The sequence below is a fragment of the Entelurus aequoreus genome, linkage group LG10 (genome assembly GCF_033978785.1).
Source record: "Entelurus aequoreus isolate RoL-2023_Sb linkage group LG10, RoL_Eaeq_v1.1, whole genome shotgun sequence".
NCBI lineage: Eukaryota > Metazoa > Chordata > Actinopteri > Syngnathiformes > Syngnathidae > Entelurus > Entelurus aequoreus.
The window spans coordinates 48,157,662-48,225,789 of NC_084740.1; the positions used below are offsets into that span (position 1 = coordinate 48,157,662).

Sequence of the window (68,128 nt, forward strand, 5' to 3'; positions counted from 1 at the left end):
ATGGTCTGTCAGAAGCCCAGAAACTCACTGACCTTTTATACACACACATTAATTACAAACAAACATGTCACAGGTGAGGATTGGAACCTTGATTAGCCATTCAAACCTGTTTGTGTCAACTTTTGTGCATGTTATCAGATCAAAGTCACTGGCGTATGTAAACTTTTGATCAGGGTCATTTGGGTACTTTCTTTTGTCATTTTGATTTAAAAAGAGTAAACACAGTTGTTTGCCAATAAATAGCTTTACACAACCATTAAGCATGAGTGGAAGAAAGTTTTTTGTGTTATCATTCATATTCTCTGAAGAATGGCCAAGAAATCATAAATTCTCCCAGGGTATGTAAACTTATGAGCACAACTGTAACATAGGAAAAACAGCCATCAAAAACAATGTATATACACGGTATCATAAGACAACTTAAAGCAACTCTTACTATTATTATTGTGTAGTATTCTTGCTTATTTATTTATATCACACCAGCTTGCATAAATGAAACCACTGTAGCACTTTTCACACTACATATATATATATATATATATATATATATATATATATATATATATATATATATATATATATATATATATATATATATATATATATATATATATATATATATGTATGTATATACTGTACATGTGTGAATCTTGTTTGCTTTGTTTGTCCATGTGCTTCACATACTCCAGTAGAACTGTATTAAATGACCATGTGTTGGCAACATTATATGTAAAAAATTATCACCATGTTTTCCTGTTTTTCATTGTGTTTGTGTTGCTCTAATCATAACGTGTTAACATTCAGCTCTTCATAGAGTTCACAGAATATGAAAAAATTCTGAATGTGAAGTTAAAACATGACACTAACACTTGAATGCATAAATGTCACTTCATTTAATTTACTTTTTCATCACACTATCAGAGCATTTTGTCAAGAATATGCTGTAATACTGTAAAATGAAATAAATATGTGAATAAAAAAATGTGTGGCGCAAGAATGCTGTTCTTTATTTTGGCCAGCAGGAGGCAGGCAAGGAAATTATAACTGTCCTGACATGAACACATGGGTTTTGCCCTGCAGCGAGCCTTAAAGGCACTTGCTTTTACACGTTAGCCAACATAGCTCCAGTATATAATACAATTGTTGGTAGTGAAAATTTTTAATTATCTTTTTAAACATATGTTGTTGGTGAAAACGAGATGTTGACTCAAGCAGGATTTAAGAAAACTGAAAGACTTCACCGAGGGTATAGTTTACAACCCCTACGTCACACAAACCCGGAAACGACAGTCGTACGTGGCCTTACTATCTTCGACCAGAGAAGCAGCAGCTCCTCAAAATGGTAAGTTTTCTGCTTTAATAATATTCTAAATTGTGTTTTAATTGCTTAATTTAACGCCAATGTACACCAGCAAACCACACAGTTGCTGTATTATCTGTCGTTTGGTTAAAAAAAACAAAAAACAGGTGCTAGCTAGTGGAGTGACGTTAGCATGTCAAATGAGTACAACTCAACAAGGAGTAAACACAAAATGGTCAATTAGTACAGAATGCATACAGTGTGTGTTCCAATATGATAGTGGAATATTCTAGTATGTGCTGTTGTTTTCTGCAGGAACTTGAGGCGATGACGCGATACACCAGCCCGGTGAACCCGGCTGTGTTCCCCCACCTCACAGTGGTCCTGCTGGCCATCGGCATGTTCTTCACCGCCTGGTTCTTCGTGTATCCTTCACACTAAATCAACTATTCGTGGTGTGAGATAATTTTTTAAAAAAGGATCATGCAGTACGACGTATATTTCTTTGTAAATATTGATAAATTCTGAAAGCCATAACTGTCAAGTAAGTGGGTAAATAAATGTTATTTGTAAAACTCCTTTCACAGATAAAATCACAAAGCGCTGTACAAAACAGTCATAGGTGACGTAAAACAACAATTAAATTTAAAACAACAGGGGCAACATCTTAAAAAGGATACAAAGTGGAAAAAAATTATAGTTAAAAGGTGCATTAAAGGCCTACTGAAATGATTTTTTTTTATTTAAACGGGGATAGCAGATCCATTCTATGTGTCATACTTGATCATTTCGCGATATTGCCATATTTTTGCTGAAAGGATTTAGTATAGAACAACGACGATAAAGTTCGCAACTTTTGGTCTCTGATAAAAAAAAAGCCTTGCCCCTACCGGAAGTAGCGTGACGTAGTCGGTTGTTCGCTTCCTCATATTTTCCTATTGTTTTCAACGCAGCCAGAGCGATTCGGACCGAGAAAGCGACGATTACCCCATTAATTTGAGCGAGGATGAAAGATTCGTGGATGAGGAACGTTAGAGTGACGGACTAGAATGCAGTGCAAACATATCTTTTTTCGCTCTGACCGTAACTTAGGTACAAGCTGGCTCATTGGATTCCACACTCTCTCCTTTTTCTATTGTGGCTCACGGATTTGTATTTTAAATTACCTCGGATACTATATCCTCTTGAAAATGAGAGTCGAGAACGCGAAATTGGACATTCACAGTGACTTTTATCTCCACGACAGTACATCGGCGAAGCTCTTTAGCTCCTGAGCTAACGTGATAGCATCTGGCTCAAATGCAGATAGAAACTAAATAAATAAATCCCTGACTGGAAGGATAGACAGAAGATCAACAATACTATTAAACCATGTACATGTAACTACACGGTTAATAATTATCAGCCTGGCAAAGCTTAACAATGCTGTTGCTAACGACGCTGAAGCTAACTTAGCAACCGGACCTCACAGAGCTATGATAAAACATTAGCGCTCCACCTACGCCAGCCAGCCCTCATCTGCTCATCAACACCCGGGCTCACCTGCGTTCCAGCGATCGACGGTGCGACGAAGGACTTCACCCGATCACAGATGCGGTCGGCGAGACGGAGGAAGTTAAGGTGAGTTCCGCGGCTAACGTGTCTGCTATCCATCATGTCTTCCTGGTTGTGTTGCTGTAGTCCGCTGCTAATACACCGATCCCACCTACAACTTTTTTCTTTGCAGTCTCCATTGTTCATTAAACAAATTGCAAAAGATTCACCAACACAGATGTCCAGAATACTGTGGAATTATGAAATGAAAACAGAGCTTTTTTGTATTGGATTCAATGGGTCCGAATACTTCCGTATCAACCGTTAACGTCACGCGCATACGTCATCATACATAGACGTTTTCAACCGGAAGTTTAGCGGGAAATTTAAAATTGCACTTTACAAGTTAACCCGGCCATATTGGCATGTGTTGCAATGTTAAGATTTCATCATTGATATATAAACTATCAGACTGCGTGGTCGGTAGTAGTGGGTTTCAGTAGGCCTTTAACTAAAAGCTTTACTGAAAAGATAAGTGTTCAGACGTTTCTTAAACGTTTCAACACAGTCCAGATCACGGAGGGACTGGTGCAAGTTGTTCTAGAGTCTGGAATAGAATAGAATGCCTTTTATTGTCACTATACACCATACTTGCCAACCTTGAGACTTTCGAATTTGGAGGGGGGGGTTGGTGGTAGCGGGGGTGTACCGTATTTTCCGCACTATAAGGCCCACCGGATTATAAGGCGCACCTTCAATGAGTGGCATATTTCAAAACTTTGTTCATATGTAAGGCGCACCAGATTATAAGGCGCACCTATGCATCCATTAGATGGAGCTGCGCTAAAGGGAATGTCAACAAAACAGTCAGATAGGTCAGTCAAACTTTATTAATAGATTACAAACCAGCGTTCTGACAACTCTGTTCACTCCCAAAATGAATAAACAGCTGTTTTATTATTTTCCCCGAGGTAAAGTCAGTGACGTGGTGTTTTGTTTATCTTTTAACAACAGCAAGGTATTACATGTAGTGCAATATTTATATCACATAGTGGAGGGGAACTTTTCCCTGATTCAATAAACAGGTAAAAAACAGTGATACTGTTACGGTAAATCAAACGTTAGTGCAATCACAATATAGTAACACTCGAAATAGTGCAGAGCAATAACAATATACCGTATTTCCTTGAATAGCCGCAGGGGCACTAATTATTTTAAAACCTCTTCTCACTCCGGCGCTTACCTTATCATGAAAAGCGCATTTAATAAAAAAAAAACGTTATTATTGTCTTACATTTAGGTATAAATGAGTCCATGCCAGCTCCTTTTGAAGAAAAGCATCGATATAGAAGTCTTCCTTATCTTTTTTCAGTTTTAAAAGTCTCTCTGTCTCAATGGAGATCTTCCTTTTAAGTATTACCTCCTGCTTCGATTGAAAGTCAAGTTTAGAAAACTGTTTTATTTTAGATATGTAATCCTCCATGGTAAAAGTCCAAGCAAACAATGGCTGCGCACTCTTGCTGCCTGTTGTCTTCTTATGCAGCACTCTTCTGCAGTACCAGCAGTCGCAAGAAGGATCACTTGCGCCCTCTACCACCAGGAGGCGGGAGTCATTTAATGACTCATATTTGACCCGGCGGAAGTGCCAAGCATGCGCTAATTATTTTGCGAAACGAGTTTGACCCGGCTGTAGTTCGAGGCATGCGAATACCATATTCCCAGCGCCAATTCAAGGAAATACGGTATCAATAACTCAACCTTGCTCAAACGTTAATGTCACACAACACAACACACAAAATAAACATGTAAAGCTCACTTTATGAACTTATTCCTCATCCACAAATTCCCCGAATTCTTCTTCTTCAGTGTCCGAATTAAACAGCTGAGCGAATACGGCATCCAACATGCCCGGCTCCGTCTCGTCGAAGTCGTCATTAAGTCAGTGTCGCTGCTGTTGTCTAGCAGTTCAGTGACAATTCCTGCCTTCCTGAAAGCTCGGACCACAGTTGAGACTGATATATCAGCCCAGGCATTTACGATCCACTGGCAGATAGTGGCGTATGTCGTCCAACGCTGTCTCCGTCTTGGTGAACGTGTGTTCGCCTTCTGTCATCCACTGTTCCCACGCAGTTAGCAGTCTAGCTTCGAATGCCCTGTTGACACCAATATCTAGCGGCTGGAGTTCTTTTGTCAATCCACCCGGAATGACGGCGAGTAGTGAATTAAGCGCGTAAGCGTGTCTCTTAATGTGATGTTATGAGCTAGCGGATATAACAACTACACTACCCAGCATGCAACGGGAGTGACGAGCATGCGCGGTAGCCCTGAGAAGCGTTGTTTGTCGCCATGTTAGAATGTGGTTATGAGCACGCTGTGAGTAAACGTTAAGAACTCAGCCAACGCGCCTCGTCTGCATTATTTATAATTAGACAGACGACACACTTAATAGGAGCCATTTTGGGGTCTTTACATAAACACACAAATGGAAATGAAACGTCATATCCCAGCATGCACCGCGCGCTTCTTCTTCTTCTACGGGGGCAGCTGCTTAAAAAAGATGGCGGCTGTTTACCGTAGTTGCGAGACCTAAACTTTATGAAAATGAAGTTTGTTGTGGCTCAATATTGGTCCATATATAAGGCGCACGGGATTATAAGGCGCACTGTCAGCTTTTGACAAAATTGGAGGTTTTTAGGTGCGCCTTATAGTGCGGAAAATACGGTAGATGTTTTTTTTTACTGTAGGTAGAGAAAATTAATAACATTAAAGGGGTGGGCCAAAGAAAAGGCAAACAAAATACATACAGTTGGGTGCAGGGACCCCTAGAGGTAGTTGTAGGGTGTCCTAAGCTAAATGACAAGAGTTAATAGTAATAGACCCTTATTGGGTCCATTTGTACTCTGTTACATTAACATTGATATTATACATGCTATAAATGCCGTTAAATTCTCTAGGTACAGCTTCCCCTGTAGCTTAGCTACAATTAATTGAGAGTAACTTGTAGCTCAGCTAACTACCTTTTCCAAGTCGCTTGCCCATCACTGGTTTTTAAGCGGGATCAGCCTTGACTTCAGCTTCATCAGCTATGAGGTGACGTCAACGAAATACACCAGAGACGTCTACAAGGAGTTGCTCATCTCCCTGGTGGCGTCACTTTTTATGGGCTTTGGTGTGCTCTTCCTCCTCCTTTGGGTTGGCATCTATGTATGAAGGTGCGTTATAGAGCGACAAAAAACAATTTGGAATGTATTATTTTCATGTTTCGGTGCAGCTAATTTGCCTATGTTGTCATTTCAGGGTCGCTGACTTTGAAGATGACACATTCCAACAGGACAAAACACACACGTACACACACACACCTGGCTTTTGCATTTGATTGGGTGTACTGATAATATTTTGGATTGTTTTCACAATAAAAGAGGGGTTTGTACAACTTCAATACTTTTCATTTGTTTAAGACGTTAGATGCAACACTCGCATACATCTACAAACCCCGTTTCCATGAGTTGGGAAATTGTGTTAGATGTAGATATGAAAGGAATACAATGATTTGCAAATCTTTTTCAACCCATATTCAATTGAATGCACTACAAAGACAACATATTTGATGTTCAAACTCATAAACTTTATTTTTTTTTTGCAAATAATTAACTCAGAATTTCATGGCTGCAACACGTGCCAAAGTAGTTGGGAAAGGGCATGTTCACCACTGTGTTACATGGCCTTTCCTTTTAACAACACTCAGTAAACGTTTGGGAATTGAGGAGACACATTTTTGAAGCTTTTCAGGTGGAATTCTTTCCCATTCTTGCTTGATGTACAGCTTAAGTTGTTCAACAGTCCGGGGGTCTCCGTTGTGCTATTTTAGGCTTCATAATGCGCCACACATTTTCAATGGGAGACAGGTCTGGACTACAGGCAGGCCAGTCTAGTACCCGCACTCTTTTACTATGAAGCCACGTTGATGTAACACGTGGCTTGGCATTGTCTTGCTGAAATAAGCAGGGGCGTCCATGGTACCGTGGCTTGGATGGCAACAAATTTTGTTCCAAAACCTGTATGTACCTTTCAGCATTAATGGCGCCTTCACAGATGTGTAAGTTACCCATGTTTTGGGCACTAATACACCCCCATACCATCACACATGCTGGCTTTTCAACTTTGCGCCTAGAACAATCCGGATGGTTCTTTTCCTCTTTGGTCCGGAGGACACGACGTCCACAGTTTCCAAAAACAATTTGAAATGTGGACTCATCAGACCACAGAACACTTTTCCACTTTGTATCAGTCCATCTTAGGTGATCTCTGGCCCAGAGAAGCCGACGGCGTTTATGGGTGTTGTTGATAAACGGTTTTCGCCTTGCATAGGAGAGTTTTAACTTGCACTTAGAGATGTAGCGACCAACTGTAGTTACTGACAGTGGGTTTCTGAAGTGTTCCTGAGCCCATGTGGTGATATCCTTTACACACTGATGTCGCTTGTTGATGCAGTACAGCCTGAGGGATCGAAGGTCACGGGCTTAGCTGCTTACGTGCAGTGATTTCTCCAGATTCTCTGAACCCTTTGATGAGATCACGGACCATAGATGGGGAAATCCCTAAATTCCTTGCAATAGCTGGTTGAGAAAGGTTTTTCTTAAACTGTTCAACAATTTGCTCGCGCATTTGTTGACAAAGTGGTGACCCTCACCCCATCCTTGTTTGTGAATGACTGAGCATTTCATGGAATCTACTTTTATACCCAATCACGGCACCCACCTGTTCCCAATTAGCCTGTTCACCTGTGGGATGTTCCAAATAAGTGTTTGATGAGCATTCCTCAACTTTATCAGTATTTATTGCCACCTTTCCCAACTTATTTGTCACGCGTTGCTGGCATCAAATTCTGAAGTTAATGATTATTTGCAACAAAAAAAAATGTTTATCTGTTTGAACATCAAATATGTTGTTTTTGTAGCATATTCAACTGAATATGGGTTGAAAATGATTTGCAAATCATTGTATTATGTTTATAGTTACATCTAACACAATTTCCCAACTCATATGGAAACAGGGTTTGTAATTAAATTATGTTCCAGTTTCAAGAACTAGACATGGAAGTGCACAGCAACCTAACCTGCAACGAGGAAGGCTATTTCTAACACTGAGACAGCTATTTATGGTGTGGCTCCTAAAACCTCCAATCCCCTGATTAATCATTGCGTTAAAAATAGAACGTCTGTTTCACCTTGTCTGCGGGATAATACAGAGTAGCCTAGTGATGGATTACAACAGGATTAGAAAAAGTTTGTTTAATAATACAAATAAAACAACATGAACTAACAATTCTCACTGACAGGATCATGGACTTACATTGTAGTCATCATTGGTGTCATGTAAACAGCTCATACTGTATAAGCATTACATAAGGATTAAGGACATAACAGGGTTCTTCATAAGCGTGACAAACATGCTGTATTATACATAAAGCATATTCAAAGAGTATGCTTTATATATAATATACATATATATATATAATGTGTGTAAGTATATAAAAAGTGGAATAAAAAAGCAAACCGGTGTAATTTAAAAGGGGGACAAAAATGTTGACCCTAATAGAGCTGACATGCAGGGCAGACTTTTTTTCTTTTAAAGAAATCTATTGTAGTACTGGTTTTGAAAATATACAAATTCAAGATTTCCTCTGACAACCTTTTGATTTTTCAGTGCGCGGCCCTCAGTAGAAAATGTGTGGACACCCCTGTCTTGGAGAGTACCACAAAGGCCACATAGATTACCCAGCTCAATCCTGATTAACATAATATCCCAGGTTTAGTTTGCCTGTCAGTGGAAAGCTTTCAAGCATCTGCCCTCTTGCCAGTAGTAAACAAGTAGTGTACTGTAGTGTCCTGTAGGGGTGTAACGGTACGTGTATTTGTATTGAACCGTTTCGGTACGGGGGGTTCGGTTCGGAGGTGTACCGAACGAGTTTCCACACGGACATGTTAAGTAGAGTAACGCAAGTTGTGTAAACAATGCACACCGAGGCACAACACACGGCATGCTAGCAACGACCGGGCTACGATAGACTGACCATACGTCCTCTTTTCACCGGACATGTCCTCTTTTGCGGAGCTTAAATGCCTCAAATGTCCGGCATTTTGAGTTAAGGTTGCGTGTATTTTCAATGTACGTTCAGGGTTAAGAAGGGGTTAAAAACAAAACTAATTGTGGGCGCAGCAGCATTGGTGAGGTAGGGGCAGAGACAGAGAGAGCAAAAGAGTTATGATAAATGTGCATGCATCGCCAGGCTCTGCTTTTTATCCATAGATTTATCAGATTTAATTTTTTATTATCTATAGCAGGGGTGTCAAAAGTGTGCCCCGGAGGCCATTTGCGGCCAACAGCTAATGTTTTAAAGGCCCACGGCACATTCTAAAAATACTATTAAAATAAACAAAAACATAACATAAGTGAAATAAAAAAGCTTAAAAGTTAAATGTAATTTAGAAAAAGTTGCAATGTTGACTAATAAAACAAAGCTGTTTTTTTTTCTTTCAAACTGTCATTGCTCAAAACATAATATTCAATCAAAATCAATGTTATTATAATAATAATAGATTTTATTTGTAAAAAGAACTTTACATTGAGCAAACAACCTCAAAGTGCTACAGTGTATTGAAAAAAAATAATAATAATAAAAAGATAATAATAAAAAAATAAAAACTAGAACAGCCTAATAGCTAGAACTAGCATGCATATCTATAAAAAGGCATTTTTAAAAAGAAGGGTTTTTAAGCCTTTTTAAAAAGCATCCACAGTCTGTGGTGCCCTCGGGTGGTCAGGGAGAGCATTCCACAGACTGGAAATAATTATGAATTGTTGACCTATCCAAGGTTCTGATTACTTCACATCAAATATTCCACTAAGAAAAATATTTTTGGTGGAAGATTTTGCAAATTTGGTAAAAAAAATAACCAAAAAATTTATATTTTGTTGTTTTCTCACTGTACCGAAAATGAACCGAACTGTGACCGAGGTACGTACCGTTACACCCCTAGTGTCCTGCCATTAATGTAAAAACAACGGGAGCATTCCCTAAAGAGCTAAAGCCCTGATTCTCCGTGGTTTTGACCACTTGAAGTATCTTTTATTAGGTTGATTAGTTTATGAATGAACTGAAGCAACTGAAATGTAAAAAGGCTTTGAATGTAGAGCAATCTGCTACATCAATGCTCACCTACCACCTGAAGGCATTTGTTCCTTAGTAGTTAATGAAAATACATTCTACTGACGAGCTTTGGCAAAGGCATCACGCAGCCAAAGAGAATCCATATAGAGCCTCGGGTCTCCCATGTACTCTGCTGTGCGTTTGTAGAAGTAGTAATACAAAACTGCCACTGTAAGCAAAAATACACTTGTTAAACAGAGAAAGTATTTGAGCATGAACTAAAAATGTTTTTGACAAATTAATCACCTGTCCTCTGGAACACAAAGAGAGCTTGGAGGCCGTCTGTCCAAACAAAGCGATTAGATTCTCTCCATCTTAGATTCTATCAAAAAGGAAACCCTTTGGTAAAGGTGGTGCACAGTTGTATTTTTCAGAGATTGTTGCGGACACATGCTGTATGGCATACCAACACCCAGCTGTGGAGGCAGATGCTGAGGGTCAGGTACAGGGCGGAGAACAACAGCAGGGCCCTGAACCGCTCCAGCAGCAGGGACATCAGGCCTACCTGGAACACGTAGGTGTTGAACATCATCAGCAGTATGATGATCACGTTGAACAAGATGGCGATGTCCTGGATGCTGCAAACAAGAGTTGTTTTTAATGAGGATACACAGCACGTAACAAAACCTTCACATTTTCATTACAGTAAATCTAATCTAAAAAAAATTAAAAAATCAGATGTGCGCAAGTATTCACAGCATTTGTTCAATGCATTGTTGATGCACATTTGGTTTTTGAATACAATGCTGCAAGCTTGGCACACCTATCTTTGGCAGTTTTACCCATTCCTCTTTTCAGCACCTCTCAAGCTCCATCAGATAGGATGGGAAGTGTTTTGTTTTTTTATCCAGAATGTCTCTGTACATTTCTGCATTCATTGTTCTCTCTATACTGACTAGTCTGCCAGTTCCTGCCGCCGTAAACCATCCCCACATTATGATGCTGTCACCAGAGGTGGGTAGTAACGTACTACATTTACTCCGTTACATCTACTTGAGTAACTTTTGGGATAAATTGTACTTCTAAGAGTAGTTTTAATGCAACATACTTTTACTTTTACTTGAGTATATTTATAGAGAAGAAACGCTACTTTTACTCCGCTCCATTTATCTACATTCAGCTCGCTACTGATTTTTATCGATCTGTTAATGCACGCTTTGTTTGTTTTGGTTTGTCAGACAGACCTTCAAAGTAGGATCTATCGCATGCCTGCGTTTCACCAATCAAATACAGTCACTGGTGACGTTTGACTCCGTTTCACCAATCAAATGCAGTCACTGGTGACGTTTGACTCCGTTTCACCAATCAAACAGAGCCAGGCGGTCACATGATTAACTGCACATAAAGTTTCAGCGGCAAACAACAAGCTTGAGCTTACATGAACTCAACGTCAAATTTGAGGAAGCACATGGCGGTAAGTAACGTTAGTAGATATTTTGGCTGTCACCGTAGGCTGATGTTAGCTTCCCTGCTATGAATCACTGTCAAATGTACATCGTGTGGGGACATTTATTAACGCACTGCAGCCTCATAGACAGACAGACACACACACGCACAGTCGCACGCGCACACACACACACACACACACGCATGCATAGAAACACCAATCAGAAGTGCACAGTGTGTTCCCAAGTGCAGCCCACACCTATCAGTTTATGGTTTGCGTAAAGGCTAACTTGTTATTTTCCTTTGTAATCTCTGCCTACTGAGCCTATGGTGTTGTTAAGTTATTGTGGCTCAATTTGCCTTAATTTTTTTATGTTAATGTATTATTATTTAATATATATTATTGTTTTAGTTGCTTAACAGGTATTCCTGGCTCTGAATTTGCTAATTTTTTGTGCATTATTTGTTGCCGTCATCATTAAACGAACAGGTTACTCATCCGTTACTCAGTACTTCTCAATTGTCTCATGAACTGAACTAACATCGTCAACCCGGAAGTGCCCAAACTATTGACGCGTAGTATTTTCATATCGCCACAAAGTGTCAGTAAGAGTCTACAATCAAATGGGCATAACATGGCCCGTTTGGGATTCGTTCCCAGGGATTCGAATAAAGAACCAACTCTTTTTCTTTACTATAGTGGCCTCGATAACGGGAAGCGGTTCTCAAAAAGGGATTTGAGTCCAAAGAATCGGTTGTTTTCCTATCGAACAACCGGGAGAATCGGTTTTGAACATCATCCCTACTGTTCTGCCCATGCCACAGTCAATTTTAGACGTACAGTACTCCTGAAACTTCAAACCCCGTTTCCATATGAGTTGGGAAATTGTGTTAGATGTAAATATAAACGGAATACAATGATTTGCAAATCATTTTCAACCCATATTCATTTGAATATGCTACAAAGACAACATATTTGATGTTCAAACTGATAAAGTTTTTTTTTTTTGCAAATAATCATTAACTTTAGAATTTGATGCCAGCAACACGTGACAAAGAAGTTGGGAAAGGTGGCAATAAATACTGATAAAGTTGAGGAATGCTCTTCAAAAATTTATTTGGAACATCCCCCAGGTGAACAGGCAAATTGGGAACAGGTGGGTGCCATGATTGGGTATAAAAGTAGATTCCATGAAATGCTCAGTCATTCACAAACAAGGATGGGGCGAGGGTCACCACTTTGTCAACAAATGCGTGAGCAAATTATTGAACAGTTTAAGAAAAACCTTTCTCAACCAGCTATTGCAAGGAATTTAGGGATTTCACCATCTATGGTCTGTAATATCATCAAAGGGTTCAGAGAATCTGGAGAAATCACAGCACGTAAGCAGCTAAGCCTGTGACCTTCGATCCCTCAGGCTTTACTGCATCAACAAGCGACATCAATGTGTAAAGGATATCACCACATGGGCTCAGGAACACTTCAGAAACCCACTGTCAGTAACTACAGTTGGTCGCTAGCCGGGGTGCCGAAAAGGGGGGGTAAAGGAGACGGATTCTAGGGGCCCATGATGGAGGGGGGCCCAGAGAGCCTCCTAATGATGATGAAATTATAATACAGGGGGCCCCGTAAAGATTATTTTCATGGGGCCCAAAATCCCTAGCGGCGCCCCTGGTCGCTACATCTGTAAGTGCAAGTTAAAACTCTCCTATGCAAGGCGAAAACCGTTTATCAACAACACCCAGAAACGCCTTCGGCTTCGCTGGGCCTGAGGTCATCTAAGATGGACTGATACAAAGTGGAAAAGTGTTCTGTGGTCTGACGAGTCCACATTTCAAATTGTTTTTGGAAACTGTGGACGTCGTGTCCTCCGGACCAAAGAGGAAAAGAACCATCCGGATTGTTATAGGCGCAAAGTTGAAAAGCCAGCATCTGTGATGTATGGGGGTGTATTAGTGCCCAAGACATGGGTAACTTACACATCTGTGAAGGCGCCATTAATGCTGAAAGGTACATACAGGTTTTGGAGCAACATATGTTGCCATCCAAGCAACGTTACCATGGACGCCCCTGCTTATTTCAGCAAGACAATGCCAAGCCACGTGTTACATCAACGTGGCTTCATAGTAAAAGAGCGCGGGTACTAGACTGGCCTGCCTGTAGTCCAGACCTGTCTCCCATTGAAAATGTGTGGCGCATTATGAAGCCTAAAATACCACAACGGAGACCCCCGGACTGTTGAACAACTTAAGCTGTACATCAAGCAAGAATGGGAAAGAATTCCACCTGAGAAGCTTCAAAAATGTGTCTCCTCAGTTCCCAAACGTTTACTGAGTGTTGTTAAAAGGAAAGGCCAACACAGTGGTGAACATGCCCTTTCCCAACTACTTTGGCACGTGTTGCAGCCATGAAATTATGAGTGAATTATTATTTGCAAAAAAAAAATAAAGTTTATGAGTTTGAACATAAAATATCTTGTCTTTGTAGTGCATTCAATTGAATTTGGGTTGAAAATGATTTGCAAATCATTGTATTCCGTTTATATTTAAATCTAACACAATTTCCCAACTCATATGGAAATGGGGTTTGTACTAGGTGACATGGTTTCATCACACAAGCAAATAAAGGACTTACATGAAGAGCACAAGCTGGATGACGGCCGCTCCTCTCAAGAGTTCACTGAAGGAGTTGACGAAGAGGTCAAAGGCCAGTAGTGTCAGCTGGATCAGCAGCACGAGTGAGTAGTTGCCCGTCTGCAGCATATTTCACTACTCCGACACACAAAAATTCTCAATGGCGATTGCCTGCGAGCATAGAAAGTGTTGTGTTCTTCCAAAAAAAAAAAATGCTGTCTTCTTGCAGCTATCGGCCACTCCTGTGACGTCTCTGATCAGAAACATACTGTTTTTGTCTCCTCAGGGATGAGATGTATCACGGTCGCAGGAAGTCCAAGAAGCAGCTCTTTGCAGCTCGGCATCTTTCACTGAAGATCCCCACATACTGAATGATGGCCTCCAAGGACACAGAAAGAAAGGATGAGGTGTGTATTGTCTCAGGGTAAACCGTGATTTTGTACCTGTATTAAGATATCTGCAGGTCCTGGAATGATGTCGGCAAGAGAGTGTTATATATCCGACATGCTCAGACTGTTACACAAGTCCCGCCCTAGGAATCGATTGCGCCTAAATGAAGGGACAAGCGGTAAAAAATGGATGGATGGATGGACCTAATTTGCAATAGTCAACTGGCCATACTTTACCATTAAATCTGTTTTAGGATTTCCCCCCCACAAATGGCAACGATCTCGCCAGTAAATCGATACTGTTTAGGAAAGAAAACATGCAATAATCGCGTATTTGGCATCCTTAGCAACAGCGTGGTAACTTCGAGGAATTCCGCTTAGCTGTTTTTCCTACATTAAGCTCCCGCGTCGTTATATTTGTCTTAGCCGGCGAACCGGAAGGCATTAGGCGACGCATCTTACCGAGAAAAAGGAACGAGGAGAGCAAAAAGGAGAATAAAACACCTTCATGTCCGTGTTCCCTAGGAGACAATGCCGACTGGAAATGCTTTCCAGAAGTTTTTTTTTTTTTTCCACTTCCTGTCGACTTTTATTTTTTTAACATAACTTTATTTGCACACCCAAACGGTTTTTTTAATTTTTTAAATTTTTTATTGAACAACAAACATACATTTGTAATTCACACAAAAGTCAAGGCACTTTCAACATCAAGGAAAGAAAACAAAAGCAAATACAGATAGAGTAATAATACTAAAAAAAAAATGACAAAATAAATCAATAATAATTTAGATATATGTGTGCTAGGGGACGGTGGAAGAGGGGTTAGTGCGTCTGCCTCACAATACGAAAGTCCTGAGTAGTCGTGAGTTCAAGCCCGGCCTCTGGATCTTTCTGTGTGGAGTTTGCATGTTCTCCCCGTGACTGCGTGGGTTCCCTCCGGGTACTCCGGCTTCCTCCCACCTCCAAAAACATGCACCTGGGGATAGGCTGATTGGCAACACTAAATTGGCCCTAGTGTGTGACTGTGAGTGTGAATGTTGTCTGTCTATCTGTGTTGGCCCTGCGATGAGTTGGCGACTTGTCCAGGGTGTACCCCGCCTTCCGCCCGATTGTAGCTGAGATGGGCTCCAGCGCCCCCCGCGGCCCCGTAGGGAATAAGCGGTAGAAAATGGATGGATGGATGGATGGGTGTGCTAGGGGTGTGGGAAAAATCGATTCGAATTCGAATCGCGATTCTCACGTTGTGCGATTCAGAATCGATTCTCATTTTTAAAAAATCGATTTTTATTTTTTATTTGTTTAATTAATTTATTTAAAAAAGTTTTTTTTTTTTTTTTAAATGTAATAGCTAGAACTAGCACACTAGGGGTGTTGGAAAAAAATTGATTCGAATTCAAATCGCGATTCTCACGTTGTACTATTCAGTATCGATTCTCATTTTTCAAAAAATCTATTTTTAAAAAAAAATTAATTAATCAATCCAACAAAACAATACATAGCAATACCATAACAATGCAATCCAATTCCAAAACCAAGCAACACTCAGAACTGCAATAAACAGAGCAATTGAGGGGAGACACAAACACGACACAGAACAAACCAAAAGTAGTGAAACAAAAGTGAATATTATCAACAACAGTATCAATATTAGTTACAATTTCAACATAGCAGTGATTAAAAATCCCTCATTGACATTATCATTAGACATTTATTAAAAAAAGAACAATAGTGTCACAGTGGCTTACACTTGCATCGCATATCATAAGCTTAACAACACACTGTGTCTAATATTTTCACAAAGATAAAATAAGTCATATTTTTGGTCCATTTAATAGTTAAAACAAATTCACATTATTGCAATCAGTTGATAAAACATTGTCCTTTACAATTATAAAAGCTTTTTACAAAAATCTACTACTCTGCTTGCATGTCAGCAGACTGGGGTAGATCCTGCTGAAATCTTATGTATTGAACGAATAGAGAATCGTTTTTGAATCGGGAAAAAAAATCGTTTTTGAATCGAGAATCGCGTTGAATTGAAAAAAAAATCGATTTTGAATCGAACTGTGACCCCAAGAATCGATATTGAATCGAATCATGGGACACCCAAAGATTCACAGCCCTAACAAACATACATTTATAATTCACACAAAAGTCAAGGCACTTTCAACATCAAGGAAAGAAAACAAAAGCAAATACAGATGAGTAATAATACTAAAAAATGTGAAAAAAATAAATAAATAAAAATAATTTAGATATATGTGTGCTAGTTCTTTCTTTCTTTCTTCTTTCTTTAGTTTATTTCGAACATGAACACACTTACAGTATAATACATCACACAATTTCATATCATTTCATTTTACATTCCTTTTACATAATTTATTTTTTATTCTTTTTTGTCATAAAAAAATACAATCATGTGTGCTTACGGACTGTATCCCTGCAGACTGTATTGATCTATATTAATATATAATGTAGGAACCAGAAATATTAATAACAGAAAGAAACAATGGGGGAGGGAGGTTTTTTGGGTTGGTGCACTTATTGTAAGTGTATCTTGTGTTTTTTATGTTGATTTAATAAAAAAATAAATATATCTATATACTGTATATATATATATATATATATATATATATATATATATATATATATATATATATATATATATATATATATATATATATATATATATATATATATATTTTTTTTTTTTTTTTTTTTTTTTTTTAATTATTTTATTTTTTTTAATTTCTCGCGCAGCCCAGTACCAATCGATCCACGGACTGGTACCGGGCCGCGGCCTGGTGGTTGGGGACCACTGCTCTACAGCTCCACAGATATAACAGCCATCAACCTCCAAAATGCTTTCCTGAAGTAAGCTGTGCCTTCTTTTCCATATCCTCATGACAACAGGGCCCTCTACTGTAATAACCACAATAGTGGTTCTTGGAAATTTCCTCACACGTGTTTCACCGCATAGACAAAACATTATTGTAAGTTATTTTAAGTTGCATTTTGAACACAATATTTTAAATAGTACTAAAATACAGAGTTAAGGGCTCAATAATACTTGCACGAATTTCCTACTGCGTACAATACCAGGCTTTACGGTAAAGCTCAGTGAAGGCGATCTTTGCCGCCACCTAGCAGCTATAACTAGTATAACTAGTACTGGACTGTATTGCTGCGAGTGATCAAAGGACACAGTGGACACCTGCGCCCGGACACAGCCGAGGTATGTACCTCTCCAAACTTGCTAAACTCATACAAGTTGATGTAACTTGAGTGTATGACTAGTTTCGCTCAATTTTAAATGTCTGCCAACATAAATAAAGCGTCGTTGTTTCTTTTTATGAATAATTTCAAGTGCCACTTTATGTTGTATTTACGTTGGTTAGCTAAGTTAGCTAACGTTACCAAAGCGACAGCTGTTCCGTTGCTACATTTTGTATAAGTATAAATTAAGATGACTGTAGAATTGAACTTCTTTTTTTGTTTTGCTAAAGTTGTCAGCAAATATTTATATTCAGCGTATGTTGTCGAGCCATCATAGGCTGTATAGCCTCTTTTTTTTTTTTTTATAAACCTTTGTTTATAATATGCAACATTTACATACAATCAAGAAATAATAATAAACAAACCAAGTACAGAAACAGTACAAAACAGAGCCAGGGGGTTGTAAACTTAAAGCAACTAAAATAGAATGCAAAATATACAAACCCCGTTTCCATATGAGTTGGGAAATTGAATTAGATGTAAATATAAACGGAATACAATGATTCGCAAATCCTTTTCAACCCATATTCAGTTGAATGCACTACAAAGACAACATATTTTATGTTCAAACTCATAAACTTTTTTTTTTTTTTTGCAAATAATAATTTACTTAGAATTTCCCGGCTGCAACACGTGCCAAAGTAGTTGGGAAAGGGCATGTTCACCACTGTGTTACATGGCCCTTCCTTTTAACAACACTCAGTAAACGTTTGGGAACTGAGGAGACACATTTTTTAAGCTTCTCAGGTGGAATTCTTTCCCATTCTTGCTTGATGTACAGCTTAAGTTGTTCAACACTCCGGGGGTCTCCGTTGTGCTATTTTAGGCTTCATAATGTGCCACACATTTTCAATGGGAGACAGGTCTGGACTACAGGCAGGCCAGTCTAGTACCCGCACTCTTTTACTATGAAGCCACGTTGATGTAACACGCGGCTTGGCATTGTCTTGCTGAAATAAGCAGGGGCGTCAATGGTAACGTTGCTTGGATGGCAACATATGTTGCTCCAAAACCTGTATGTACTTTTCAGTATTAATGGCGCCTTCACAGATGTGTAAGTTACCCATGTCTTAGGCACTAATACACCCCCATACCGTCACAGATGCTGGCTTTTACACTTTGTTGCTGTAACAATCCGGATGGTTCTTTTCCTCTTTGGTCCGGAGGACACGACATCCACAGTTTCCAAAAATAATTTGAAATGTGGACTCGTCAGACCACAGAACACTTTTCCACTTTGTATCAGTCCATCTCAGATGAGCTCAGGCCCAGTGAAGCAGACGGCGCTTCTGGGTGTTGTTGATAAACGGTTTTCACCTTGCATAGGAGAGTTTTAACTTGCACTTACAGATGTAGCGACCAACTGTAGTTACTGACAGTGGGTTTCTGAAGTGTTCCTGAGCCCATGTGGTGATATCCTTTACACACTGATGTCGCTTGTTGATGCAGTACAGCCTGAGGGATCGAAGGTCACGGGCTTAGCTGCTTACGTGCAGTGATTTCTCCAGATTCTTTGAACCCTTTGATGATATTACGGACCGTAGATGGTGAAATCCCTAAATTCCTTGCAGTAGCTGGTTGAGAAAGGTTTTTCTTAAACTGTTCAACAATTTGCTCATGCATTTGTTGACAACGTGGTGACCCTCGCCCCATCCTTGTTTGTGAATGACTGAGCATTTCATGGAATCTACTTTTATACCCAATCATGGCACCCACCTGTTCCCAATTTGCCTGTTCACCTGTGGGATATTCCAAATAAGTGTTTGATGAGCATTCCTCAACTTTATCAGTATTTATTGCCACCTTTCCCAACTTCTTTGTCATCAAATTCTAAAGTTAATGATTATTTGCAAAAAAAAAAATGTTTATCAGTTTGAACATCAAATATGTTGTCTTTGTAGCATATTCAACTGAATATGGGTTGAAAATGATTTGCAAATCATTGTATTTTGTTTTTATATTTACATCCAACACAAATTCCCAACTCATATGGAAACGGGTTTTGTATATGTAACAAAATGTAAAGCCAAAGGCTCACACAAGTTCCGTAAATTATCCAAATTTGGAACACCTACCTTCACAAATTAGAATCCATGCAAAAGAAAATCATACGGGCCCTGTCATGGTCCAAGTTGAATGCCCCCACTCGACATCTATTCCATAATTATCATCTCTTAAGACTGACAGAGTTCAATATTTATCACAATGCTTGTCTAACCTATCAAGTCATCCACAGGCTGAATATTAGGCTCTGTAGCTTGGTTCCTATCTCTCATCCCCACAATGCCCACAACACTCGTAACTTTGACCTGCTATCAGGTAAACATCGTCTACTGGCTTGTACTGCTGGAAGTGTTGTATGCAGGGGACCAAAGATCTGGAACCGGCTTGATGAGAGCCTCAAGATGCTGTATTCATTCTCCAACTTCAAAAAGAAACTGAAAACTTACCTATTAACCACCTATCTCTAATGCCTCATGTGGGGTAGACTACTGTTGGGTTTTGCATGGTTGAATGAATGTATGTATGTGTATGCTTGCTTTAGTACTCTTATTTTGTGTTTATCATATAGCGTTTTTTTGTGCTTGCCACCATGTTTCAGCATTCCATGCATATACTGACCTCTGGACCCACTGTCAAAAGCTTCTTCTAGCTTATTTGGGGGACCCTTTCACTTACCACCATCCTTAAATGATATTCACTACTATTGTAATTGTTCTATGGTATTGTGAATAAACTTGAAACACAGCATAATAGTTTTCACAGCTTTTTGGTTGTTAGAGGTAGAGAGTGTTTTAAAGGCCTACTGAAACCCACTACTACCGACCACGCAGTCTGATAGTTTATATACCAATGATGAAATCTTAACATTGCAACACATGCCAATACGGCCGGGTTAACTTATAAAGTGCAATTTTAAATTTCCCGCTAAACTTCCGGTTGAAAACGTCTATGTGTGATGACGTATGCGCGTGACGTCAATCGTTGAAACGGAAGTATTCGGCCCCATTGAATCCAATACAAAAAGATCTGTTTTCATCTCAAAATTCCACAGTATTCTGGACATCTGTGTTGGTGAATCTTTTGCAATTTGTTTAATGAACAATGAAGACTGCAAAGAAGAAAGTTGTAGGTGGGATCGGTGTATTAGAGGCGGACTACAGCAACACAACCAGGAGGACTTTGAGATGGATAGCAGACGCGCTAGCCGCCGACCTCACCTTGACTTCCTCCGTCTCCGGGCCGCCAACCGCATCTATGATCGGGTGAAGTCTTGCGTCGCTCCGTCGATCACTGGAATGCAGGTGAGCACGGGTGTTGATGAGCAGATGAGGGCTGGCTGGCGTAGGTGGATAGCTAATGTTTTTGGCATAGCTCTGTGAGGTCCCGTTGCTAAGTTAGCAACAGCATTGTTAAGCTTCGCCAGGCTGGAAAGCATTAACCGTGTATTTGCATGTCCATGGTTTAATAGTATTGTTGATTTTCTGTCTATCCTTCCAGTCAGGGGTTTATTTCTTTTGTTTCTATCTGCATTTAAGCCCGATGCTATCACATTAGCTCCGTAGCTAAAGAGCTTCACCGATGTATTGTCGTGGAGATAAAAGTCATTGTGAATGTCCATTTCGCATTCTCGACTCTCATTTTCAAGAGGATATAGTATCCGAGGTGGTTTAAAATACAAATCCGTGATCCACAATAGAAAAAGGAGAAAGTGTGGAATCCAATGAACCCTTGTACTTAAGTTACGGTCCGAGCGAAAAAAGATACGTCCTGCACTGCACTAGTCCTTCACTCTCACATTCCTCATCCACAAATCTTTCATCCTCGCTCAAATTAATGGGGTAATTGTCGCTTTCTCGGTGCGAATCTCTCTCGCTACATTGAAAACAATGGGAAAATGTGAGGAGCCCTTCCTCCTGTGACGTCACGCTACTTCCGGTAGGGGCAAGGCTTTTTTTTATCAGAGACCAAAAGTTGCAAACTTTATCGTAGTTGATCTATACTAAATCCTTTCAGCAAAAATATGGCAATATCGCGAAATGATCAAGCATGACACAGAATGGATCTGCTATCGCCGTTTAAATAAAAACATTTAATTTCAGTAGGCCTTTAAAGTAGAGTTCTAATTCTTTTTTTAAAGGCACAAAAAACAGGTCGTGTATTGAGAAACTTACATTTATATATATAAAACTTAGCTCTTACTCCACTTTTCCTTGGGTCGAAAACACAAGTTAAACCGGGGCTCATCAACTGGTGACCCGGGGGCTAAAACCGGCCCAGGAATGACACCAGACCAGCCCACGAGTTCAGTTAAAAAAATGTGGAAGAGATGAACATTTTTGCAGCAGATTCCTAAATACACCTGGGCGCTTTCATATAGGTGATTTTTGACCATCTTTTTGGCAGTAGGTCCTTAAGAACAGCAACGCTGACAAAATAAACAACAAATCAAATGTCCACTGCATGGTTCTCAGGAATATACTAAATATTTCAGTGTTTTTCCAACCACTGTGCCGCGGCACACTAGAGTGCTGTGAGATATTGTCTGGTGTGCTGTGGGAAATGATGCAACTTTACCTAATTGGTCCAAAAAATATTTTTTGCAAATCGATAATTATAATAATGTGCTGATGTCTAGTGCCTGTGCTGTATATAGTTCAAGTTTATTCACAATACCATGGAACAATTAAAATAGTAGTGAATATTATTTAAGGATGGTGGTAGTTGAAAGGGTCCCCCAAATAAGCTAGAAGAAGCTTTTGACAGGGGGTCCAGAGGTCCGTATATACATGGAATGCTGAAACATGGTGGCAAGCACAAAAAACGCTATATGATAAACACAAAATAATAGTACTAAAGTAAGCATACACATACATACATACATTCATTCAACCACGCACAACCCAACAGTAGTCTACCCCACATGAGGCATTAGAGATAGGTGGTTAATAGGTAAGATTTCAGTTTATTTTTGAAGTTGGAGAATGAATATAGCATCCTGAGGCTCTCATCAAGCCGGTTCCAAATCTTTGGTCCCCTGCATACAACACTTCCAGCAGTACAAGCCAGTAGACGATGTTAACCTGATATCAGATCTAAATTACGAGTGTTGTGGGCATGCTGGGGATGATAGATAGGAACCAAGCTACAGAACCTAAGATTCAGCCTGTGGATGACTTGATAGGTTAGACAAGCATTGTGATAAATATTGAACTCTGTCAGTCTTAAGAGATATAGAGCTCGGCAGGTTAACCATGTACTACCATGTAAAAGGAAAAGGCACTCAAGCATAGGGATGGCTATGCAAAACGAAAGTAAAACTGAACTGGCTACAAATTAAACAAAACCAGAATGCTGGACGACAGCAAAGACTTACAGCGTGTGTCCATACATGACATGACAATCAACAATGTCCCCACAAAGAAGGATAGCGTCCGCACAACTGAAATAGTCTTGTTTGCCAATACAAAGCAGGTCAGGCAATAGCACTCAAAGGAAGGCGTGAAGCTGCTACACGAAAACACCAACAAAACAGGAGGAGCCACCAAAATAACAGCGTAAGACAAGAACTAAAGCACTACACACAGGAAAACAACAACAAACTCAAAACAAGGCACAACAACCTGGTGGAGTTTAATTGTTTAACCTTTTCTGCTGGTGGCGTGCCTCTGTATTTTCTTTATTAAAAAAATGTGCCTTGCCTCAAAAAAGGTTGAAAAACACTGAAATATATTTTATTTGTTGTTTATTGAGTATGTCATAGTCGGCTCCACATCATACATGTTGTACATAATATACATACATATCTCCAGTGAACAGTCTTGTGCTCACTGGCAATATTATTATTTCACAAAAAATAAAATACAATTGAATTAAGAAAATACAATTAAATGAAATTATACATATCTCAAAAGGGTAACGGGAATACACTTTTTGAATCCCCCCGTTTTTACATACCGGTAGTTACTTGAACTAATATCCAGTTTCCTCTGAACCACATTTTATCACATTCATCTGGCTCCACATAACTCAATTTACCCAGAACAATATGCTTACAATTCTCAAAATATCATAAGTAAGTCATTCATATTCAAAACAAGCCTAGACCTTATTATACCGAACCAAAATATTAGATTTGTACAATTTCTTAAAATGCTCAAAGTTTGAACAGTGTTTAATCTCATCAATCAGGCTGTTCCATATTTTCACCTCACAGACTGAGACACAAAAACTTTTCCTTGTGCTAAGTGCTAAAGAGTGCTTATATTTTGCCCTTCCTCTGAGGTTATACCCCACATCCCTTTCTATGAATAAACTTTGACTATTTGAAGGCAATTGATAACTTCTTGCTTTAAATATGATAAGCCCTGTGAAATATTCTACTAAATCAGGAACTTAACAGTTTTGACCTTAACTCCTTGAACCCCACATTATGGACAATTCTAAGTGCCCGTTTTTGTAAAGTTGTTAAGGGATGTATGTTGGTTTTATAATTATTTCCCCAAACTTCTGCACTAAATACAAATAATACTTCTTTGCTTCTTTGTCCCCAAAACAATTTAGTTCAGTGGCCCTGCCTTAAACAAATGCCTGACTTTTTAAAGTTTATTTCACCCTTGCCCTGCCTGACTACCTAAAACAGTGGTTCATAACCTTGTTGGAGGTACCGAACCCCACCAGTTTCATATGCGCATTCACCGAACCCTTCTTTAGTGAAAAATAAATGTTGTTTTTTTTTCAAATTAAAGACAAAGTTATATGTTTGTGGTAACACTTTAGTATGGGGAACATATTCTAAGTAACAAAGACTAAATTTAGAGTTATTTGGACACTAGGGGAACATATTCTATGTAACAAAGACTTAATTTAGAGTTATTTGGACACTAGGGGAACATATTCTACGTGACAAAGACTTAGTTTAGAGTTATTTGGACACTAGGGGAACATATTCTAAGTGACAAAGACTTAGTTTAGAGTTATTTGGACACTAGGGGAACATATTCTAAGTAACAAAGGCTTAATTTAGAGTTATTTGGTTAGGGTTTGGGTCAGGGTTAGAGGGTTAGGGTTATAATAAGACCATGCCGAATAAGGCATTAATAAGTACTTAATAATGACTAGTTAAGAGCCAATATGTTACTAATTTGCATGTTAACAAACAACTAATTAATGGTGAATATGTTCCCCATACTAAAGTGTTACCATGTTTTTTCTTGGTGCATAAAATGAACCGTGCATGAACATCACCTTGTTCAAACAACAAAACCAACACAGTGCATAAACTCACAACAAATTACACACCTGCAAATCAGTCAGCTGTTGCCGTATCCGTAATACGCCGATAGGGATAAGTTTGTATTTACACGTTGAATCGGGTGTGTTTTGACCTCCGCCGAACCCCTGAGGCCAACTCACCGAACCCATAGGGTTCGATCAAACCCAGGTTAAGAACCACTGACCTAAAACATTAAAACTCTCCTCATATAATGTTGACACAAGTTTTCACACTAGAATTCCACTTATCTCTTATGTCAGGAGGAAGTTCTAAAGGCTCCATATATCATCTCCTCACAGCTTATCAGTTGCCACTCTTAAAAAAAAATTGTTTTTATAGATCTGGAAAAATGTTAGTGTTTGTAGAACCGTGTTCGCTAGATAAGGTAGTTTTTTTTGCTTTATTTAAATTATCATCCATCCTTGTTGTTATAACATTGCATGTAACAGTTGGTTGGGGGGCGCATAATAAATGAACATAACATAACATAACATGTAGGGTCGCTGTCATAAATCACTTTTATTAAGAGCCTAAAGTGTGGGACACATTTCCCCTGCAGTTCTTGGAGGCAGATTTGCCTGCAATTGTGGTAGCTCTAACAATGCAAATTAGGTCAAACACTATTTGCATCTCCTCACTCTTGCCTATCCACCCTCCTCTTGAAGAATACACAAACCTCACATGATCCTTCCATTCCGGGCCATACTCTTTACACAGCCTGGAGCATGTTACAGTTGTTGTGTAATATATCCTTTTTATATCTTCATTTGTATCGTATTTTCCGGACCATAGGGTGCACCGGATTATAAGGCGCACTGCCGATGAATGGTCTATTTTCGATCTTTTTTCATATAAAAGGCGCACCGGATTATAGGGTGCATTAAAGGAGTCATTTATTTATTTTTTTCTAAATGTAAAAGACTTCCTTGTGGTCTATATAACATGTAATGGTGGTTCTTTGGTCAAAATGTTGCATTGATGGTGTTTTACAGATCATCTTCAAGCCGCTTTCTGACAGTCGCTTCCAGATGCGCTGTTTTGTGGGCGGTCTTATTTTTGTGGCTCACCTTCGGCAGCGTCCTTTCCCCGTCATCTTTGTTGTAGCGGTGAAGCGTGCAAGGACAGGAGTGGAAGAAGTGTCAAAAGATGGAGCTAACTGTTTTAATGACATTCAGACTTTACTTCAATCAATAACGGAGCAGCATCTCCTCATCTGGAAACAACAAGTTGTGAAAAACCATCCGACCGGAACTCTAATAACTAAAGTTCCTTGGGCGAATAATATATACTCACTACACCGGTATGTTTTAGCGTTTTAATGGCGAGTTTACTGACCGATATAAGTAAGAACTTTACACTACTTTATATTAGAAATGGCAACAGCGGAGGATGAATGTCCCTAACAAGAAGATGGAGAAAAAGAAGAAGCCTATCGACTACGTCGTTGGTACGGACTACAAAGGCGGATGCGCGCAATTTTTCAGGATTTATGCAGATCCCAAATACAGATCAGCGGGTACCAGAAGGTAAAAAAAGTTGCTTTTGCATAATATTGCGAAACAAAACGCCAGATAATGTCTTACCTTATACACACACCATTATAATATTGTATGTTTAATGCGCCGACCATCCACCAAGCAGAGCGGCTTCATAGCTTACCAAAGTCGTACTAAAACATTTTGATAGATTTTTGAGCACCGGGTGTAATGTTCTATATTTTCAATGGAACATATAAAATGTGGGTGTTGTTTACTTGAGTGATATTGCATCATACCTCTTACCACGTATCTCTTATGTTTGACTGCCATCTACTGGTCACACTTATCACTACACCATGTACCAAATAAAGTTGCTTCGAGGTCGGTGAGCAAAACCAGAGTTATTCCATACATTAGGCGCACCAGGTTATTAGGTGCACTGTCGAGTTTTGAGAAAAAATTATAATTTTAAGTGCGCCTTGTAGTCCGGAAAATACGGTAAGTCCAATAAGTAGTTAGCCCTAGTAACATATGATATATTTAAGTGATGGAAATTGATTCCTAATTCCCCATTTCTGACCAAAAAGACATGTCTCATCATAGGTTGAGCTTATATAAAAGTATATACCGTATTTTTCGGAGTATAAGTCGCTCCGGAGTATAAGTCGCTCCAGAGTATAAGTCGCACCGGCCGAAAATGCATAATAAAGAAGGAAAAAAACATATAAGTCGCACTGGAGTATAAGTCACATTTTTGGGGAAAATGTATTTGATAAAACCCAACACCAAGAATAGACATTTGAAAGGCAATTTGAAATAAATAAAGAATAGTGAACAACAGGCTGAATAAGTGTACGTTATAAGAGGCATAAATAACCAACTGAGAACGTGCCTGGTATGTTAACGTAACATATTATGGTAAGAGTCATTCAAATAACTATAACATATAGAACATGCTATACGTTTACCAAACAATCTGTCACTCCTAATCGCTAAATCCCATGAAATCTTATACATCTAGTCTCTTACGTGAATGAACTAAATAATATTATTTGATATTTTACCTAGTGTGTTACCAATTTCACACATAAGTCGCTCCTGAGTATAAGTCGCACCCCCGTCAAACTATGAAAAAAAACTGCGACTTATAGTCTGAAAAATACGGTATGTATATTTAATGATGTACATTATATATTGTATGCTTTAACAGAGCAGCTAGAAATCATGTCTAGCGTCCTAGCAGAGTTTGCAGTTTGTGTTTGACTAGGGAGGAACCGTAAGCCGACTGCTAATAGAACATTGTAGACTAAAGTCTGTTGACGCCCAGGTGTGCGCTTTTCTACTCCCTTTTAAAGATCCAGTCCACACTCTTTCCTTTCTGTCTCAGCACAGCTCCAGCGATGTCCAAGTGGCTGAGCGACGGCGAGGTGCTAGAAGGTACAGGGAGTGGCGAGGCGGTACCCGTAAGCCCGCGACCTCAGGTTCTGCCAGCAGGGAGCCCAAAGTTAGGCAGGGGTCATAGCCCACTGGGTTCGCCCACCGCTAGAAAGGCATCAGCAGCTTCAAGCCCGCAGGCAGAGACCATGGGCAAGGCAAAGGAGCTGTTTGTGCTGTGCGACAAAGAGGGGAAGGGCTTCATCACCAAGCGTGACATGCAGGTGAGCAGCTGATAGAAGTTAATTAGGTAATTAAGATTCTTTATTGTCATTGCGCAAAGTACACAACAAAACTTGGCAAGCAGTCTTGAGACATTGTACAACGTATTTACAGGAATAAAATAGAATAAACAACAAAACAAGTGTAAACATTTTAAATCGAACAATAAAAGTGTAGACAAGATATGTTTTGCTTTCAAAAGGTGCAGCAGGTTTTAGTAGCATTTTAATATTGCATTTGAAGTAAAGGAGAACAGAAATGTATACACACATACAACATACATGTCCACATTTGTGTGTGTGTGCGAGCATGTGTGGGCAGTCGTTTAGGGATTCAGTAGACTCTTAAAAGCTCTGGGGGGAAAAAGCTGTTTCCTAGTCTGCTGGTGCGTGTGCGTCCGGTCCCGAGTCTGCTTGAAGGGAGAGTGGTAAAGGTGTTTGTGGCTCTTGTTGACTTCTTGAGTAGGTTTCTCTCAGATGAGGAAGTGGGGAGCCGACAATCCACCGAGCCGTCTTAATGATCCGCTGCAGGACCTTTTTGTTTATCTCCTGTGCAGCTGCAGTGCCAGACAGTACATCCGTACATCAGGCTGCTTTCTGTTGTGCAGTGGTAGAAGTTTGAGAGGAGATCGTGAGGGAGCCCATTCCGTTTCAGGGTTCTCAGGAGGAAGAAAAGGTGTTGGGTCTAGAGTCACATGACTGACATCCTTTCCACAGAGGCTGCAGATGGAGTTGCCTCTTTCGCCTGAACAGCTGGAGACAGTGTTTGAGAGTCTAGACCGCCGAAGCAATGGTTTCCTTACTCCACTGGAATTCAGCACCGGACTCGGTGAGCATACTGCACTTCAACATACAGTTATGTGTACACCCCTTGGTCTACTCAGACTCTTCTAAACAAAAGGGTGCACATTTCTCACAATTACTTGTATTCCAACAAGTGATTTCTTCCCGGAAGTGAAAACCAAGCTAAGATGGCTGTTGTACAGCAGGCAGCGCACACTATCTGAGTACACAAGGGGCTTATATATTCCTGCAAAAAGCAGATATGAGCAAAAAATCCAATTATGCAATTGAACAGATCCCTATACTTCATCAAAAGAAGATTTGTTGAGTGATAACAGATTATTTGTTGGTGGAGTTTCCAAACATATCGAACTATCTTGTGCTCCAAAGTCCAGACATCATTCTACACTACAAAAGATATAAAAACTTGTAAAAGCATTGAGGTCTACAACTTCTTTGTTTATGGCTGCTTCCAGGACATTGGTATCAGACTCTCCCAGATAAATGTGCATCATTTTTGATCGGGTAAAGTTGCATTTCATGATTTAACTTTGTGTCTCCTGTCATTTTGTTGCCTGCCCTTGCTTACACCGTTTACGAGTAGGTGTCATTTCCCTTCTTTACCAAGTATAACTACCGATGTCAACGTTGTGTATGTGCTGAAAGCTTCATTTATGATCGTTGCCTTTGGTAAAAGCTTAACTCTTGTAGGTTTCGCTCACATTTGTTTTATTTTATTCAGACTTGCCAAGTTGGTGCTTAGTATCAAAAATGTGTCTTAAGGATCAATCAATCAAAGTTTATTTATTATTTATTTATATATTGGCGCCTCGTACCCATTGACAACAGACGCTGGCTTGACCACCATGCATATTCAATGAGCAGAACGTGACGTCATTTTGAATCCAAGCAATATGCACCCTTACTGGGTTGCCTGTGATAGTTTTTCTGACAAATATACCAAGATTGAAATTTGTGTCACACCTTTAAGGTGTATGACAAGCTCATGTCTGTAAAATCTACACCATGGAGTATCCTGATTTCTTCAAATGACTGCAGCCCACATGCAATGGAGAAATACATATGTCAACAACTGTCTTATTTTGCAAATTCACGGTGCAGGTGAACTGATGGAGCAGAATGACTCGACAGGGCAAAGCCAAGACCTTACAGACAAGGAAAGAGAACAGGTCGACTGGTCTGAGAATTCTGCTGCAATTACACTCACTCACCTACTAAATGAACTTGGCGCAGACAAACTTTTTGACAGGTGAGATCCTTGCTGGTAAAAAAAATAAATAATACCCCAAGAGACAAGACAACAACGTTTCTTAAAATTTATAGTAGAGTGGTACCTCAATTTTTGTTATTAATCCGTTCAAAAACTTCTGTTGGAAACCAACGTTTTCCAATAACAAACAATGTAAATCTAATTAATCTATTGCAAACACATACAAATGGTAACACAAAACACGGTTAATAGAAAACAATCATTGTTTTCCACACAGAAAATACTACAAAATGCATATAAAAGACAAATTAAATCGATAAATTAACATTTAACATAACTTTTAACTTTAATAAAAGACTCTTGTTGGCAGAAAGGATGAGCGTAGAGGGAAAAGGGGTGGTGAGAGTGAATGCCATCTCTGTACTTTGCTTCCAGTTCTTTCTTGAATTCAATAGTGTTTCTCTCCTTATTTATCTGTTTTTGCACTTATTTCCAAGAACGCACACAACAACGACCGTGCGCTCACTCAACTTTCTCTACACGATCACATGCATGCATGCACGATAGCTTTACGACACAGCACTTCACATTGTCATGACAGCTTTATGTGTTTACATGCCGTCTTTCTTGTTCTGGCAAACTGCCTGGTCACCCCTCCTCCCTTTACATCAGCAGGGAATACGAGGTGGAACTAATCTTCGAGGCAGTCTAAACGTGCTGGGTTTATTTTAAAGTTAATACCGGTAAACACCATATTAGTTTTGATTGTTTAGCAAGACTTAGCATAGCAGGTTGGTGTATTAAGTGAAGCTCTGGAAACACGGACTCTAAGGCTCTTGTTGACTATCGTACTAAAACCAAGACATATTTAGGTTTCATTTTTTGTCTGAAACCGGGCATATGAAATTGAGGTGCAAATATACATTGTTGCTTGAGGTATTGGGGTTTCACGGCGTACATACAATATGAAAGTGTGAATTATGTTATTAGAAATCCAGTCTCTAAATACTGGTAAGTAGTGAATTATAAAATCAAGGGATGCTCATACGAATTAATAGTTTTTTGACAAGTGTATTTTTCGACTCAATATGATTGTTATTGCTACAGTGTATGCTTGTGAAGTTTGACTTTGTTTTCCTGTCGTGTGGCAGTCAGCAGGAGCTCTGTTCTCTGTGGTGTGAGCTCCAGAGAGAGCGTCCAGAGCTGCTGTGTCTCCTGGAAGGCATCCTGCTCCATGCCTTGACCCATTTACAAGACTCCATCAGAGAGCGAGACAGTCTTGAACAGGCTTTGCGCAGGTAGAAAACCTATCCCCTTCATTCTGCTGTGTGGGCTCAAACGTTGAGCTCAGTTTGAAAACCCCTTCAACTTTGTTGCACTTAAAGACGGGAGACTGAACATGATCAAGTTGTTCGGTCCATCTATGAAGAAATGGAAAACCAGCTCCATGAGGAACAAGAGAAGCGCCTTGCTCAGGTACAAACATGCAGTATGTACTTTGACTGTTGAACAGCTGATCTTACTAATTAAATGACCTCAGGATAGTGTCAAACAGAAGCAAAAAGGCTTACAGCTTGAAGAAGAGTTGAAGATGCGGGACCAAGAATTGGAGATGACGCTCAGCAGACAGAAAGAGGTGTGTAGGATGTTACTACTCTACAATGTCAACATAACAAGGAAGTCACCAGAACTTCTTTTTGCATGAAGCTGGACACCAGAATGCAGCTGCTTATCTGTGAGCAAGTAAGCATGAAGGAGAAGAACCACCAGCTGCGTAGCCTCAACATGCAGCTCCAGGAGCAGGCGGAGAGCAGCAAAGATCAGCTTCAGGCTGCTTTGGGTCAGCTGGCCCAGCTGCAGCTCAGCGCTGCCAAGGAGCAAGTGGCCAGACAACAGTAAGAAGCACGGGCTACCTCTGTTTGGTTTCTGCATAGCTTCATTACAGCAAAACTTGAAGTTTATCAACCACTTTCTATAAACGTTTCAGTCCAAACCAAAACGTAACTCTCTTCACATCACAGGTGTCAAACTCAAGGCCTGCCACATCATTTTATGTGGCCCGCGGCAGGGTGGAAATAATGTCCATCAACAAAACATTTGAAAGCTAGTTTGTCTTTCAATTTTGACATAAAAAATGTTCTGCATGCAATTGCATATCTTCTAAACCAGGGGTGCCCACACTTTTCAGCAGGCGAGCTACTTTTTAAATGACCAAGTCGAAGGGATCTACCTCATTCATATATATAATTTATATTTATTTATTTATGAAAAAGATGTTTTTGTTAACAAGTTAAAAGGTGTTTAATGATAATGCAAGCATGTTTAACACATATAGATTCCTTTCTTTCTTGAAGACAATAATATAAGTTGGTGTATTACCGGATTCTGATGACTTACTTGATTGGAATCAGACAGTAGTGCTGACAACGTCCACATTTTTTAATGGAGGAGAAAAAAAGTCCTCCTTTCTGTCCAATACCACATGAAAGTGGTTGGTTTTTGGCATCTTATTTGTCCAGCTTCCATACTCTTTATCCACTTTACAAGAAATACATTGGCGGCAAACTCCGTGGCTTGTGGGCTTGTGCACGCCAGCTTTCTGAGACTCTAATTTTGTTAGCGCAGGCAGGATAGAGCAGCGCTTTTATTGCAAAGACATAAACTATGTGGTCAGTTTTTAGGCTTTTGACAGGAGGTATTGTTGAAATAGAAACCGTTTCTCGCCTCCATGACGGTCTTTGTTTTCCTTCACACTGAGCTCGCAGCAGCCAGCGTCATCTCACAAGACCCTCGGGTGCCGTGAATGTCAATCAAGTGACGAAAGTGACATCATAGTGAAGATTTCTGATCGCTAATTTTTAGGACTATTTTTTCAACGCCTAGTTGGCGATCGACCGGTAGCTCGTGATCGACGTAATGGGCACCCCTGTTCTAAACGTTAAAATTATTTAATCATCCTACAAGATATTAGATACATTTTTTTTTTGTTTTTCAAAAATAAATACTTAATACATGTTTGTCAGCTTGACTTAATCTCCATCAATCTGTTAGTAAAAATGTAATAAACACAATTGCCCATGCAAATTGTTAAAGAAGGCTATTATTCGTTTATATTCAAATACAGTACTATATGACCATAATTGTGATGTGGCCCTCCATAAAATTAGTTTGACACACCTGCTTTTGTATCAACAAAATATGCTACAAATTATCTTGTCCACGAACGTTTTTACCAGCGTTGACTCAGACTGAAGAGAATAATACAATATGTTTTGTTGGTAATGTAAAGTTAAAGGTGAATCTGCATTTAGTTTGTTTTCAGAGTGTATTGTCAATGTACTATTCTTATCTTGAATTAATCTATATGTCATTATTCCCAAATACATCACCTTAGACCTACTTGAAATTGAAAAGAAAATTATCTCTTTTTTCATCATAGAAATGTGATAAAGGTGTCAAGAAACATGCAAAAAGAGAAGGAAAGTCTCTTCAGACAACTAGAGCTGTTAAGGTAAGTCCATAGCAACGTGTTTTGTTTTTTTTAATTACCGGTAAAATATACTCCGAACAGCAAAGTGTTATTCCTCTCAATACGTCAGAAAAATACCTCACAAGTTGACTCATGCTTGGTTTTGCATTCAACTTTCTTGATGAGAGGCAAAATATTACTCGTAATATTACTTCATAATTACAACTACAATATTAATACTTGAGATTTACTTTTTAAGGGGAAAAACATTTGAAATACTGCTCATGTTACGTGAGTCACGTATTGGATCTCAGAGTTTCCAGCTGTACCTAAATCAGAATCAGAATCAGAATCTATTAGTAACCACTGTTACTTTGGTCTGCAGGGACATGAACAAAAACCTTCGGGACGAGAAAGATGCCCAACTGACAAAGAAGAGGGTTAGTCACAGACGCCCGCTCCTTTCTCCTCCGCCGCTAACATATGACTTCAGTGCAGACTTTTACACCGCATGGAAGCAGCACATTTATCCCCCCTAAGCTAAGTCTGGGACCGGCGCACTGCTCCTCTCCCGCCTCCTTTGAATGGCAGCTTGTTCCTGACTGAACTCAGTCAGCATCTTGGTCAAGTGTGGATGCGTGGGCTGACTGACATTGAAAAGACATTCATTCTGTGTGTTATTTTGAACATTGATGCTTCTAGCAAACAGGGAAAGCTGCGTCTTAATTTATTACATCTCTGTTCCTCACGTGGGTATGAAAATAAAGGCGGTGCACAGTAAGACTAAGAGACAAAGTGGATAATAATCTCCAAAATGCGTGAAACATGACCGGTTTTATTAGTACCTTGTATTGTCCTGCATCAATTGCAATCAAATGAGTGTGCTTAACCTGTGAAGCTTTAAGTGCCGCAGAATAAATGTCGCCACTGAGAACTTGGTAACTTTTTATTGTACTACAGGTGAAGGTGATAGTGTTAATTAATATTTCACATCATATCACAGCTAATTTCCTCTTTCTCCCTTCCCACAAAACCGTTTTTCAGAATCTGAATATGGCGCAGAGTTTGCTGAAAAGAGGGTCAGTCATAGGGCAGTACATTCTCCAAGACAAGCCATTGCAAAGGTTTGTGCGAGCTAGCAGACACCCACTGTGTACTGTCTTATCTCAACAACGCCTTCTGTGTACCGACTTACCTACGCTGAAGACGCCCGATCTCATGTGATGAGTTGGAGCTTGTCAAAGAGAAAAAAGCAGTCAAATCAAACACATCTCAGAGTTGCCATCCGTCATGTAAAGTCAGGTGTGACTGTGAGAGCATTGGACAGGTAGGAAAAAAACATTAATCAAATTATTCAAACCATATCAATTTCAGCTACAGCAGAGACAGAGTAAAACTCCTTCCTTACTGCAAGGAAATGTGACCTTTTTAGAACAGACTCGTGAGTCCTCAGCAGGTGTTCAAGGTGGTCTTCTTGGGTAGCACAGGGGTGGGTAAGAGCTCCTTCATCCAGCACTACTGCACAGGACATTTCTGCAGTCCTTTGAGCACTACTGTTGGTAAGCTTTTATCACCCTTCCAAAGCCTTTTAACATGTCCTTCGCTCCTTTTATTAGCTTGTTTGCATCTATAGGGATAGACTTCCAGATGAGGACGCTCATTCTGGGCTCCACCTCCATCACCCTCCAGCTATGGGACACTGCAGGCCAGGAGAGGTCAGTCCACTTCGCCTTTTTTATGGTATTAGTTTATTTCGAGCATGCGTACAGTTACAATATTGTGCATCACATATTTCCAGTTTCTCATTACATGTCCGAAAAAGAGTAGGAAGGAGCAGAGTGTGTTTAATCATACCCCTTTTACTGTGTCATAGCATTTGCTAACACGTTTGTTCACTCTGTGCTCGATATGTTACACAAATATACAAATAATAAATAAATCAATAATAAAGTTCTCATGAATAGCTACAAGTTGTGATTCACATAATGAAATAAATTAAATGATCACCTTATTCAATAAGTTGACTACATGTTTATCAGTATTCTTCCTTATACTCTATAAACCAATGTTCCCTCTAATTTTTTATGTGTGTGAGCAAATGCAAACACTCCCTTAGCATTCAGTGGAGCCCAGGGCCAACACAGATAGACAGACAACATTCTCTTATTATAATCAAATGACAGCAGTCATTTCCATGAGATTATTTTCTAATATAAGTGTTTAGGTCCACTTCCAATGACAATAACAAAAAATATTGTTTTTCATGAACTGCGTACTTGTATTGTTTGTCTGGGTGGAGGTCCTGCTTTGGAAATAATTTGTAACCCTTTCAGACATTGCATTTAGTTCCCATTAAAACATTCACATGTTGCACAATGAGATGTAAGCAGGGGATCAAGTGTACATTCCTCCAACTTCCTGTTTGTAAAAAATTAATTTTTATTAGTATTTATTTAATATACTAACAGCATTTCATGATTAATGTTTATAAATTAAGATTCCTAATAAATTACACTAGAATAAGCACACATTTGATTGGTAAATCATAGTGTAACGACCTGGAATGACACTTTGTGTGGTGTTGGAGTTGTCCGACTTCTTGTGTGGCTGTAAACGCATCACTGGCTAAGTGCCATATGTGAATGTGTTGGCGCAAGTGAGAAAGAGCAAGTGGCTGTTGTTAATATAACAAAGTTGGTTTTGGTCTGGTTGTACTGCAGAAAATGACCAGTTTTGCTAGATATCATTTTTTTTACTAATGTTTTGGTGATGTGTTTATGGCCGACAATAAAGAGTTTTGCTCAGTAAAGTGATCGATGGAATTCATGTCCTCAAAGCGTCTCCACAGACGTTACAATATTTGAACAATGATGACGAAAACTGTTTTCTCTGTCGTGTCCGTGTGTCGAAAATTGTTACGCGCTTATTTTTTTATTTGATTTTGTGCGTGGCATAGATTTGCCGTGCGCAGAGGACGCTTGAGCAGTGCGCAATTGCACAGGCGCGCACTTTAGAGGGAACATTGCTGTAAACACTTTGAATTTAAACAGTTTCCTAAACTTGATCTTATCAGTACATTGTTTGACTCATTCCATAATTTAATTCCACATACTGATATGCTAAAGGTTTTAAGTGTTGTACTTCCTTACAATTATTTAAACTTTTTCCCTAAAATTATAGTTCTCCTGTTTTGAGATTTTTTTTCTCTTTTTTGGGTATACAGTTATAGTTTGATTTCTGCATAATTTTTGCTGTTTGTATCGGCTTCTGTGTGTTCTCTTCGGAACAAAATGGGGTCATATTGTCTGCAAATAATACGATTTTTAGGATTTTTCTAACTTTACATATGTAATTTGAAGAATGTTGGTCCCAGTATTGATCCCTGGGGTATGCCACATGATGTATTTAGAGCTGTTTTAGTCTGCTACTAACCTTCTTTACTTTTTTCCACACGTTTGCAGGTTTCGCTGCATCACGGAGCAGTATTACCGCAAGGCTGATGGCGTTCTGGTTGTGTATGATGTCACTCAGGCGGCCTCCTTCACCGCTGTGAGAGGGTGGATGGAATCAGTGGAGGTGGGTGGGCTGGTTGATGAACAACCAGCGTTGGTGGGTAGAGTAGCCAGAAATTGTACTCAAGTAAGAGTACTGTTACTTTAGAGATTTATTACTCAAGTAAAAGTAAGGAGTAGTCACCCAAATATTTACTTGAGTAAAAGTAAAAAGTATGTTGTGAAAAAACTACTCAAGTACTGAGTAACTGATGAGTAACCTGTTTGTTTAATGATGACGGCAACAAATAATGCACAAAAACATAAAAATAGCAATGAGCAAATTCAGAGCCAGGAATATCTCTTAAGCAACTAAAACAATAATATATATTAAATAATAATACATTAACATAAAAAAAATTAAGGCAAATTGAGCCACAATAACTTAACAGCACCATAGGCTCAGTAAGCAGAGATTTCAAAGGAAAATAACAAGTTAGCCTTTACGCAAACCATAAACTGATAGGTGTGGGCTGCACCTGGGAACACACTGCGCACTTCTGATTGGTGTTTGTATGCATGCGTGAGTGTGTGTGCGACTGTGCGTGTGTGTGTCTTTGTCTGTCTCTCTATGACAGTGCGTTAATAAATGTCCCCACACGATGTACATTTGACAGTGATTCATAGCAGTGAAGCTAACATCAGCCTACGGGGACAGCCAAAATATCTACTAACGTTACTTACCGCGATGTGCTTCCTCAAATTTGACGTTGAGTTCATGTAAGCTTAAGCTTGTTAATCATGTGACCGCCTGGCTCTGTTTGATTGGTGAAGCGGAGTCAAACGTCACCAGTGACTATTTGATTGGTGAAACGCAGGCATGTGATAGATCCTACTTTGAAGGTCTGTCTGACAAACCAAAACAAACAAAGTGTGCATTAACAGATCGATAAAAATCAGTAGCGAGTAGCGAGCTGAATGTAGATAAATGGAGCGGAGTAAAAGTAGCATTTTTTCTCTATAAATATACTCAAGTAAAAGTATGTTGCATTAAAACTACTCTTAGAAGTACAATTTATCCCAAAAGTTATTCACGTAGATGTAACTGAGTAAATGTAGCGCGTTACTACCCACCTCTGACAACCAGTAATATTTTATGATTCTTGATTACATAACTATAATTCAAATGTCTCACATTATAGTGAGTAAAGTGAAGTGGTGTGTGTCCCAGGAGAAAATGTGCGACGGCGCTGTGCTGATGATGCTGGGGAACAAGGTTGACCTGGCGGACGTTTCGGAAAATAGAAAAGTGATGACTAGAGATGGGCAGAAGTTGGCACAAGTAAGGTCCAATTTATCATTCAAGAACGTTTTGCCTCTGCTGGGATAATCAAATATATTCTCTCTTCCTCTGGTCTAAGCAGCAGCACCAAGCTTTGTTTTACGAGTGCAGTGCTAAAACTGGATATAATATGGAGGAGCTGATGACTCACCTGGCTCAGTAGGACTCTTTTACATTTTTTTCCAGCTCAATATTCACTATTTCTTACAGAAGTTATGATGTAATTTATTGTATGATGCCTGTTCTGTGTCAAAATATTGTATAATTATGATAATAACAATAAGTTCAATAATAGTAACCACATCAAATAAGGGTTGGAAAGAAGATAAGGGGGGAATTTTAAGAACAAGAGGAGGACAAGACCGAGAGTGACAATAAAAATACAACAGCAACAAAGGTACACCAGCAGATAAAATATGATACCAATATTCATAAAAACAAATTAATGAAGTAAACAATAATAATACACTATTGACAATGATCATTATTACACTATAATTATAACAATACAAATATAACAATATTCATGAAAACAAATTAATGAAGTGAACAGTATCAATACAGTATTGACAATAATCATTATTACACTATAATTATTACAATAATAGTAATAACAATTTTAACTACGAATAATATTTTCTAGGGGCGCTCAAAAAATTGATTTACATCCGATTTGTGATTTAAAAAAAATGTTTAATTCTAAATTGATTCATAGTTTTCAAAAAGTTATTTAAAATGTTTATATTTGTATTTCTTATTTTTCTAAGAATCACATTTTAAAAATGTTTTTAGGTAGAGATGTCCGATAATATCGGATATTATCGGCCGATAAATGCTTTAAAATGTAATATCGGAAATTATCAGTATCGGTTTCAAAAAGTAAAATGTATGACTTTTTAAAACGCCGCTGTGTACACGGACGTAGGGAGAAGTACAGAGCGCCAATAAACCTTAAAGGCATTGCCTTAGCGTGCCGGCCCAGTCACATAATATCTATGACTTTTCACACACACAAGTGAATGCAAGGCATACTTGGTCAACAGCCATACAGGTCACACTAAGGGTGACCGTATAAACAACTTTAACACTGTTACAAATATGTGCCACACTGAACCCATACCGAACAAGAATGACAAACACATTTCGGGAGAACATGCGCACCGTAACACAACATAAACACAACAGAACAAATACCCAACAAACACAACAGAACAAATATCGGTTGATATCGGAATCGGTAATTAAGAGTTGGTCAATATCGGAATATCGGATATCGGCAAAAAAGCCATTATTGGACATCTCTATTTTTAGGCCATCTCCATGGTTACTCAACCAAAATGTTTTGTAACCTTTTTTGAAAAGGTTTTATTATAATTACCATACAAGTAAAGAATTGTTTGAATCGAGAATCGATTCTGAATCAAATCGTCACCAGAAGGATCGAAATCCGATCTAATGGTGAGGTACCCAAAGATTCCCACCTATAATATTTACCTTTTTATTATCACAATAACTATCAACTCAAATGTAGCAATACAAAAATAAATAAGTAGATTATGAAAGAACTACATTATCTGATAGTTTAATGATAAGAATAGGGCACGTTTATTGGTGTGCCATGTTTTAGGTGATGTATTCATAAGTAAGTATTAATGTGTTTTCTGTAGTGTGTATGCATGTTTTTGTCACCCAATGTGTGTATTTGATCTCTTCCAGTGTTTCATCTAGGGGTGTAACGGTACGTGTATTTGTATTGAACCGTTTTGGTACGGGTGTTTCGGTTCGGAGGTGTACCGAATGAGTACACATGCTAGCAGCGACCGGGCTAGGACAACATGTGGAAGACCCTCCTGCCTCGTTAAGATCTCCCGTTTGGGAACACTTTGGCTGCGCGATACAACAATGGAGGACGGAGGTTTGCCGACATTGTTCAGCAGCTGCTTCTGACAACACGTCAAACATGTGTTGCACCTTTCCTGCTTCCGGCTCCCAGACCGTAGTCGAGGAGCACAGGGGAGACACTCCTCCAGGGCCGATATATTCTCGGGGGCAACACCCTTGCACACAGCCAATCCAACAAACACATGTCGTAGTGGGTAGAGCGGCCGTGCCAGAAACCTGAGGGTTGCAGGTTCGCTCCCCGCCTCTTCACATCCAAATCGCTGCCGTTGTGTCCTTGAGCAGGACACTTCACCCTTGCCCCCGGTGCCGCTCACACTGGTGAATGAATGATGAATGAATGATAGGTAGTGGTCGGAGGGGCCGTAGGCGCAAACTGGCAGCCTCGCTTCCGTCAGTCTACCCCAGGGCAGCTGTGGCTACAAATGTAGATTACCACCACCAGGTGTGAATGAATGATGGGTTCCCACTTCTCTGTGAGCGCTTTGAGTATCTAACAATAGAAAAGCGCAATATAAAATCTAATCCATTATTATTATTATTATTAAAACACTAGCCACTCCCCGCACTAACGCTACCTCTCCCTCACTTCGCTCGCCCACACACTCACCTCACATGCTGTCACATATATTCTCATAACACATGCTAACCCATTTGAAGCGTCACCACCGCATTCAAGCAGCCTCTCCTCGGCGAGTCAGGTAGGGCTAAAGCAATAACAAATGTTTTTATAGCAGCAGATATAAGTCCATATTGCATTAAAAACTAGATTTTGACCCACTTCTAAGGTGGAAGAACAATGAGCCCATATATCCTCTTACTGCCAAGTTAGCCAGGCTTGGGGGGGAAAGAAAAGTTAATCTGAGGCTGAGTTGACTTGAAACTGTTTAATGTTGCACTTTTTATATGTAGAAGAAACGTTTTGTCATTTTATTTAAATCAATCAATCTATCAATTCCTTTATTGTCATTGTCATAATAACACTTAAGTCATACATGTCAACGAGATTTTGTTTGAGCTTTATCTAGCAGCATAAAAAACTGCATTGAAGTGCAGGTTGACCATAGTCTACAGTCTAGCATTGTCAAGAAGATTGCGGATAGAGGAGTGTGGGGGTGGGAACAGTCAGATGTCTGATGGGTGTTACGTTGATGTTGCAGCAATGCAATGTCCAGAGCACAATCATTGAGGTGGTGAAGAGTGAGGCAAAAAGATGGTCCGGGGCAGCAAAGGGGCAGGCTGTTCATTTAGCAGTCTCACAGCCTGGGGATACAGACTGTGAGACATTCTAGTGGTCCTGGCGCAAATCGATCTATACCTCCTTCCAGAGGGTACCAGGTTGAAGAGGCCATGTGCCGGGATGATATCTGTCCTTCAGGATGTTATGTACTCTCTTTAGGCAGCGAGTTGTGTACATGGCACTCATCTCTGGGAGTATCGTCCTTGTAATTGTTTCCGCCGCTTTAACCACTCGCTGGAGGGCCTGTTGGTAAAGCCGTAAATTAGGACACTGCTGATGGCACAGTTGTAAAAGTTTACCATTGATTTCTGCGGAATGTTTGCGCATTTTAGTTTCCTTAAAAAAAAAAGACGTTGTTGGGCCTTTCCGACTGTAGAAGCAGTGTTATGTCCCAGCATAGATCTTCTGTTATGTTCACCCCTAAAAATCTGAGCAACAACTTGAGGCAGTTTAATGTTGATTAACGTGGACCCCGACTTAAACGAGTTGAAAAACTTATTGGGGTGTTTCCATTTAGTGGTCAATTGTACGGAATATGTACTGTGCAATCTACTAATAAAAGACTCAATCGATCAATTAAAAAATCACTTTATATGTAGAAAGGTTTTGTTAAGAAACCATTCTGAGCCTTATCTTATTTAGTTTTTATTTTATATATGTTGACCACATTAACCCTGGCAATGGACCCTGTGTGTATATGTATGTTATGCCATTGTTTACAAATTTGTTAAATAAATGCCCAAAAAATGTATATATCTTATATATCTTACTGTACCGAAAATGAACCGAACCGTGACCTCTAAACCGAGGTACGTACCAAACCGAAATGTTTGTGTACTGTTACACTCCTAGTTTCATCACAGTGTAATTTATGGCTTTATTACTGCTTTTGTCTGCAATAGAAATGTTGCAGTGCACTTCTACATACGAGACAAGGCATTATGTTTATAAGGGCACACTTTTATACGTGTCATCATAATTTGATTGTGTTGGTGTACCTAATGTTGTAGTCACTGAGTGTATTTTATCTCTTTTTTTTTTTAATTCCAGGATGTTGGTTGCCCAGATTGATCGACAACGTGAAGACACACTTTCCCTGGCACAGTGTGCCGCACGAAGAGGTTGCTGTGCATGATCAGCGGACGTTTTTAAGAAGGGCACACTTTGTTGCCCTTGCAGTTCGTTAGTTGGGACAGTTCTGAGTTAAAAGTTAAAATTACACTTGCACACCCGGACAGTGAAGTCCAGAGATTAACAACACGCACACATTGTGTAATGTTCTGTTTGCTCAAAGGCGAGTTTACTGTAAAGCTCTCTGTACACTGATTCGGTTAAATATAGTTGGGTTTACCCTTCTTGTCATAGTCTATTTCCTGACTGCTTCCTCCCAGTCACACTCACATTTTGGCCACCTGAAGCCCTCCAGTGTGTGAGAGAGGCCAGGCGGGGGCAGACATGTGCTTTAGTTAAGGGAGCAGCTGTAAGAGGACACACTGCTGTGGGACACTTCTGTCAACAAGACGTGAAAGTGCTACCTGCATGAGTAGAAGCACGTCCACTTTGGGCTGATCCAGGAAAACGTTGCTACTGTGATCTTGAATCAGGTAGGACCGTTTGGCTTTACTGCAAAGCAAGAGCAGGTTTTTCCATGACGACAGTTAAAAATAACTCCCAGCAGGAAAGTGTTTTGCTTTGACCACCGCTTGTACATGTGCACTTTTGTCTTGAACAGCACATTTTCTGTGTATTTATATTTACAGCATTATATTTTCTGGTTAGTTTTTTAGTTTTTGCTGATAAGCTACGTCTATGATGCTCAGCCCCAACAAATAATTCAGGCTTCAATTCTATAAAAAGTCTAAATTACAGTAGTCCCTCGTTAATCGCTGTTTTTGGTTGGTTTCAGGACATGACCAACGTTCCCTCTAAGGTGCGCCCCTGTGCAATTGCGCACTGCTCAAGCGTCCTCTGCGCACGGCAAATCTGTGCCACGCACAAAATGAAATAAAAAAATAAGCGCATAACAATTTTCGACACACGGACACGACAGAGAAAACAGTTTTCGTCATCATTGTTCAAATATTGTAACGTCTGTCAAGACGCTTTGAGGACATGAATTCCATCCATAACTTTACTGAGCAAAACTCTTTATTGTCGGCCATAAACACATCACCAAAACATTAGTAAAAAAAATTATATCTAGCAAAAGTGGTCATTTTCTGCAGTACAAACCAGACCAAAAGCAACTTTGTTATATCAACAGCAGCCGCTCGCTCTTTCTCACTTGTGCCAACACATGCACATATGGCACTTAGCCAGTGATGCGTTTACAGCCACACAAAAAGTCGGACAACTCCAACACCACACAAAGTGTCATTCCAGGTCGTTACTCTATGATTTACCAATCAAATGTGTGCTTATTCCAGTGTCATTTATTAGGAATCTTAATTTATAAATATTAATCATGAAATGCTGTTAGTATATTAAATAAATACTAATAAAAAAATATTTTTTATTTTAAATTTTTTTACAAACAGGAAGTTGCAGGAATGTACACATGATCCCCTGCTTACATCTCATTGTGCAACATACGAATGTTTTAATGGGAACTAAATGCAATGTCTGAAAGGGGTACAAATGATTTCCAAAGCAGGACCTCCACCCAGACAAACAATACAAGTACACAGTTCATGAAAAACAGTATTTTTTGTTATTGTCATTGCGAGTGGGCCTAAACACTTATATTAGAAAATAATCTCATGGAAATGACTGCTGTCATTTGATTATAATAATAAGAGAATGTTGTCTGTCTATCTGTGTTGGCCCTGGGCTCCACTGAATGCTAAGGGAGTTTTTGCGTTTGCTCACACAGTAAAAAAAAAAGATATCTAGCGAAAGTGGTCATTTTCTGCAGTACAAACCAGACCAAAAGCAACTTTGTTATATCAACAGCAACCGCTCGCTCTTTCTCACTTGCGCCAACACATGCACATATGGCACTTAGCCAGTGATGCGTTTAAAGCCACACAAAAAGTCGGACAACTCCAACACCACACATAGTGTCCTTACACTATGATTTACCAATCAAATGTGTGCTTATTATAGTGTAATTTATTAGGAATCTTAATTTATAAATATTAATCATGAAATGCTGTTAGTATATTAAATAAATACTAATAAAAATATATTTTTTACAAACAGGAAGTTGCAGGAATGTACACATGATCCCCTGCTTACATCTCATTGTGCAACATACGAATGTTTTAATGGGAACTAAATGCAATGTCTGAAAGGGGTACAAATGATTTCCAAAGCAGGACCTCCACCCAGACAAACAATACAAGTACACAGTTCATGAAAAACAGTATTTTTTGTTATTGTCATTGCAAGTGGGCCTAAACACTTATATTAGAAAATAATCTCATGGAAATGACTGCTGTCATTTGATTATAATAATAAGAGAATGTTGTCTGTCTATCTGTGTTGGCCCTGGGCTCCACTGAATGCTAAGGGAGTTTTTGCGTTTGCTCACACAGTAAAAAAAAAAAGATATCTAGCGAAAGTGGTCATTTTCTGCTGTACAAACCAGACCAAAAGCAACTTTGTTATATCAACAGCAACCGCTCGCTCTTTCTCACTTGCGCCAACACATGCACATATGGCACTTAGCCAGTGATGCGTTTAAAGCCACACAAAAAGTCGGACAACTCCAACACCACACATAGTGTCGTTACACTATGATTTACCAATCAAATGTGTGCTTATTATAGTGTCATTTATTAGGAATCTTAATTTATAAATATTAATCATGAAATGCTGTTAGTATATTAAATAAATACTAATAAAAATATATTTTTTACAAACAGGAAGTTGCAGGTATGTACACATGATCCCCTGCTTACATCTCATTGTGCAACATGTGAATGTTTTAATGGGAACTAAATGCAATGTCTGAAAGGGGTACAAACTATTTCCAAAACAGGACCTCCACCCAGACAAACAATACAAGTACACAGTTCATGAAAAACAATATTTTTTGTTATTGTCATTGTAAGTGGGCCTAAACACTTATATTAGAAAATAATCTCATGGAAATGACTGTCATTTGATTATAATAATAAGAGAATGTTGTCTGTCTATCTGTGTTGGCCCTGCGATGAGGTGGGGACTTGTCCAGGGTGTACCCCGCCTTCCGCCCGAATGCAGCTGAGATAGGCTCCAGCACCCCCCGCGACCCCGAAAGGGACAAGGGGTAGAAAATGGATGGATGGACGGAGATGTAACTTGTTATTTAGTCAGGTTTGGGACAGGTGTGCTGCTGGTGTAGCCACAGTGTGCACGTCTGATGTTGCTCACATGGTCTCCACTCAATGCACAGGGAGTTTTTGTGTTTGCTCACACACATGAAAAATTAGAGGGAACATTGGACATGACCACAATACAATAATGAATCTTATTCAATCATTAAATATACATCAAATAATTTCATAGCTTTAACATAAAAACCTGTTTATGACCTTCTCAATATGTTTTTCAACATTATGTGAGCCCTCTAGTCATGAAATCTTATCTTAAGTCACCTTTACACTCTTTTTTTTTTGTAATCCAGTGTAGTAATGCTGGGGACGGCGTGGCGCAGTTGGGAGAGTGGCCGTGCCAGCAACCTGAGGGTTCCTGGTTCAATTCCCACCTTCTACCAACCTCGTCATGTCCGTTGTGTTCTCGAGCAAGACACTTCACCCTAGTTCCTGATGGGTCGCCATCAGTGTGTGTGAATGGGTGAATGTGGAAATAGTGTCAAAGCGCTTTGAGTACCTTGAAGGTAGAAAAGCGCTATACAAGTATAGCCGATTTACCATTTATAAACCATTTAATGCTTCCTGAGATTGAGCCAATCAGTGTCCACAATACTGAACACCACGCTCTGATTGGTTGTTCTTTTCTATTGGCCTACTACTGTAGTATTTATATTTTTAGTTTATTTAGCCATGTCTATTTTTGAAATTGTTTAATGTAGTGACAAAAAAAAGAATGCTTAAAAAATATATATCTAAAAAAAATCTACAATGTGATGAAGTCGCAATATCTGAGGCGCGATTTGGCAAGAGACGACTGTACATATGTATAAAGTAGGGCTGTCGAAATGATCACTTCAATGCAGAATAATCAATCCAATCCAACTATATTCTTAAAGTACTTACAAAATAAACAGTGGACCAAAGTGCTGTGTATATATAATAAGATATAATAAAAGGCACAGAAACTAACAATGGCAAGATACAGCTCTAACATCTGAGACAAACGTAGATAAAAATAACTAAATTAAATCACATTAAATAACATTGGATCAATAGAAAAACTACTAACTAATAAAATACAATATGAATAACAACTTTAAAAATGCCAAAGTTATTGTTTTTAATCTGATTTTGTACAAATTAACCCATGTGATGACTAAAAATCCCTGAAACGTGTCTGGCAGTATAGTGCATTTTCTGACAGGCTGGTGAAGCAAATAAAGTCAAAATGGAAGATACCCAACAGCACTTTGGGAAGTTTGAGTACAAAAAAAAAACATGACGTCTGTTAAACTCGACTTCATATTTCCATGCTGGGACATTACAGCATCTGAATACATTTTGATGATATATACGTTAGCAATAAGGTAAAGTTATCCATGTTTCTTAGTGCCTTTAATTTCCAGTCAATAAATTGTTTATTGTGCACTAGAGATGTCCGATATTATCGGCCGATAAATGCTTTAAAATGTAATATCTGAAATTATCGGTATCTGTTTCAAAATTATCGGTATCGGTTTCAAAAAGTAGAATGTATGACTTTTTAAAACGCCGCTGTGTACACGGACGTAGGGAGAAGTACAGAGCGCCAATAAACCTGCCTTTGCATACCGGCCCAGTCACATAATATCTACGGCTTTTCACACACACAAGTGAATGCAAGGCATACTTGGTCAACAGCCATACAGGTCACACTGAGGGTATATTCCCTTTGTTTTAATTAAACAGTCGGATTCCCCTGGTCCGCACCAGTTCTAAGTCAGTGGCCGTATAAACAACTTTAACACTGTTACAAATATGCGCCACACTGTGAACCCACACCAAACAAGAATGACAAACACATTTCGGGAGAACATCCGCACCGTAACACAACAGAACAAATACCCAGAACCCCTTGCAGCACTAACTCTTCCGGGACACTACAATATACACCCCCAACCCCCCCACCTCATTCCAAACCCGCCCACCTCAACTTCCTCATGCTCTCTCAGGGAGAGCATGTCCCAAATTCCAAGCTCCTGTTTTGATGCATGTTAAAAAAAATAATGCACTTTGTGACTTCAATAATAAATATGGCAGTGCCATGTTGGCATTTTTTTCCATAACTTGAGTTGATTTATTTTGGAAAACCTTGTTACATTGTTTAATGCATCCAGCGGGGCATCACAACAAAATTAGTCATAATAATGTGTTAATTCCACAACTGTATAAATCGGTATCGGTTGATATCGGTATCGGTAATTAAGAGTTGGACAATATCAGAGTATCGGATATCGGCAAAAAAGCCATTATCGGACAACTCCATTGTGCACTGTTTAAAAGAAGTGACTGTATATTTTTTATTAATAGTCAGCCAATTCTGTTATTATCAAACTGAATTGCAACATGGCATGGCACTCACTTCTCAATGATTCTTTATTTTAGAATGGAAACTAGCCATGAAAACAACTGTGGGACAATCTGTCTGAAGTATCTGCTCATTGTGTTCAACATTCTTTTTTGGGTAAGTTCATCTTTGATGGATTCTTTGAAAACGGGGGTGTCCCCATCCGATATTTAATATCAAATATAGGTCCAATATCAGCACTTATAACTGCCTGCATGTAAAATCAATGATACAAACAGTCCTGCAGCACATTTACTTGTGCAAAGCTGGACAGACAGTTAACAGCTTAATGTCCTTCAATAAGCACAAGTTATTTGGTCTTTTCTTTTATTTTAGTGGTCATTCACGAATGGTAAACATTATAAGCTATGGGCTACTAGGAGCTTGCAGCTACACAGCAGCTAAGCAAACAATATCTCACAAGCTAGACATACGTAAGAAGTGTCCTAATTTATATAATGCGGTCTAAAACCTGACGTGTGTCAACATTAACAAGTATCAAATACTTATAGTTGCATATTACTTACACAAAGTATCCAAGGCAGAAGCCTATTTGAAAGTTTCCAGTAACAAATGTGTTCACATCATTCAATTTACTGCGTCATTAGATTAACTTAATTAATTATTGTGACCACTCCATTTCAATTTAAAGACAGCATAAATCTGTCTTAAAGTTAGTGTTTTTCATGCCTACCATCAATCTGCGTAATTTCTCTTAATCACACTTCAAAGTATGTACTAAGGTTTGTGTTGATGTCGTAACAGATTGTCAGTATTAGACAATACCGTATTTTTCGGATTATAAATCGCAGTTTTTTTCATAGTGCGACTTATACTCTGGAGCGACTTATGTGTGAAATTATTAACACATTACCGTAAAATATCAAATAATATTATTTAGCTCATTCACGTAAGAGACTAGGCGTATATCAGCAATCGTCACACACACACGTCAACCAATAAAAATTTGGCGGGGGGCGGGTCAGGGCAGAAGTGCATTGTGGGAAAAAAAAGATACTACCTGCTACTACTTCCATACCTTTGAAAATGGATCATTTCAACATTGGCGGTAAATTATAAAAAATGAGAAAGGCTGAACAAAAATGGCACCGAAAAGGAAATCATATACTGCAGGTTACAAGCTGGACGTAGTGAAATATGCAGCAGAAAACGGCAATCGAGCAGCAGAAAGAAAAAAATGCGACTTATACAGTATTTTAAGGAGTATAAGTCACTCTGGAGTATAAGTTGCACCGGCCGAAAATTCATAATAAAGAAGGAAAAAAACATATAAGTCGCACTGTAGTATAAGTCGCATTTTTTGGGGAAATGTATTTGATAAAAGCCAACAACAAGAATAGACATTTGAAAGGCAATTTAAAATAAATAAAGAATAGTGAACAACAGGCTGAATAAGTGTACGTTATATGAGGCATAAATAACCAACTGAGAATGTGCCTGGTATGTTAACGTAACATATTATGGTAAGAGTCATTCAAATAACTATAACATATAGAACATGCTATACGTTTACCAAACAATCTGTCACTCCTAATCGCTAAATCCCATGAAATAATATTATTTGATATTTTACGGTAATGTGTTAATAATTTCACACATACAGTAAGTCGCTCCTGAGTATAAGTCGCACCCCTGGCCAAACTATGGAAAAAAACTGCGACTTATAGTCCAAAAAATACGGTACACTCTAGTGCGACTTATATATGTTTTTTTCCTTCTTTATTATGCATTTTCGGCCGGTGCGATTTATACTCCGGAGCGATTTATAATCCGAAAAATACGGTACTCAAGGCTCCAATATATCAGTATCGTATCGGGAGACTAGATGTTATATAGGCACACCCCTATTTGAGATTATGCAGATGTAAGTGTTGAGACATCAAGCAAACGACATGTTATTTGTTTAAATGTATAGTACTGTAACATTTGCAATTAATCTATTATGGCATAATACTGATAGAATCACAACTGCACTGCAAAAAGTCAGTGTTCAAAAACAAGAAAAAAAATACAAAAATGAGGGGTACTTTATTTGAACTAAGCAAAATTATCTGCCAATAGAACAAGAAAATTTGGCTTGTCAAGACTTTCCAAAACAAGTAAAATTAGCTAACCTTAGTGAACCCAAAAATACCTTAAAATAAGTATATTCTCACTAATAAGTGCACTTTTCTTGGTAGAAAAAATAAGAGACCTTTTTACTCAATATGTTGAAAAATATTCTTAAATTAAGTAAATGCTACTGCCATTATCTTGACATAATGATGTGCGCTCAGCATTATTGAATTGAAGTATTTATTTCAAACCTGCACAGTACAACAAAACATTTTGGCAGAGACATTTATGCAAGGCTTGAAAAGGGGTTGGATGAAGCAGATGCTTATAATATCCCAACCCCTCTCACTCATTCCACATTTAACTTAAACAATATAATACAAGAACAATACTATACAAACAAAAACAAGAAAAGCTCCTGTACACTAACAATACAATAGTACCACTGTTACTTTGAGACAAGACAAGACGAGACAAAACACACACACACACACACATTACATTTACTTATTGTAAAAACTAATTTATTGTTCTTAATGGAAAGGCAACAAGGCAACCGCTTGTTACTCTCGGGGTCTCCTAGCCGCTCAGGTAAATCATATTGTCTAAAAATGCATTTTTCCATCGATAACATGACATCATCGCGCCAAGTGCATGCTCTTTCAGTCAATATATACAGCCCGGCCCCCGGCCAAATGTTTTTTTTTTATTGTAATTTTGAAGAAATTATCTGAATGTGCATGAATTATTTCCGTTTAAAATTGTTTGAAATGTCACATGTTAAATGTTTAAATATTAACTGTCAGTTTACTGTACTGTGCCAACTGTACTACTATATGAGTACGTGTTTTCTATTGTTTCATTGAAAATAAAACAGCAAAATCCATTTGGCTGTCATCTGTTTTAATTATGAGACACGTTTGTGTCAAAATCATGATTTTTTTTTTCATGCTTGAAGTAAGAAATTATTACTTTAAAAAAGTAGTTTTATACTTGTGAGTGTTGATGATACAGCTTTGCAACAGTTGATATTCTAGTTTCAAGCATGTTTTACTCAATATAAGTCATAAAATCTCAGCAACAAGCTGTAGTATCTTACTGAGATCATTTAGGACCAAAACACTTAAAACAAGTAAAACACTCTAACATAAAATCTGCTTAGTGAGAAGAATTATCTTATCAGCCAGAAAATAAGCAAATATCACCCTTATTTGAGATATTTAATCTTACTTAGATTTCAGTTTTTGCAGTGTGCACTATTGATTATTTTTTCTGTCAGCTTATTTGACAGCGAGGCTCAAAAAGGAACAAGGCATTCAATTTGGGGTCTTCTTTCAGCTAGCTGGGGGTGCATTGGTGGCCGTGGGTGTGTGGACTGTGGTGGAGAAGAGCGACTACATCAATCTCCTCGACTCTGGCTTCTACTCAACATCTGCTTACATCCTGATCGCTGCCGGGGTCATTGTGATTGTGACTGGCATCATCGGATGCTGCGCCACCCTGACGGAGAACAAGAGTCTTTTGATTGTGGTGAGACTGCGTACGAGAAAAATATGTATTTTTTATTTCACACAGTCACGTGGAAGCAGACAAAAAAGGGCTGTTCTAATTTCTGTTTACACACACAGGTCTGTAGGGGATTGAAAGTTAATCCTGAGTGACCGTGTGTGTCCCTGCAGCTCACTACAGTAACTGTAGCTGTGATAGTCAAGTGGCGTGTCGTTAAAAGTTTACATTTAGAGTGTGACTAATGACACAGGAATGAGGGGCATGACAAGCGGCCGTGTGAAGCAGACACGCAGACGCAGCCAGAGGCTACATGCACTGTAATACAGACCATAATGGGAACCACCTTAGTGACCTTGTTACTATGGCAACAGATGAACAACTTCCTGTTGGCTTTTTTTTATGTAATACTAGTACCGTATTTTTCGGAGTATAAGTCGCTCCGGAGTATAAGTCCCACCGGTCGAAAATGCATAAGAAAGAAAGAAAGAAAAACATATAAGTCGCACTGGAGTATAAGTCAAATTTTTTGGGGAAATGTATTTGATAAAAGCCAACACCAAGGATAGACATTTGAAAGGCAATTTAAAATAAATAAAGAATAGTGAACAACAGGCTGAATAAGTGTACGTTATATGAGGCATAAATAACCAACTGAGAACGTGCCTGGTATGTTAACGTAACATATTATGGTAAGAGTCATTGAAATAACTATAACATATAGAACATGCTATACGTTTACCAAACAATCTGTCACTCCTAATCGCTAAATCCCATGAAATCTTATACGTCTAGTCCAGTGGTTCTTAACCTTGTTGGAGGTACCGAACCCCACCAGTTTCATATGCGCATTCACCGAACCCTTCTTTAGTGAAAAATAAAATGTTGTTTTTTTTCAAATTCAAGACAAAGTTATATGTTTTTGGTAACTCTTTAGTATGGGGAACATGTTCTAAGTAACAAAGACTTAATTTAGAGTTATTTGGTTAGGTTTAGGGTAAGAGGGTTAGGGTTATAATAAGGCCATGCCAAATAAGGCATTAATAAGTACTTAATAATGACTAGTTAAGAGCCAATGTGTTACTAATTTGCATGTTAATAAGCAACTTATTAATGGTGAATATGTTCCCCATACTTAAGTGTTACCATATTTTTTTACTGGTGCACAAAATGAAGCGTGCATGAACATCAACTTGTTCAAACAACAAAACCAACACAGTGCATAAACTCACAACAAATTACACACCTGCAAATAAGTGCGACTTCTGCTGTTGCCGTATCCGTAATACGCAGATAGGGAGAAGTTTTTATTTACACGATGAGTCGGGTGTGTCTTGACCTCCGCCGAACCCCTGAGCCCGACTCACCAAACCCCTAGGGTTCCATCGAACCCAGGTTAAGAACCACTGGTCTAGTCTCTTACGTGAATGAGATAAATAATATGATTTGATATTTTACGCTAATGTGTTAATAATTTCACACATAAGTCGCTCCTGAGTATAAGTCGCACCCCCGGCCAAACTATGAAAAAAAACTGCGACTTATAGTCTGAAAAATACGGTAATGTCTTTAGATATTTTAAGACTGACCCGCTCTATTTGTTGATATTTTGTATCTCTCTTGCAGTATTTGGTCCTGTTACTCTGCGTGTTCCTGCTGGAACTCATTGCAGCAGTCATGGCCTATATTACCTACCAAGAGGTGAACTCTTTCATGAGTGCTAAACCCTTTCAATTCCAGCCTTTACGTAACTGCCAACATATACAGTCGTGGTCAAAAGTTTACATACACTTGTAAAGAACGTAATGTCATGGCTGTCCTGAGTTTCCAATCATTTCTACAACTCTTATTTTTTGTGATAGAGTGATTGGAGCACATACTTGCTGGTCACAAAAAACATTCATGAAGTTTGGTTCTTTTATGAATTTATTATGGGTCTGTTAAAGAGGTTCATTTAGCCTACTAATGTGTATTTATAAATAGTTGATTTATATAGGCCTATATAAATCAACTATTTATAAATATTATGGGTCTACTGAAAATGTGACCAAATCTGCTGGGTCAAAAGTATACATACAGCAATGTTAATATTTGCTTACATGTCCCTCGGCAAGTTTCACTGCAATAAGGCGCTTTTGGTAGCCATCCACAAGCTTCTGGCAAGCTTCTGGTTGAATTTTTTTTACCACTCCTCTTGACAAAATTGGTGCAGTTCAGCTAAATTTGTTGGTTTTCTGACATGGACTTGTTTCTTCAGCATTGTCCACACGTTAAAGTCAGGACTTCGGGAAGGCCATTCTAAAACCTTCATTCTAGCCTAATTTAGCCATTCCTTTATCACTTTTGAAGTGTGTTAAGGGTAGGGATGTAACGGTACACAAAAATTTCGGTTCAGTACGTACCTCGGTTTAGAGGTCACGGTTCGGTTCATTTTCGGTACAGTAAGAAAACAACAAAATATAATTTTTTTGGTTATTTATTTACCAAATTTGCAAAATCTTCCACCAAAAATATTTTTCTTAGTGGAATATTTGAAGGGAAGTAATGGGAACCTTGGATAGGTCAATAATTCATAATAACATTGATTTTGATTCAATATTATGTTTGGAGCAATGACAGTTTGAAAGAAAAAAAACAGCTTTGTTTTATTAGTCAACATTGCAACTTTTTCTAAATTTATTTCACTTTTGTTATGTTTTTGTTTATTTTAATAGTATTTTTAGAATGTGCCGTGGGCCTTTAAAACATTAGCTGTGGGCCGCAAATGGCCTCCGGGGCACACTTTTGACACCCCTGCTGTAGATAATAAAAAATTAAATGTGATAAATCTATGGAAAAATGCACGTTTATCATAACTCTCTCGCTCTCTCTGTATCTGCTCTCCCTCACCAATGCTGCTGCATGCACAATTTGTTTTGTTTTTAACCCCTTCTTAACCCTGAACTGAACGTACATAGAAAATACACGCAACCCTAACTCAAAATGCCGGACATTTGAGGCATTTAAGAAACTCCGCCCTGACAGCTCCGCAAAAGAGGACATGTCCGGTGAAAAGAGGACGTATGGTCAGTCTATCCTAGCCCGTTAGCTGCTAGCATGCCGTGTGTTGTGCCTCTGTGTGCATTGTTTACACAACGTGCGTTACGCTACTTAATATGTCCGTGTGGAAACTCGTTCGGTACACCTCCGAACCGAACCGGAGTACCGAAACGGTTCAATACAAATACACGTACCGTTACACCCCTAGTTAGGGGTCATTGTCCTGTTGGAACACCCAACTGCACCCAAGACCCAACCTCCGGGCTGATGATTTTAGCTTGTCCTGAAGAATTTGAAGGTAATCCTCCTTTTTCATTGTCCCATTTACTCTCTGTAAAGCACCAGTTCCATTGGCAGCAAAACAGGCCCAGAGCATAATACTACCACCACCATGTTTGACGGTAGGATTGGTGTTCCTGGGATTAAAGGCCTCACCTTTTCTCCTCCAAACATATTGCTGGGTATTGTGGCCAAACAGCTAAATTTTTGTTTCATCTGACATCACATGGACAAAGATAAGACCTTCTAGAGCAGGGGTGTCAAACTCAAATACAGAGTGGGCCAAAATGTAAAACTGAACAAAGCCGCGGGCCAAAGTTGAACAAATTAACCTTTTAATAGGGACCCAAACAAGTTTTGCATTGAATATTGAACAAGCAAGGCTTATATAACTTTATAGTGACATGCAAAATCCTGTTTCAAATAATAATAATAATAATTCAAAATATCAATGGCATATCAAATACAATTTAAATACAAATTGAATGCCTCTTTTCTATTTGCAGCCTTCTGAGGTAAATATCAAAATAAACTTTTTCCACAGGCTAATAGTACATTTGAAAATAAAATAACAATAATGAATGAATCAAACATTCAAGCCTTGAAGTAGCAAGAAAAAGTGCATGAATAAAACGTTAATAATTGCTCAGTTTGCTACACTGATTTGCTTTAACACTGAATATGGAACAAGCAACGCTTATATAACTTAATAGTGCAAAATCAACTTTCAAAAAACAAACGAAAATACGTCAATGGTATATTAAATAAAATTTAAATAAAAAATGTAATGCCTCTTTTCTATTTGCAGCCTTCGGAGGTAAATATCAACATTAACTTTTCCACAGGCTAATACATTTAAAAATAAAATAACAATAAATAAATCAACCATTCAGGACTTTTTACTGCTCAGTTTGCAACACACTGATCTAATCTGATGTGCCCAAGCCAGATACCTGCCATCTTTTCTTGGATGCTAGTTCATTAATGTCGGGGCTCAGGTGGGCGGGGTTTGGTGGTAGCGGGGGGTGTATATTGTAGCGTCCCGGAAGAGTTAGTGCTGCAAGGGGTTCTGGGTATTTGTTCTGTTGTGTTTATGTTGTGTTACGGTGCAGATGTTCTCCCGAAATGTGTTTGTCATTCTTGTTTGGTGTGGGTTCACAGTGTGGTGCATATATGTAACAGTGTTAAAGTTGTTTATGCGTCACCCTCAGTGTGACCTGTATGGCTGTTGATCAAGTATGCCTTGCATTCACTTATGTGTGTGTAGAAGCCGCATATATCATGTGACAGGGGCCGGCACGCTGTTTGTATGGAGGAAAAGCAGATGTGACGACAGGTTGTAGAGGACGCTGAAGGCAGTGCCTTTAAGGCACGCCCCCAATATTGTTGTCCGGGTGGAAATCGGGAGAAATTCGGGAGAATGGTTGCCCCGGGAGACTTTCGAGAGGGGCACTGAAAATCGGGAGGGTTGGCAAGTATGAGTATTAGCGGTGAATGCGGGCCAGCTCTAATGTTAATTTGATAATGCCTTTAAGGGCCAAATGAAATTACACGGCGGGCCAGAGTTTGACACCCATGTTCTAGAGGGAAGTTCTGGAAACTCAAGACAGCCATGAAATTATGTTCTTTACAAGTGTACGTAAACTTTTGACCACGACTGTAGTTTTACATGCCACAACTTTGCATGCATGTTTTTTATTTTACTGCTTCCTATCATTTGTGTTCATTTTGTATTTACCATAGAACTGCCTATAAAATACTGACTGCACGTACCTTCATGCACATCTGCATTGGGCGTGATGTTCAGTTTTTTTCTCACTCCTGTCTTTCTTCCCCTATTTTTCTTGCTCCAGTGTTTCCCTTTCTGCCATCAGGTAAATTGCAATTTCATATCAACATGATGTGACACGTTGATATGAAATGCTTGAACTGTAGCACTTCAAGTCAGACATTAAATTGTGAGAATTGCCAAAGAACTTGAAGACATCCTGTTTTGGATTTTGTGATGTTTAAATAAGAATGTTATATTGTTTGTGAGCTAATGTGTAGTGTCTGCTTCACAGCTGGATGATGCGCTGAGACAGAACCTGGAGGTGACCATGCAGCAGAAATACCAACAACCAGGAGAAGACGGGGTCACGCATGCTGTGGACAAGCTCCATCAGGAGGTGTGCATGTGAGATGTGCAGACTCACCAACTTGACATTTTCACTAAACTTGATGAGATTCAAAGTCAATTCTCACCGCTCAGTTCCAGTGCTGCGGGAGTAACAGTTCCTCCGACTGGAGATACAGCACTTGGATGCAGGCTGCGCAGGACGAGGAGCTCGTTCCTGTCAGCTGCTGTAAGACTCCCAGCAGCCTCTGTGGCCGCAGGGACCATCCCTCCAACATCTACAAGGTGGAGGTGGACACATATGTCCTGGAAATGTACATCTCGTAATGATACAAGTGTTGTTACTCTTCCTGTACTGCCAGGGAGGCTGTGTTGGAAGGTTAGAGGACTTCATTCTGTATCAGCTCTACATTCTGAGTGGATTGGGCATTGGGATTGCAATTTTGCAGGTGAAGTCCCTCAATTTTTTTAACCAATATGACCAATTTATCTTTTAAACTAACATTGAAGTTTATTTTTTTTAATTTCAGCTTATTGGAATGATGTTTACTTGCTGCCTTTACCAGAAGCTGGAAGATGAACCATACTGATTTTGGACGTTTTTAAAGCGTGGACGTGTGGTTTGAGACTTAAGTTATTCTTCAATCCTGTTGGACTTTTAAATCAATACAATATGCATACTTAAGATTCTGTTATGCTGCTGGGCAGCACTTCATGCAAAACATGATTTTTCTCACTATTTCATATTAAAGATAATCCTGTCGAAGTTGTCAAATATTAGCTTGGTGTGGCGATACTGTATTTTTAAAGTGCTGTTCTTTTTGTGGTATTTCTTAAAACGATATACTATACAGTATACACCACTGGTTCTTAACCTTGTTGGAGGTACCGAACCCCACCAGTTTCATATGCGCATTCACCGAACCCTTCTTTAGTGAAAAATAAAAATAAAAATGTTTTCAAATTCAAGACAAAGTTATATGTTTTTGGTATGGGGAGAACATATTCTAAGTAACAAAGACTTAATTTAGAGTTATTTGGACACTAGGGGAACATATTCTAAGTAAAAAAGACTTAATTTAGAGTTATTTGGACACTAGGGGGACATATTCTAAGTAACAAAGACTTAATTTAGAGTTATTTGGACACTAGGGGAACATATTCTAAGTAATAAAGACTTAATTTACAGTTATTTGGACACTAGGGGAACATAATTTAAGTAACAAAGACTTAATTTAGAGTTATTTGGACACTAGGGGAACATATTCTAAGTAACAAAGACTTAATTTAGAGTTATTTGGACACTAGGGGAACATATTCTACGTAATAAAGACTTACTTTAGAGTTATTTGGACACTAGGGGAACATATTTTAAGTAACAAAGACTTAATTTAGAGTTATTTGGACACTAGGGGAACATATTCTAAGTAACAAAGACTTAATTTAGAGTTATTTGGACACTAGGGGAACATATTCTAAGTAAAAAAGACTTAATTTAGAGTTATTTGGACACTAGGGGGACATATTCTAAGTAACAAAGACTTAATTTAGAGTTATTTGGACACTAGGGGAACATATTCTAAGTAATAAAGACTTAATTTACAGTTATTTGGACACTAGGGGAACATAATTTAAGTAACAAAGACTTAATTTAGAGTTATTTGGACACTAGGGGAACATATTCTAAGTAACAAAGACTTAATTTAGAGTTATTTGGACACTAGGGGAACATATTCTACGTAATAAAGACTTACTTTAGAGTTATTTGGACACTAGGGGAACATATTTTAAGTAACAAAGACTTAATTTAGAGTTATTTGGACACTAGGGGAACATATTCTAAGTAACAAAGACTTAATTTAGAGTTATTTGGACACTAGGGGAACATATTCTAAGTAACAAAGACTTAATTTAGAGTTATTTGGACACTACGGGAACATATTCTAAGTAATAAAGACTTAATTTAGAGTTATTTGGACACTAGGGGAACATAATTTAAGTAACAAAGACTTAATTTAGAGTTATTTGGACACCAGGGGAACATATTCTAAGTAACAAAGACTTAATTTAGAGTTATTTGGACACTAGGGGAAAATATTCTAAGTAACAAAGACTTAATTTAGAGTTATTTGGACACTAGGGGAACATATTCTACGTAATAAAGACTTAATTTAGAGTTATTTGGACACTAGGGGAACATATTTTAAGTAACAAAGACTTAATTTAGAGTTATTTGGACACTAGGGGAACATATTCTAAGTAACAAAGACTTAATTTAGAGTTATTTGGACACTAGGGGAACATATTCTAAGTAACAAAGACTTAATTTAGAGTTATTTGGACACTAGGGGAACATATTCTAAGTAACAAAGACTTAATTTAGAGTTATTTGGACACTAGGGGAATTAACATATTCTAAGTAACAAAGACTTAATTTAGAGTTATTTGGACACTAGGGGAATTAACATATTCTAAGTAACAAAGACTTAATTTAGAGTTACTTGGACACTAGGGGAACATATTCTAAGTAACAAAGACTTAATTTAGAGTTACTTGGACACTAGGGGAACATATTCTAAGTAACAAAGACTACATTTAGAGTTATTTGGACACTAGGGGAACATATTCTAAGTAACAAAGACTTAATTTAGAGTTACTTGGACACTAGGGGAACATATTCTAAGTAACAAAGACTTAATTTAGAGTTACTTGGACACTAGGGGAACATATTCTAAGTAACAAAGACTTAATTTAGAGTTATTTGGACACTAGGGGAACATATTCTAAGTAACAAAGACTTAACTTAGAGTTATTTGGACACTAGGGGAACATATTCTAAGTAACAAAGACTTAATTTAGAGTTACTTGGACACTAGGGGAACATATTCTAAGTAACAAAGACTTAATTTAGAGTTATTTGGACACTAGGGGAACATATCCTAAGTAACAAAGACTTAGAGTTATTTGGACACTAGGGGAACATATTCTAAGTAACAAAGACTTAATTTAGAGTTACTTGGACACTAGGGGAACATATTCTAAGTAACAAAGACTTAATTTAGAGTTACTTGGACACTAGGGGAACATATTCTAAGTAACAAAGACTTAATTTAGAGTTATTTGGACACTAGGGGAACATATTCTAAGTAACAAAGACTTAACTTAGAGTTATTTGGACACTAGGGGAACATATTCTAAGTAACAAAGACTTAATTTAGAGTTACTTGGACACTAGGGGAACATATTCTATGTAACAAAGACTTAATTTAGAGTTACTTGGACACTAGGGGAACATAGTCTAAGTAACAAAGACTTAACTTAGAGTTATTTGGACACTAGGGGAACATATTCTAAGTAACAAAGACTTAATTTAGAGTTACTTGGACACTAGGGGAACATATTATATGTAATAAAGACTTAATTTAGAGTTATTTGGTTAGGGTCAGGGTTAGAGGGTTAGGGTTATAATAAGGCCATGCCGAATAAGGCATTAATAAGTACTTAATAATGACTTGTTAAGAGCCAATATGTTACTAATTTGTTAACAAACAACTAATTAATGGTGAATATGTTCCCCATACTAAAGTGTTACCAGGTTTTTTTACAGGTGCACAAAATGAAGCGTGCATGAACATCACCTTGTTCAAACAACAAAACCAACACAGTGCATAAACTCACAACAAATTACACACCTGCAAATCAGTCTGACTTCTGCTGTTGCCGTATCCGTAATACGCCGATAGGGAGAAGTTTGTATTTACACGATGAGTCGGGTGTGTTTTGACCTCCGCCGAACCCCTGAGCCCGACTCACTGAACCCCTAGGGTTCCATCGAACCCAGGTTAAGAACCACTCGTATACACAATGTATGTTGACTTGCCAAAATGCATTTCACTAATCATTTCATACAGTACAGAGTACAGACCATCTTATAAACTTGTGTGTGAAAGCCACATTGTAAAACCAGTGCAATGTCGTGTTTAAACGTGACTGAAATTTACTGAAAAAGTAAACTAGTTTTTGTGAAAAGCTTTAAGATACGATACTGTATATTTCTTTCTTTCTTTTAGTTTATTTCGAACTTGAACACACTTACAGTAAAATACATCACAATTTCATATCATTTCACTTTACATCATGTCCGAAAAGGAGAAGAAGCAACGCTTATTTAATCCTACCCCTTTCCCACTTCAGAGTGTTTACAAATACATAGAATCATTTACTGACCTTTTTATATAATGAAATAACATCTGTGCATTAGTATACACAACAGTTTTGTAATATGTAATGAATTAATTCAGTCATTATTGACATACTGAGATGAAGAATATCTTATTTTCAATAAGGTTGAAAGTATTTCTCATAATTCTTCTTCTTTGTACTTTGTAAGCACTATTATTTTGAACAACCTCTTAAACTGGATCATATCAGTACAATGTTTAACTTCATTACTTAATCCATTCCATCATTTAACTCCACATATTGATATGCTAAAGGTTCTAAGTGTTGTACGTGCATACAAATGTTTTAAATTATTTTTTCCTCTAAGGTTATATTTCTCCTCTTTAGTTGAGAAGAATTGTTGTACAATCTTTGGTAGCAGGTTATAGTTTGCTTTGTACATCATTTTAGCTGTTTGCAATTTTACCAAATCACCGAACTTTAATATTTTTGACTAGGGATGTCCGATAATGGCTTTTTGCCGATATCCGATATTACGATATTGTCCAACTCTTAATTACCGATACCGATATCAACCGATACCGATATATACAGTCGTGGAATTAACACATTATTATGCCTAATTTGGACAACCAGGTATGGTGAAGACCCACACAGCAAAAACACTCCGCGGTGGATCCCCCGCGCAGGTATCGCGCTTTCCGGAACGGAACCGCGAAACGGACCCGCATCGGCGTCCATTTGCACTCAGGAACGTATCCGCCACGGCGGCGGGTAGCTGATCCGCCGTGGCGGCGCGTTGCATCCGCATCGCACCCATGATCAAAGCCTAACCTCCCGCCGCAGACCAGCAACGGACTCATAAAAACCCTGGCTCATCTGGCAGTTTTGGACCCCTTTATCTTATTTTCAAAATCCCTTCTGTTCTTGCTGTAGGATAAAATAGGAAACTAAAAAATTCACTAAGCCCTACTACAGCAATATAGGCTTACATATGCATTGCCTTGTATTTTTAAACTAACAATATTGTCAATAGGCAGAAACAGAAAATGGTCAATACACTCTATAAAGTAAATATATATGATATATATTTAAAAAGTAAATATACATATTTAATCTATTAGGCTACAACTTCAAGGAAACACTGCTCCATGCACAGCTAACATATCAGAAAATGAATAACTGGTGAATGACAAGAAGTCCAATAAAAGGTTGTTTATTTATACATATACATCTCTATTCCTCCTGAGGAGGTGGAAGCGGGACTCGTCTCCTCGTTGCCCGATCCCCCGCCAAGTTGAACCACCTGATGGCGTGTTTGGTGACCTCAGCGTCCGTGGCTGACCTTGTCAACACATTTTTACTCACAGCACCTGTAATCAAACAAGATTACAAGACAGATACGTTTATGTTTATGGTAGGAAGCATCCAAAGCCAAGTATGCTTACACAATACAAAATATGTGATAGGTATTAAGGAGATTACATTTGAAAAAAAAAAAAAAGACTTAAAGTTACTGGAGGTGGTTCAAATAAGGTGCGTAAACTATGAATTTGTGATCAGAGTATAGGTGTGCAAGACATCCAAAATGTTTAAACAATATCGTTATTTGGTTCCTTGATCAGAGTACTTGTTTGGCTCTGTTGGATGACGGCGGCGGGGGGTTGGGGGGCATAAATAAATATCCATAACCCAACTTTGGGAGGTTGACATTGTTTTCTTATTATATTTGTACTATCATTCTATGTTTGTATTGGTGTAGGCCAGGGGTGTCCAAAGTGCGGCCCGGGGGCCATTTGCGGCCTGCAGGTCATTTTTTAACGGCCCCAGGGCACATTTTTAAAAAATACGATCGAAATAAATAAAAAACATTAAAAGTGGTATTTAAAGAGCAAACAGGTGAAATGTAACAAGAAAATGTAGCAATGTTTACTCTAATCACACAAAGCTGCCATGTAGGCTGTTTCTTTCTTTAAAAAATAATAATGAATCAAAATCAATGTCATTATGAATTATTGACCTATTCAAGGCTTAAGAAGTTTACCTACGCAATCAGCTGGTCTTGGTTGTGCTTAATAGTTTCCAGCAGGCTAAGGATGTGGATTACCTCAGGCGCTGTTGACAAACAGCAGTATAAAATTAACATGTTTCAGTGTTTATCCTCATTACTCATAATCCTGACATTAGCTATTGACCTTAGTTAATGACAAAAGTTATTGACAAAGTTTGAAGAAAATATGTGATTGCTTGTGAATTTGAATTTTTTCCAAAATTTGTGGCACAGAACGACCATCCGGTATTTGTCAGTTATTGCTCACCAGAGCAGGAAATGTTGTCGGCCATTCTTCCTCTGTCTGCCACATGTTGAGGGCTGCTGGTGAGGGGGGTGGAGGGAGTCGAGGAGGGACTGCCGTTCCTAGTGAGGTGGGCATTGTGAGAGAGCCATCAGTTAACCATGACTGGTAATACCCAAGGGGCCTATCTATACACTAATAATTCAGAGATCAGTCCCTACCTTGTGTAACTCTCTGCATGTTTAATGCAGGTGCTGGTGAAGGCATATGAATGCGTCCTTCCCCATGGTGAGGTGCTAAGGGAGATAAATTGGTATTAAATGGTTGTGATCTGTTAACCATGGTTACTGGATGCTGAGATATTATTTCAGAGATCAGTCTTTACCTAGAAAGTTATCTCCAGTTGAGGAGTCCAGTTGACAAGTACTCATGACTCTTGCTGGCACTCGGCGAGACGGTGGAGCTGGGAGAAGGGATACAAGGAGAGGGGAATATCTTTAGCACTAAGAATGTTAACCATATCTTTAATATTAATGTGGTGGTTTTGTTGTTTTCGATGTTAAGAGATTATTCCTTACTCTGCCTGTGCAATTGGCTTGCCAACCCCAGAGATGTGAGGTCACTATTTCCCGGGTCTTCTTCGCTATCATCTGAGTCCCCGAGACGATGTAACCATATCATTAGGATTATTGCAATACCAAAATTGCCAAATATACATATAGTACAAGCATCTCTGGTCTATTTTTGAATGCTACCGGAAATAACCTTCCTATTACTGTAGAAACATGACAAAAACAAGACGGAACACACTTACACTGGCTTCCTGTTCCTTTTTTCTGGCAGCTCCTCGTTCTCTGCCTCAGATTGCAGGTCTGAGGTGTTGCAGCCCTTTCCATATTGTTGCATTATTTTTAATGCGTCTTTGTAGTTGTCTAAAATTGAATATGTTAAAATGAACATGAGTTTCAAATTAGCTGTAGAGCTGAACAGAATATTATTATTATTGATGATGATAAATCAGGTCTCTCTCTTACAAGAGACCTGGTCAGAACATAGACACAATAGGTTATTCCAAGCATAAAGAGAAGCAACTATGACGTTATTTTTAAACAAGAAGATTATGAATTTGCATACCACAAGTTCGGACAACAGAAACGTCAAATCTTGGCCAGTTTGGCTCATGCTGCTCCTCATTTAAAGCGGCTCTTTCAATTCTGTCTGTGTTTTTATAGCTGGGCAAGAAAACCATCCTATCATCATACCATCCACTTGGGACAACCGCAATGTCCCTGTTCATTATGAATTTAATCAGATGAAAAGGCACCCTTAATGTAGAAAGAAAGAAAAGGGGTATTTATTCATCGTCAAAGGAACAACGTGGACAAAAGCATGCACAGGTGTTAGTGTATACAAATAAGCAAGTAAGATGAGCTGAGATTTCACCTGAATGGTGCCCCAAGGTGGTAAGAACTATAAGAAAGGTAAAAGGTCATAATAGTCAGAACTTCAGCTCAATCGTAAAGTAGGGTTTGAAATTATGGGTGTAGTGTATACAGAGATCAGTCCCTACCTTGTGTAACTCTCTGCATGTTTAATGCAGGTGCTGGTGAAGGCATATGAATATATCCTTCCCCATGGTGAGGTGCTAAGGGAGATAAATTGGTATTAAATGGTTGTGATCTATTAACCATGGTTACTGGATGCTGAGATATTATTTTGGAGATCAGTCTTTACCTAGAAAGTTATCTCCAGTTGAGGAGTCGAGTTGACAAGTACTCATGCTGGCACTCGGCGAGACGGTGGAGCTGGGAGAAGGGATACAAGGAGAGGGGAATATCTTTAGCACTAAGAATGTTAACCATATCTTTAATATTAATGTGGTGGTTTCGTCTACAACGCTAAATATATCCTGTGGTGTACCTCAGGGATCAATATAGGACCTAAATTATTCAATGTCTAGATAAAAGACATTTGTAAAGTTACAAAAGATTTAAAGTTAGTATTATTTGCGGATGATACAACAGCGTTTTGTTCAGGAGAGAACACACAGAAGATAATACAAATAATAACAGAATAAATTAACAAATTAAAAAGATGGTTTGACAAAAACAGACTATCTTTGAATCTCAGTAAAACTAAAATAATGCTATTTGGTAACAGTAGAAAAGAAAGTCAAACACAAATACAAATAGACGGAACAGAAATTGAAAGAGTAAATGAAACCAAATTTCTAGGTATAATGATTGATGATAAATTGAACTGGAAATCTCAAGTAAAAAATATACAACATAAAGTAGCAAGAAACACGTCAATAATGAATAAAGCAAAACATGTTCTAGACAAAAAATGACTTCATATTCTCTACTGTTCACTAGTGTTACATATCTGAGTTATTGTGTAGAAATATGGGGAAATAATTACAAAAGTACACTTCATTCATTAACGGTGTTACAAAAAAGATCAGTTAGAATAATATATAATGTTGGATATAGAGAACACAAAAATCCTTTATTTATTTAATCAAAGATACTGAAATTCCACGACATAGTGAATTTGCAAACAGCTAAAATTATAAACAAAGCAAACTATAACCTGCTACCCAAGAATATACAACAATTCTTCTCAAAAAAAGAGGAGAAAAATAATCTTAGAGAGAAATGTAATTTAAAACATTTGTACGCACGTACAACACTTAAGACCCTCAGTATATCAGTATGTGGAATTAAATTATGTAATGCATTAAGCAAAGCAATCAAACAATGTACTAATATGATCAATTATTTATGCTTACATGTGGAAATAATAATAATAATAGTAAATAAAATAATAATAATTAAAAAAAAGGTAAATAAAGCATAAAATAGTCTCTAATAAATTAATTAAATAAAAAACAGCATATAAAATATATACATCAGCAAATAACAAAAATATAGATCAAGAAAAAGGATCTTTAATATGTGCAGCAATTTTTCACACTCACATCACCTCATTTTATATTTTTTTCTACAATTAACTATGCCAAAAAACACATAGACATACCTTTTTTTTGTAATGGAAACAAAAACAACATGGCGTCACACACAGCTAGTCCACAGTAAACAGGATCTCGAGCTCCACTAAAGAACAAAGAAAGAAATAATACACACTCATAATAATGGCAAAGAACGGCTGTTTCCACTAGCGTTACGTTGTTGACTAACGCAGTAACGTTAGCGACCTGGGCCTAAACAACACTGACAATAAAGTAATACGCTTTCGTTTCAAGCAGTTGGAAATATGTGGAATATCGTAGCATGTAACCTACACACATTCACAGCGTCTAACAAAAGATGGCCTAAGTTAACTGTATTGAACTTTTTACTCACCGGCTTCACGCGGGAAACTTTCACATTCTGGAGTCGGGGTCCCCCGGAACACAAAACACAGATAAAAGACAATTTTACAATAGCACGGCGAAAAAATGACCGTCGTTGTGTGGGTTTTTTGACGAATAACACTCTTTTCCACTTTTCTTCGCTCGGGCCTCACCTACCGCGTGCAGCCATTTCGAATTTTCTGTATACGTGACATCAGACGCACGTCCCCATGCAAAGCATTCTGGGAGGCGGCGCTGGAAATAAAGCCTTTTGTTACAGAATATAAAGTTTTACTGCTAGTCCTAATATCAAACAACGTCATTACAATCATACATAAACGATGATGGAAACACAAAGGCTGATCTTTACTGTGAATGTAGCAATAAATCAATAAATCTATACTTACGTTCGTGTTCCAGCAAAGAAAGTCCAGAGATCTTGGCTCATGCGCGTACACGCTAGTAGGCGCGTCCACGTCTGCGGGTGCAGACATTGGTCGGCTCAGCGCGCGTAGGCGGAGCCTATAACTGTAGGCGGCGCGCGCCGGTTTGGTTTGTCGCGTCCGCGTATGCGAATCAGACACGAGTCCGCTCAGGATCAGCTGTCTGACCGTACAATTTTCAGAGGCGGAGCTGTATCCTCTAGGCGGAGCCAAAACGAATGTGACAGTAACGCGGGTTGGGCGACTTGAAGGCGGATCTGTATAGCAGTCTTCTGCTGTGTGGGGATGGTCCGTTTTGAAAAAAAACTAATAAATAACAAGATAAATACCTTAAAAACATTTGTTTGAATAAAAAAGAAAGTAAAACAATATAAAAACAGTTACATAAAAACTAATAACCTTCTACCATCCTAGTCACGTTCGTTGTGTCCTTGGGCAAGACACTTCACCCTTGCTCCTGATGGCTGCTGGTTAGCGCCTTGCATGGCAGCTCCCGCCATCAGTGTGTGAATGGGTGAATGTGGAAATACTGTCAAAGCGCTTTGAGTACCTTGAAGGTAGA

At 38.6% G+C, this 68,128-nt stretch overlaps 4 protein-coding genes across 10 annotated transcripts; 3 read left to right on the forward strand and 1 right to left on the reverse strand.

Moving 5' to 3' along the window:
• The first annotated feature begins 1,050 nt into the window (after positions 1-1,050).
• tmem258 (transmembrane protein 258) lies at positions 1,051-6,272 on the forward strand. The gene is made up of 4 exons (XM_062061068.1): positions 1,051-1,342; positions 1,616-1,725; positions 5,917-6,045; positions 6,131-6,272. The coding sequence occupies exons 1-3, from the start codon at positions 1,340-1,342 to the stop codon at positions 6,041-6,043; spliced, it is 240 nt and encodes a 79-aa protein (XP_061917052.1). The 5' UTR covers positions 1,051-1,339; the 3' UTR covers positions 6,044-6,045; positions 6,131-6,272.
• Positions 6,273-8,109: 1,837 nt separating this feature from the next.
• Positions 8,110-15,014, reverse strand: tmem138 (transmembrane protein 138). 2 transcript variants are annotated; one of them, XM_062061078.1, is made up of 8 exons: positions 14,915-15,010; positions 14,690-14,751; positions 14,507-14,612; positions 14,333-14,442; positions 14,065-14,234; positions 10,450-10,621; positions 10,290-10,365; positions 8,110-10,212 (listed from the first exon to the last, which is right to left on the reverse strand). In XM_062061078.1, the coding sequence occupies exons 5-8, from the start codon at positions 14,190-14,192 to the stop codon at positions 10,100-10,102; spliced, it is 489 nt and encodes a 162-aa protein (XP_061917062.1). In that variant the 5' UTR covers positions 14,193-14,234; positions 14,333-14,442; positions 14,507-14,612; positions 14,690-14,751; positions 14,915-15,010; the 3' UTR covers positions 8,110-10,099. The 2 variants fall into 2 exon arrangements, with proteins under 2 accessions (XP_061917062.1, XP_061917063.1); XM_062061079.1 differs by having other exon boundaries at positions 14,065-14,198; positions 14,690-15,014.
• Positions 14,353-43,463, forward strand: cracr2b (calcium release activated channel regulator 2B). Of its 4 annotated transcripts, none has more exons than XM_062061070.1 (18): positions 14,353-14,470; positions 27,870-28,140; positions 28,855-28,966; positions 30,043-30,190; positions 31,303-31,449; positions 31,537-31,622; positions 31,687-31,787; positions 31,859-32,046; positions 33,591-33,662; positions 34,006-34,060; positions 34,665-34,744; positions 34,827-34,947; positions 35,053-35,179; positions 35,254-35,335; positions 37,082-37,196; positions 38,343-38,453; positions 38,533-38,612; positions 42,643-43,463. In XM_062061070.1, exons 1-18 carry the CDS (start codon positions 14,466-14,468, stop codon positions 42,725-42,727), a joined length of 1,986 nt encoding a protein of 661 aa, XP_061917054.1. In that variant the 5' UTR covers positions 14,353-14,465; the 3' UTR covers positions 42,728-43,463. The 4 variants fall into 4 exon arrangements, with proteins under 4 accessions (XP_061917054.1, XP_061917055.1, XP_061917056.1 ...); XM_062061071.1 differs by having other exon boundaries at positions 14,355-14,470; positions 38,536-38,612; XM_062061072.1 differs by lacking the exon at positions 14,353-14,470 and adding an exon at positions 17,577-17,687.
• cd151 (CD151 molecule) lies at positions 43,064-58,336 on the forward strand. Of its 3 annotated transcripts, XM_062061075.1 has the most exons (10): positions 43,113-43,196; positions 43,499-43,522; positions 48,315-48,393; positions 51,691-51,882; positions 53,485-53,559; positions 57,030-57,050; positions 57,240-57,344; positions 57,428-57,577; positions 57,655-57,741; positions 57,823-58,336. In XM_062061075.1, exons 3-10 carry the CDS (start codon positions 48,316-48,318, stop codon positions 57,880-57,882), a joined length of 768 nt encoding a protein of 255 aa, XP_061917059.1. In that variant the 5' UTR covers positions 43,113-43,196; positions 43,499-43,522; position 48,315; the 3' UTR covers positions 57,883-58,336. The 3 variants fall into 3 exon arrangements, with proteins under 3 accessions (XP_061917058.1, XP_061917060.1, XP_061917059.1); XM_062061074.1 differs by lacking the exon at positions 43,499-43,522 and having other exon boundaries at positions 43,064-43,196; XM_062061076.1 differs by lacking the exons at positions 43,499-43,522; positions 57,030-57,050 and having other exon boundaries at positions 43,064-43,196.
• The last annotated feature ends 9,792 nt before the right edge of the window (positions 58,337-68,128 follow it).

Bases quoted from the DNA above. Each gene is read 5' to 3' on its own strand.
- tmem258 (XM_062061068.1), top strand. The intron at 1,726-5,916 runs GTATCCTTCACA...CAGCTTCATCAG, and splicing joins TTCACCGCCTGGTTCTTCGT to CTATGAGGTGACGTCAACGA.
- tmem138 (XM_062061079.1), bottom strand. From the start codon at position 14,192: ATGCTGCAGACGGGCAACTACTCACTCGTGCTGCTGATCCAGCTGACA. The intron at 10,366-10,449 runs GTATGCCATACA...CCTTTTTGATAG, and splicing joins GCCTCCACAGCTGGGTGTTG to AATCTAAGATGGAGAGAATC. The intron at 10,213-10,289 runs GTGATTAATTTG...TTTTGCTTACAG, and splicing joins CTTTGTGTTCCAGAGGACAG to TGGCAGTTTTGTATTACTAC.
- cracr2b (XM_062061070.1), top strand. The intron at 31,450-31,536 runs GTAGAAAACCTA...TTGCACTTAAAG, and splicing joins CTTGAACAGGCTTTGCGCAG to ACGGGAGACTGAACATGATC. The intron at 34,745-34,826 runs GTTTGTGCGAGC...CCTACGCTGAAG, and splicing joins CAAGACAAGCCATTGCAAAG to ACGCCCGATCTCATGTGATG.
- cd151 (XM_062061074.1), top strand. From the start codon at position 48,316: ATGGAAACTAGCCATGAAAACAACTGTGGGACAATCTGTCTGAAGTAT. The intron at 51,883-53,484 runs GTGAGACTGCGT...TCTCTCTTGCAG, and splicing joins ACAAGAGTCTTTTGATTGTG to TATTTGGTCCTGTTACTCTG. The intron at 57,051-57,239 runs GTAAATTGCAAT...TCTGCTTCACAG, and splicing joins GTTTCCCTTTCTGCCATCAG to CTGGATGATGCGCTGAGACA.